Source organism: Ambystoma mexicanum, chromosome 13 (assembly GCF_040938575.1).
Source record: "Ambystoma mexicanum isolate Mex_15411 chromosome 13, UKY_AmexF1_1, whole genome shotgun sequence".
NCBI lineage: Eukaryota > Metazoa > Chordata > Amphibia > Caudata > Ambystomatidae > Ambystoma > Ambystoma mexicanum.
Window position 1 is genome coordinate 300813471 of NC_090938.1, and position 72089 is coordinate 300885559.

A 72089-nucleotide genomic window follows, 5' to 3' on the forward strand; every position below is an offset into this window, starting at 1 on the left:
TATTCCCATCTCATGATAAAGGAAGGGTCTAAGGTTTGGAAGGGGAAGGATTTGGATATCACATCTCATGTTATAGGACGGGTCTCAGGTTTGGTATTAGAAGCATTGAGATATCACTTCTCATGCTATAGGAAGGGTCTCAGGATTGGAATGGGAAGGACTTGGATATCACATCTCATGCTATAGGGAGGGTCTGAAGTTTGATATTAGAAGCATTGAGATATGACATCTCATGATATCGGAAGGGTCTCAGGATTGGAATGGGAAGGAGTTGGATATCACATCTCATGATAAAGGAAGGGTCTAAGGTTTGGAAGGGGAAGGATTTGGATATCACATCTCATGTTATAGGAAGGGTCTCAGGTTTGGTATTAGAAGCATTGAGATATCAAGTCTCATGGTATAGGAAGGGTCTCAGAATTGGAATGGGAAGGAGTTGGATATCACATCTCAAGCTATAGTAAGGGTCTCAGGATTGGAATGGGAAGGAGTTTGATATCACATCTCATGCCATAGTATGGGTCTCAGGTTTGGTAGAAGCATTGGGATATCACATCTCATGCTATCGGAAGGGTATCAGTATTGGATTTGGAAGGAGTTGGATATCCCATCTCATGCTATAGGAAGGGTCTCAGGTTGGAATGGGAAGGAGTTGGATATCACATCTCATGTTATATGAAGATTCTCAGGATTGGAATGGGAAGGACTTGGATATCATATCTCATGCTATAGGAAGGCTCTCAGGTTTGGAAGGGGAAGGAGTTGGATATCACATTTCATGTTAGAGGAAGGATCTCAGGTTTGGTATAAGAGGCATTGAGATATCACATCTCATGCTATAGGAAGGGTCTCAGGTTTGGTATAAGCAGTGAGATATCACATCTCATGCTATAGGAAGTGTCTCAGGATTGGAATGGGAGGGAGTTGGATATCACATCTCATGCCATAGTATGGGTCTCAGGTTTGGTAGAAGCATTGGGATATCACATCTCATGCTATCGGAAGGGTATCAGTATTGGATTTGGAAGGAGTTGGATATCCCATCTCATGTTATAGGAAGGGTCTCAGGATTGGAATGGGAAGGCCTTGGATATCATATCTCATGCTATAGGAAGGCTCTCAGGTTTGGAAGGGAAAGGAGTTGGATATCACATCTCATGTTATAGGAAGGGTCTCAGGATTGGAATGGGAAGGACTTGGATATCATATCTCATGCTATAGGAAGGCTCTCAGGTTTGGAAGGGGAAGGAGTTGGATATCACATTTCATGTTAGAGGAAGGATCTCAGGTTTGGTATAAGAGGCATTGAGATATCACATCTCATGCTATAGGAAGGGTCTCAGGATTGGAATGGGAAGGAGTTGGATATCACATCTCAAGCTATAGGAAGGGTCTCAGGTTTGGTATAAGCATTGATATATCACATCTCATGCTATAGGAAGGGTCTCAGAATTGGAATGGGAAGGAGTTGGATATCACATCTCATGTTATAGGAAAGATCTCAGGTTTGGTATTAGAAGCATTGAGACATCACATCTCATGTTATAGGAAGGGTCTCAGGATTGGAATGGGAAGAAGTTGGATATCACATCTCATGCTATAGGAAGGGTCTCAGGTTTGGTATAAGCATTGAGATATCACATCCCATGCTATAGGAAGGGTCTCAGGATTGGAATGCGAAGGAGTTGTATATGACATCTCATGCCATAGGAAGGGTATCAGGTTTGGTATAAGCATTGAGATATCACATCACATGCTATAGGAAGGGTCTCAGGATTGGAATGGGAAGGACTTGGATATCACATCTCATGCTTTAGGCAGGGTCTCAGGTTTGGAAAGGGAAGCAGTTGGATATAACATTTCATGTTAGAGGTAGGATCTCAGGTTTGGTATTAGAGGCATTGAGATATCACATCTCATGCTATCAGAAGGGTCTCAGGATTGGAACGGGAAGGAGTTGGATATCACATCTCATGCTAAAGGGAGGGTCTCAGGTTTGGAACGGGAAGGAGTTGGATATCACATCTCATGCTATAGGAAGGGTCTCAGGTTTGGAATGGGAAGGAATTGGATATCACATCTCATGTCATAGGAAGGATCTCAGGTTTGGTATTAGAAGCATTGAGATATCACATCTCATGCTATAGGAATGGTCTCAGGATTGGAATGGGAAGGAGTTGGATATTACATTCTTGCTATAGGAAGGGTCTCATGTTTGGAATGGGAAGGAGTTGGATATCACATATGCTATAGGAAGGGTCACAGGTTTGGAACGGGAAGGAGTTGGATATCACATCTCATGTTATAGGAAGGGTCTCAGGTTTGGTATAAGCATTGAGATATCACATCTCTGCTATCGGAAGTGTCTCAGGATTGGAATGGGAAGGAGTTGGATATCCCATCTCATGTTATAGGACGGGTCTCAGGTTTGTTATTAGAATCATTGAGATATCATATTGCATGCTGTAGGAAGGGTCTAAGGATTGGAATGGGAAGGACTTGGATATCACATCTCATGCTATAGGTAGGCTCTCAGGATTGGAAAGGAAAGGAGTTGGATATCACATTTCATGTTAGAGGAAGGATCTCAGGTTTGGTATTAGAGGCATTGAGATATCACATCTCATGCAATAGGAAGGGTCTCAGGATTGGAATGGGAAGGAGTTGGATATCACATCTCATGCTATAGGAAGGGTCTCGGGTTTGGTATAAGCATTGAGATATCACATCTCATACTATAGGAAGGGTCTCTGGATTGGAATGGGAAGGAGTTGGATATCACATCTCATGTTATAGGAAGGATCTCAGGTTTGGTATTAGAAGCATTGAGACATCACATCTCATGCTATAGGAAGGGTCTCAGGATTATAATGGGAAGGAGTTGTATATGACATCTCATGCCATAGGAAGGGTCTCAGGTTTGGTATAAGCATTGAGATATCACATCTCTGCTATCGGAAGGGTCTCAGGATTGGAATGGGAAGGAGTTGGATATCCCATCTCATGTTATAGGAAGAGTCTCAGGTTTGGTATTAGAAGCATTGAGATATCACATCTCATGCTATAGGAAGTGTCTCAGGATTGGAATGGGAAGAACTTGGATATCACATCTCATGCTATAGTGAGGGTCTCAAGTTTGATATTAGAAGCATTGAGATATCACATCTCATGCTATAGGAAGGGTCTCAGGATTGGAATGGGAAGGAGTTGGATATCACAACTCATGCTATAGGAAGGGTCTCAGGTTTGGTATAAGCAGTGAGATATCACATCTCATGCTATAGGAAGTGTCTCAGGATTGGAATGGGAAGGAGTTGGATATCGCATCTCATGTTATAGGAAGGATCTCAGGTTTGGTATAAGCATTCAGATATCACATCTCTGCTATCGGAAGGGTCTCAGGATTGGAATGGGAAGGAGTTGGATATTCCCATCTCATGTTATAGGAAGGGTCTCAGGTTTGGTATTAGAAGCATTGAGATATCACATCTCATGCTATAGGAAGGGTCTCAGGATTGGAATGGGAAGGACTTGGATATCACATCTCATGCTATAGGGAGGGTCTCAAGTTTGATATTAGAAGCATTGAGATATCACATCTCATGATATCGGAAGGGTCTCAGGATTGGAATAGGAAGGAGTTGGATATCACATCTCATGATAAAGGAAGGGTCTTAGGTTTGGAAGGGGAAGGATTTGGATATCACATCTCATGTTATAGGACGGGTCTCAGGTTTGGTATTAGAAGCATTGAGATATCAAGTCTCATGGTATAGGAAGGATCTCAGAATTGGAATGGGAAGGAGTTGGATATCACATCTCAAGCTATAGGAAGGGTCTCAGGATTGGAATGGGAATGAGTTTGATATCACATCTCATGCCATAGTATGGGTCTCAGGTTTGGTAGAAGCATTGGGATATCACATCTCATGCTATCGGAAGGGTATCAGTATTGGATTTGGAAGGAGTTGGATATCCCATCTCATGCTATAGGAAGGGTCTCAGGTTGGAATGGGAAGGAGTTGGATATCACATCTCATGTTATAGGAAGGGTCTCAGGATTGGTATTAGAGGCATTGAGATATCACATCTCATGCTATCAGAAGGGTCTCAGGATTGGAATGGGAAGGAGTTGGATATCACATCTCATGCTAAAGGGAGGGTCTCAGGTTTGGAAGGGGAAGGATTTGGATATCACATCTCATGCTAAAGGGAGGGTCTCAGGTTTGGAAGGGGAAGGAGTTTGATATCACATCTCATGTTATAGGAAGGATCTCAGGTTTGGTATTAGAAGCATTGAGATATCACATCTCATGCTATAGGAAGGGTCTCAGGATTTGAATGGGAAGGAGTTGGATATCACATCTCATGCTCTAGGAAGGGTCTCAGGATTGGAATCGAAAGGAGTTGTATATGACATCTCATGCCATAGGAAGGGTCTCAGGTTTGGTATAGGCATTGAGTTATCACATCTCTGCTATCGGAAGGGTCTCAGGATTGGAATGGGAAGGAGTTGGATATCCCATCTCGTTATAAGAAGGGTCTCAGGTTTGGTATTAGAAGCATTGCGATATCACATCTCATGCTATAGGAAGGGTCTAAGGTTTGGAAGGGGAAGGATTTGTATATCACATCTCATGGTGTAGGACCGGTCTCAGGTTTGGCATTAGAAGCATTGAGATATCAAGTCTCATGGTATAGGACGGGTCTCAGAATTGGAATGGGAAGGAGTTGGATATCACATCTCAAGCTATAGGAAGGGTCTCAGGATTGTAATGGGAAGGACTTGGATATCACATCGACATGTTATAGGAAGGGTCTCAGGTTTGGTATTAGAAGCATTGAGATATCAAGTCTCATGGTATAGGACGGGTCTCAGAATTGGAATGGGAAGGAGTTGGATATCACATCTCAAGCTATAGGAAGGGTCTCAGGATTGGAATGTGAAGGAGTTGGATATCACATCTCAAGCTATAGGATGAGTCTCAGGATTGGAATGGGAAGGAGTTTGATATCACATCTCATGCCATGGTATGGGTCTCAGGTTTTGTAGAAGCATTGGGATAACACATCTCATGCTATCGGAAGGGTATCAGGATTGGATTTGGAAGGAGTTGGATATCCCATCTCATGCTATAGGAAGGGTCTAAGGTTGGAATGGGAAGGAGTTGGATATCACATCTCATGTTATAGGAAGGGTCTCAGGATTGGAATGGGAAGGACTTGGATATCACATCTCATGCTGTAGGAAGGCTCTCAGGTTTGGAAAGGGAAGGAGTGGGCTATCACATTTCATGTTAGAGGTAGGATCTCAGGTTTGGTATTAGAGGCATTGAGATATCACATCTCATGCTATCAGAAGGGTATCAGGATTGGAATGGGAAGGAGTTGGATATCACATCTCATGCTAAAGGGAGGGTCTCAGGTTTGGAAGGGGAAGGATTTGGATATCACATCTCATGTTATAGGAAGGATCTCAGGTTTGGTATTAGAAGCATTGAGATATCACAACTCATGCTATCGGAAGGATCTCAGGTTTGGTATTAGACGCATTGAGATATCACATCTCATGCTATAGGAAGGGTCTCAGGATTGGAATGGGAAGGAGTTGGATATCACATCTCATGTTATAGGAAGGATCTCAGGTTTGGTATTAGAAGCATTGAGATATCAAATCTCATGCTATAGGAAGGGTCTCAGGATTGGAATGGGAAGGAGTTGGATATCACATCTCATGCTAAAGGAAGGGTCTCAGTTTTGGTAGAAGCATTGAGATATCACATCTCATGCTATAGGAAGGGTCTCAGGATTGGAATGGGAAGGAGTTGGATATCACATCTCATGCTATAGGAAGGGTCTCAGGTTTGGTATAAGCATTGAGATATCACATCTCTGCTATCGGAAGGGTCTCAGGATTGGAATGGGAAGGACTTAGATATCACATCTCATGCTATAGGGAGGGTCTCAGTTTTGATATTAGAAGCATTGAGATATCACATCTCATGCTATCGGAAGGGTCTCAGGATTGGAATGGGAAGGAGTTGGATATCACATCTCATGCTGTAGGAAAGCTCTCAGGTTTGGAAAGGGAAGGAGTGGGCTATCACATTTCATGTTAGAGGTAGGATCTCAGGTTTGGTATTAGAGGCATTGAGATATCACATCTCATGCTATCAGAAGGGTATCAGGATTGGAATGGGAAGGAGTTGGATATCACATCTCATGCTAAAGGGAGGGTCTCAGGTTTGGAAGGGGAAGGATTTGGATATCACATCTCATGTTATAGGAAGGATCTCAGGTTTGGTATTAGAAGCATTGAGATATCACAACTCATGCTATCGGAAGGATCTCAGGTTTGGTATTAGAAGCATTGAGATATCACATCTCATGCTATAGGAAGGGTCTCAGGATTGGAATGGGAAGGAGTTGGATATCACATCTCATGTTATAGGAAGGGTCTCAGGTTTGGTATTAGAAGCATTGAGATATCACATCTCATGCTATAGGAAGGGTCTCAGGATTGGAATGGGAAGGAGTTGGATATCACATCTCATGCTAAAGGAAGGGTCTCAGTTTTGGTAGAAGCATTGAGATATCACATCTCATGCTATAGGAAGGGTCTCAGGATTGGAATGGGAAGGAGTTGGATATCACATCTCATGCTATAGGAAGGGTCTCAGGTTTGGTATAAGCATTGAGATATCACATCTCTGCTATCGGAAGGGTCTCAGGATTGGAATGGGAAGGACTTAGATATCACATCTCATGCTATAAGGAGGGTCTCAATTTTGATATTAGAAGCATTGAGATATCACATCTCATGCTATCGGAAGGGTCTCAGGATTGGAATGGGAGGAGCTGGATATCACATCTCATGCTAATGGAAGGGTCTCAGGTTTGGAAGGGGAAGGATTTGGATATCACATCTCATGATATAGGACGGGTCTCAGGTTTGGTATTAGAAGCATTGAGATATCACATCTCATGCTATAGGAAGGGTCTCAGGATTGGAATGGGAAGGAGTTGGATATCACATCTCATGCTATAGGAAGGGTTTCAGGTTTGGTAGAAGCATTGAGATATCACATCTCATGCTATAGGAAGAGTCTCAGGTTTGGGAAGGAAAGGATTTGGATTTCACATCTCATGTTATAGGATGGTTCTCATGTTTGGTTTTTGAAGCATTGAGATATCACATCTCATGCTATCGGAAGGGTCTCAGGTTTGGAATGGGAAGTAGTTGGATATCACATCTCATGTTATAGGAAGGATCTCAGGTTTGGTATTAGAAGCATTGAGATATCACATCTCATGCTATAGGAAGGGTCTCAGGATTGGAATGTGAAGGATTTGGATATCACATCTCATGCTAAAGGAAGGGTCTCAGGTTTGGAATGGGAAGGAGTTGGATATGACATCTCTTGTTATAGGGAGGGTCTCAGGATTTGAATGGCAAGGAGTTGGATATCACATCTCATGCCATAGGAAGGGTCTGTAAGGATATTTGGCGTGTTACAGTACACAGTACAGCAATACTGCACAAGTAGAACAATTTTTTTGCAGCACCACCACCACAAGGGTGCGGTGCATTGCTATATGGGTTAGCAGATTAACAAGGAAAGACAGACTATTCAGTAAAAAACGATTTTAACATATAAGATGCAAATCTATTTTTACAGTTAAAAGCACACGTGTTCATTTAAAAATGCACACTATTTTTCACCTGAAATGCCTATATTGCTAGAGACACATTTGAAAATTAACAGCTAACCTATTAACCATTAACCTGACTAATAAAACCTTATTTTAATATAACCCACTAATAAAATGTGTTCTCTACTGCAGAATTAGGCATACTCTGAAAACCATTTAAATGAGTGTGCAGATTTTTCTCTTCTCTTCTCTGCCTGATTCTCCGTGTTTTTGTGCACAATAACTGCAGGAAGGAGGAAGTCAGATTTGCAACAATTGCAAATGTATAAGCGAAGCTATTGTTGAAGAGTAGGAGGATGAGAGATGATGGATTTCATTGGGACACGTCATAAAGAGGGCTGAGAGGAAAGTTTTAGTGGGCAGTATCAGGGAAAAAGACAGGCAGACATCTTTCTGCACTACTGGGGAGAAGACCTGGCTGTGGGGTCCTGACTGAATGCAAATTCCGGTGTCCTGCTGCAGTCGAGACTGGGGAGAGCTGAAAGAAAAACCTTTCCACTGGCTGAGGCATTCCTATCTGAAAAAGCTGAGAATTCCAGGCAATGACCCCGGCTTGAGAAGGCAAGCGTTCCTTTTTGCTGGAGTTAATCCAAGAGAGCCACATTCACAAAGAGAACAACTGAAGAACACTCAGATAAGGTAATTACCTAAGCGTGGGAGCCGGGTGTGTGCACGAAATTATGCAGTCAGTGTAGGATTCCTGTGCGTGTCTTAATCAAATACCAATGTTGCAATTTGAGTTTTGTTCTCCGCCACGCTCTTTGCAGTGTGACATAGAAAATGCTTTTACTGTACCATTTTATTTATTTCTGTAAAGAATGAGATCATGTCTAAGTGCAACTTTTATAATACAGAAAATATTTGAAAACAGACGGGTGGTTTATTTTCTATTTACCATTACAATGCCAATGATGTGGGGAGATTTTTAAACAGTGCAATGGTCATTTTAAGACAGATGTGTGTATGTCAGAATCAGTATGAATAATTGTGAGTGACTGTAGTATAACTTGTTGGAGGTACATGAGCCAACAGGAAGAGAGACTCTCTGAACATAGCTCCCTACCGTATATAAGGTAGTGGAAATTACCACAAGACTACCACATATAGCTCTCTGTCGTAAATAAGTCAGTGAGTTTGCCCATGGTGGCGCACCAACACTATCACTGGAAAATGTGGTATCTCTAGAATGCAGGTCTGAGGTCTCTCTAGTGATCACACGAAAAATCTAAGCGAAGATAAGGGATTCTGGACATTGGGGCCACAAATAAAACAAGGGAATTATGCTCACCAAAATACCACCAACCACGTATACCAAATAAGCAGGTCTGGGTGCTGAAATAATGCATGTCCATTGTATTATTGTTGCACATGGCCAAATCTGAATACAAAGAGTGATTATTGCTAAGTTATTTTTCGGCGGTAATAAAATACCGTCAGGCCCCAAATCTCCACAAAATACCCTACATATTTATGGTGCGTTGCAGGCCGGGAAAGTGATCATAGAGTACCTACTGGGCGTGGCAAGTGTGTCTCACACTGCCATTTGCACATTAAAGGGAACCCATTTTATAATAGCAGTGTGCCACTAAAAACGAATTTCAGAATGTCACAAAGGGAAACCACATTCTCAGATCTAGTGCAATATTTAGAGGCAAAGTTATTTGCACATGGGAATTGGTCTTCGAATACCACGTTAGAATGGAGTAACCGCATTCAAGGTGAGGTGCAGAAAGAAAAACTAGACAATATTTTAGCAGAAGGCAGCATAATTCAGGTCTGCCTTACAAGATTATTGAATGCAGCCGATAAAAGTGCAGAGAAAGACTGTTTAATACGGCTATGCGGCAAAATATGGTTTATTTTAAACAAGTCCCTGCGAATGCAAGAGAATGATACTCAGCTAATTAACAGGTTAAAGACTGAATTAGACGGGGCAAGTAAAAATCAGGAAATGTTGAGAGCAGAATTGGATGTATGCAAAAAAGACATGCAATTAAAATGCAGAGACTTTGATACTCAGTTATCCAAAAGCAAGAAACAATTTGAAGATAGTGAGCAAGAATTGACACACTTAAAAGCCTTAGTGGATCACATTAGGCAGGATAAAGATGAGGTTGTTTCAGAAATGCAGATTTTACAAAAAGAACATTGCGAAAAAGAAGGTGATCTCCAGAGTGCAGAACAAGAAATGATTAAAATGATCCAAGAAAGAGACAAGAGAAATAAAGAGTTCAATGAATGCCAAATGCAAATGTGCGATATGCAGGAGGCAATTAATAAAATGAGTGATGAAAATAATTACTTGCATGATGAAGCCAACAGACTCCTTAAAAAGTGTAAGGACTTAGAACAGCAAATGTGCATCCCCAGGTCCCAGGAGAGGCGGCAGGGTACCACATTCAATGGAGTGGAGGTGAATTCTAGCTCTGCCCAAAGAGCTAGTGCCCCAGTGACTGGGCCGGTGACTGAACTTGGTTGCAGCGCCCTTGGGGGATTTGATACTCCCATTGGGGGCAGCCACCAATCTCATACACCTGAAAACAGGATTGAATCACAAAATAGTGCAATTCCATGCATTGCAACAAGTAGCCCCATAAAATAATGAAATCCATTAAAGCCCTGATCAAACCATTTAAAAAGGGAGGTGAATGCTGCATTGAGGATCACTTAGAAGCGGTGCATGACATTTTTAAAGCACTCCAGATACCTAAGGAACAGTACAGACAATATTTTCATTTAACTTTAGATGCCCCGACGGCCAGCATCATAAGGGGATTAAATGAACAGCAAAATATGACATGGCTGGAGTTTGAAAAAGAAATTAGGCGTCATTTTTCTCCTTTTCAGTCATTGCAGGAGGCAAAGAAAGTCGCGTACACTATTACTGCTGGACCTAATACATCACCTCGCCAATTTTTACAAGACTTAAAAAGAGCATTCTCTCGCTTTGATGTATCTTTTGACTCAAATTCCAATGAGTTTAAAACCGCATACTTCTATGGGCTACAGAAAGACATCATATCCCAATTGGTCCGTGAATTTGACCGTGACAAGTCCCTTGAATGGATTGTACATCAAAGCACCAAGCTATATGAGGTACTCTATTGTCAGGGTAGAGAAAGTGATAAAATGAAAGATACTAGGCCTAAATCTAAAGAACCCTCAGCCACAGTAATGGAAATCAGGTCAGCCAAAATGTCCCTTGAGTCTACTCAAAGCCAAGGTAAAAATAATGTGACACCTGAACAAAGGGGTAATCAACAAAGATCGCCATTTCCTGTACCAATGTTCCAATCACATGATCCTAGTAATAGAGAGAGCTACATCAGCCCTAGATATTTAGGAGATAGACCCCGGGTAAGATACCGGTCTGATATGGCAGGTATGAACAATAACCAGAGACAAAATCAAGATCAAAGAAATGATGGTCCCTACCAGTCATTGGGGACACAGAGCAGATTTGATCCCAGCACCATGATATATGGTAATCAGGATAGGCCCCGATATGTGGATCGATTTACTGATAATGGAAATCAACATAGGGGCCAGTACCCACAATCTGAGAGACAGGACATGAGGCAAAACGTGAACTACAGTCCACGCCAGTACAATGATTCCCCACTGTTAGGAAAGATTTCGTTATTGTAGGGAACTTTCCTTCCATGTGGCAACCCCTAAACTTTTTGCTATTGTTTTCAACCTGTTTTCTTGACTTTGCCAGAGAAGTGCAGCCTTCTGCCGTACTCCTCTGGGCTTTCGCTCCTTTCTTACGGGGAAACTGACATGCCCTTAAGACAGTCAGTACCGGGGAACGCTGTTTCCCGTAGTTTCTTTTATCGTGTCGCCATTTTAGTGCAACACGACACAAGAGGGCACTGTAAGCTAAGTTACAGCTCTCTTGGGTCTCTAGCCTTCTACAGACCCTAGACACTCTTGTAGGATGGTTTTTGGATCGGTGCAAGTCATTCAGGGACTGGGCTGGTGGCAGCGATCATTTGGTTTATTTTGAGCTCCTTTTGCCGTTCTGAGCACCTTTTTGCCGCGAACACAAAAGGGTGGCCCGGCTACCCAAAATGGCCGGACCACGAGGCTCCTTTGTCTCGTCCACTGTCCGTCTTGCTCCCTTTACCTTCCCCCAGGTCAGGCGACCCGGGGCCTTCCTTATTTGGGCATGTAGTTTCCCGCGAAACACGGTTGCTTTCGCGGGCTTCTACATGTCGTTTGAGTGCCCCCAGGATGTGGGCTGGGCTGTCTGGTCCCAATACACATCCTGGGTGCCAGAGAGTCTAGGGTGGTGTGAATGCCTGGGACCACTGTGGTCCGTGATTGGTCCACGTATGGTATGTGTGTTGATGAGCGGATCTCCCATTGGCTCCCCTCCGTTTTGGCGCGAAGGGAACCGTGGATAAGAGGGAGCTGGAAACACCACTACCATGTCGATCTCCTGAGTTCTTACGAACCCAGGGATACAGGAGCCAAGTATCCTGCGAACACGAGGCTGGACCGAGGAATCGCTGGTGACCCCCTGAAGAACTTCTGCTCCTCATTGCTGTCGTCCGGTGAAGCCCTTTCCACCTAAGATCGAACAAGAAGGCCTGTACTGGCGCTTCGACCTATTGGAATAGCAGGACCAGCTATTCCCGGCACCTTCATCAACTCCTGCCGTAAGCCTTCGGAAGTGTCTCTGGGCCATCCAGTTGACTGACCAGCTTACTAAGGAGTCCTGCTCTGTAATCGCCGACAGGTTGGGTGGTATTCTGAGTCCGGGGCACGCTCACACGCTTCGTTTGCTTAGCAACCCTAAGCTAGAGGTGAACGGTGCTCGTTTGGCTTGAATACACCCGGCCGTTCCGTTGCCCTGCTGTGGCGACAAAACTGTGCTTGTTTCTTCGATCGGGACGTCTTTTTACTCTGCACGACGACGAGACGTTCCCTGCTCTTCAGAACCTGCCAGAAGCTGCATCTATCGAGGAGAAGCTCGGGCCTGCTTGCTTCGGGGACCGGTGAGTAGATTAGCTAGGATCTGGTCGCCCTCCTGCAGTGCCCCTTGCTTTTCCCCGCTGTAAATACAGCTCCCCTTGTCCGTACTCGCGCCCTACTTCTGCCTCACAGTGGAGGCTGCGCTAGAGTCGCGGACCGTGTTCTCCTTCATTAGGGCACCCTACAGAGCTGTCCAACGTCCTCCGAAGAGCTTCACCTTCTGCCCTTTGGCACCGGCGTGTGCAGGTACTTTTGAGCGCTAGGCTCCACTCTTCGTAGGGATTGGACTACCATCTAGTTAGGGGCCTCAGAAGGCGGACATATCACACGCATTGGTTCGCACTGCCTGTTTTCCTTCCCCTGCAGGTGGATCACATATTTCGTGCTGCTAATGCTGTGAAACTGTGTATTCTGTATATATATTGGGTGGATAGTGTATGTGTTGGTTTAATATCGTTGTATATTGCTGCTTTTACTGTGGTTATTAGTTTCAAGGCCTTATAATAAATGTGTATCTATTTTTGATATAAACAACTGTTTGGAGTAGTTTGTAAGCGCTCGTGCTTTGTGTGCTCATTGCGGGCTTTCAGTCACCCTCACCCCTCTTGAGACCTAGTCTTGACCGCCGCGATCGCTACCTTGATTGGTCTGGCTTGTCCAGAGGTTACCCTGTTCCAAGTAATTAGGTTGGCCTTCTGAACTTCTGCGCCACCAGGACAGAGTTCAGAAATCCGTCTTAACACCCACCAGGGGACTATAATCAAAGGATGGGTGCACCCCGCTCCCCTCCACAAATGAATCAAGAGTTCAGAAACCATCCCAACCGGTATCAATCACCTGAGAGGTATCAGAATAGATCCAATCAGGGGGAAAACAACCAATATCGACCTAGGCCACAGAAAGAGGATCCTAGAGAAGTGGAAAGGTTCCAATGCCTTGAGGCCCAAGTGAAAATGTTAGCTGAGCAAATAGGAAAGCTCTATACAGCGCAAAAACAACCTTCCAAAGAGGGGGCTGATGGCCATAGCAATGACCGGGGGGCTTCCGAAAAGTGACTAAGTACTCATGATAACTGCAGTGCCAAAATGACAGATTGCTCTGATATAATTTTGCATGACATTTCTGATGGGGACAGATTGCCTGAAAAGATTGTCTCCTCTCATAGATGGGGTGAATGGAGTGCTGTGGTCCTTAACCAAAAAACCATTGAGGCCTAAGAAACTAAAATCACAAAACAGCAATATAAAAGAATGTCACACCGTTGCCAAAACAAATGATGCTGTGGAGGTATATCTCCAGAATAGCTGCATACCTAGTGTCACTGTTATATTAATGTGTCAAGACAAAGATCAGAGCGACAATGAAAAACTACCTGTACAAATATACTTGGACCCAAGGAAAGATTGGCAGACTGCTATAGATGAGCACACATTACGTTTTTACTTAAAAGAGAATACATGCAAACAGAATATTGTTCCTAAAACAGATTCAGAAAAACACATTACCACTCTGGCAGAAATACACCTGGAAGATGAGTAACCATGGGTTCACGTTGGTATAAATGATTATCTTAAAACAATAAAAGCCACTTTAGCGCTTGAACATGAAAGGAGTTTCATTAATGAGAAATTGTTGCAAAAAATTATGGAGAGGGAAGAAATCCCGAAATTTAGGATTAAAAACCAATATGTTTCTGGGTTGGACAGTCCAGACTTTGAAAACCGAATTACAGGCAGATGCATGCTTAAAATTAGCATTGGGCAGAAAACAATTTACCATAATGTATGGATAGTGAATGGAGCACAAAATGAATTTTACATGGGCAATGACATCATGCACAGAATGTGTATGGTGTTAGATTTCCTTAATCAAAAAATATGGTCACGCCTAGGTGGGCCGGCGCCTGAATTTGAAGACAAAAGAAGGGCTTATCATTGTGCACAACTAGTTCCTTATGCAGTCGAATTACAGATGAGGAAAAATACTATTGTTCCTGCATTTACAAAACAGTTTGCAATAACACTGAAATGCAAAAATGGACAGCAGATGAAAGGCTCTGATGCATTTGTATGCCTGAATGAATCCATAAAACAGCAAGGCCTGGATTATGAATACATTCCATTGGTAGACATTGGTGAAGGATCTGTAAAAATCATGGTAAATAATAAAGGTTGTCAGGACATTCATTTAGAGGAAAACTCCCCATTAGGAATGGCCATACAAAAATCACATTATACGGCAGATTTAAATAACATGGTGATTGGGAATATTCCTGAAAAATATGTAGATGCCAAGGGCGAGTTGCCAGAACACCTGGACTCTCAGCCCAAAGGAATATTTAAAATTCATTCTGTGTATCCTTATGATTCAAATGAGACAGTGTGCTGCCATCAAGAGGATTGCATAATATTTAATTTAAATGAAAATGAAACAGGAAATCAGCCCATTGAAGTGGAAGCTGATATGCCAAAATATTTGAAAGTGGCAGCTCTACAAAAAGACACAGCCACACAGTTAGAGGAAAGCGCTGAGATTCCTTTACCAGAAGAGTTTCCAGAATTTTCCAGAATGGTAGAAGAGCAGATCTCCTTAGCGGATGCATGTGACAGCGATGAGGATCGACGCAAACTGAGGGAAATATTTATGGAGTTTAAGGATGTATTTGCAAAAGATGCTTATGATTGTGGTTTAACTGATTTACATGTGGCCACACTACCAGAAGGTTGTAGCAGAAATCCAGTGTTTGTACGCCAGTATAGACTACCGCTGGCATGTTTAGAATCATTGGCAGAGATTATTAAAAATTTGGAATCACGGGGAATAATTAGGCCCATTCATAGCACATCCAATACGCCTATTTTAGGTGTGTTAAAGCCAAATGGTCAATGGCGGCTGTGTGCAGACTTAAGAGAGTTAAATAAAAGAGTACCAGTATCTAGATGGCCACTACCATTCATTGATCAGGGCCTAGCTCAGATACATGGTTCAAATGTATTTACCACGTTAGATCTCACATCTGGATATTGGTGTGTGCCATTGGCAGAGGAGATACAACACCTATTTTCCTTTACATTTGACAGGACTCAATATGCCTGGCTTAGAGCTCCGTTCGGGTACATCAATAGTGGGAGTGAATTTGGCATATTTTTGAGAAAGGCCATGCCAGATGCAGCGGAAAGAGGAACAATAGTTTATGTGGATGATGTCTTGATAAAAAATGAAAACCTTAAAAGCCATTTTGATGAAATAAGACATGTGCTTGGCCAATTGCAGAAAGCAGGCGCCAAAGTATCTTTGCAAAAAGCATAATGGTGCAAGAAAAAAGTGAACTTTCTAGGGCATGAAGTGACTGAACATGGGCTAAATCCACAAAGGAAGAAAATAGAGGCCATACAAAGATTAAAAGATCCTAAAAATGTGAAAGGAGTAAAAAGTTTATTAGGGATGACAGGCTATAACAGAAAGTTCATTGAGAATTATGCAGAAATCACTCAACCATTGACTAAACTGCTTAAACTAAATACTCCCTGGAGATGGGAAAGAGAGCAGTCTGATGCAGTGGCTAGATTGAAGGAATGTCTTGTAAAGGCACCATGTTTAGCATACCCCATAAAGGACAGGGATTTCTTTATAGAAATAGGCTTTTCTGAACATTGTATGTCAGCAGTGTTATCACAAAAACACGATTTGAATCACAAAACCATTGCATATGCAAGTAAGGCATTTTCCCAAGTTGAAATGAAATTTAATGAATGCGAAAAGGCCCTATTAACCACTGTGTGGGCGCTACAACATTTCCGCCCCATTGTTCAGGGAGAAAAGGTGATTATTGAAACAAATCATCAACCTTTGCAATTTTTAGAGAGTAAAAGAATTAGATCAGGCAATCTAGCGCAATCCAGAATCACTTCATGGACGCTGGCATTACAAGGTTTTCCCGTAGAAGTAAGATATGGACAAAATAAAAAGAGCCCAATTGCTCAAGGGTTAGCTGACTTACATGACTGTGCAGCTGAACAAATAACAAATGAAATGGATGTGGAAGCTAGTTTACAGGGATTTGAACAATCACCACACAAAGCTTTTGATGAAAAAACATGCAAGGATTTGCCAACTGTATATGTGGATGGTTGTGCTTTTCACATTGAAAATGACAGTAATAAACAATTAGTGGCAGGAATAGGAAATGTCTGGTTGAAATGTGAAGGCGTTCCTAGTATAGGGATGAGGATTGGAGATAGGAGCAGTCAGGTGGCGGAATTGGCAGCCATCTATAAAGCAATTGCTACTGCAGTTGATAAAAAGTTCAGTGAAATTGTCCTGGTGACTGATTCTGACTATGCACGGAATAGCTTTGTGGAGTATTTGCCTGGTTGGAAAGCAAGAGGCATGGTTACATACAACAAAAAGCCACTTAAACATGGAAAAATGATACAAGCCATAGACAAATTGGTGTCAGAAAATAATTTAACAATATACTGGAGAAAAATTCGTGGGCATTTAAAAACACCAGGAGAGGATAAGGAGGGAAATGATAAGGCAGACCATCTGGCTAAGATTGGGGCTGTGATGGGAGAATTGCTACCTATTGATTATTTAATGGGTGAAATACAAATTGATGCAGTCACACGTTCTAAAGCACCAAAGGAGGTAGATCAACCGGTGGTGCAGTGGAGTCATGACACGCCAGACCAAGATTTGATTGAGGCACAAAAGAATGATCAAATTTTGGGAATCTATTATAATCATTTGATAGATCCTGAACAAAATCCTTTAACAGAAAATGATTGTATGGGAAAAGAAGAGTTGAGGGTGTTATTAAAGAACAAAACACGAATTAGATTACAGGATGGACTCATGATTAGAGAGTCCATAACAGGGCAAATACAGTGGGTAGTACCCCTTTCATTCAGAGGACTAATGCTACACCATGCACACGATGCCATAACTGCAGGCCATAGAGGTTCACAAAAAACATTAGAAATACTAAAAGATTATGCTTACTGGCCTCATATGTCCCAAGATGTGGAATTATATACTAGAGGATGTCTAGTATGCACCCAATTTAAACCTGCTTCACCAATGCATAGAGCACCATTGATGAAAAGAGGCCTAACTCTCCCATGGTCAGATTTGCAAATAGACTATGTAGGTCCTTTAAAAAGGTCGAGCAGGGGACACCGCTATATTTTGAGTGTGGTATGTTTGATGTCAAAGTGGATTGAGTGCATTCCCGCACCAGATTGTAGTGCGCAAACAGCAGCCACATTGCTGGTGAACCATGTGTTCTCAAGGTTTGGGTTGCCACAAAGAATTGAGTCAGACAGAGGAAGTCATTTCACAAGTACTCTAATGAGTAAGGTATGGCAAATACTAGGTGTGAAAAGGAAACTACATATCGCATATCGGGCGGCGTCTTCAGGTACAGTTGAAAGAAGCAATAGGTCTGTTGTGGATATTTTAAAGAAATTTGTGGCAGAAGCAGGTTCCAGCTGGGATTTGCGTTTACCATTGGTTTTGATGGCAATCAGGTCGACTCCTGCCAAAGCAACAGGTGTTAGCCCCCATGAGGTCTTAACAGGTAGGAAAATGGTGTTACCACAACACCTACTATACAGAACACATGAGCAAACTCTAGTGAGTGCATCCACAGTTCATGAATATATTGATGAACTGAGGAGGCATTTGCAACATGCATTTGCTTTTGTGCAGAGAAATCTGGAAAGAGCTGCTGACAGTGCAAAGTCATATTATGATAAAAAGACATCAGTAAAGGAATACAGTGTAGGGGATCAGGTGTACAAGTTTCATTTTGGAAAATGTAAACAGAAAAATTCTAAATTTCTGGCAGCCTGGCAGGGGCCATTTCGAATTATAGATAAAGTCTCTCCTGTAGTGTATAAAATTTTGAAAAATGAAGGTGAAACAGCAATAGAGCAGTTTGTCCATGTAAATCAAATCAAACCATGCCATCCCAGACATGAGATCAGGCAGCTTGAGCATGTGGAAACGGATAGAGTCCCTTGAGAAAATAAATGGGTGTAATCAGGAGGCAGTGACAAAGAAGTTAAAAAAAAGTTGATTGTTATGATGGCACATAAACACTGTAATATATGTAAAAATATATAATATAAATAAATAAATAAATAAATAAATAAATAAATAAATACACATATAACGGAAGCTCGTGGTTGGTGTGCAGAGAGAAAGTGTATTAAATATTGAATGCTGTTTTATATGTGTTTGTTTTCTTTTAACTTGTGTTTAATTTCAGAAAAAAGAAAAAAAAAAACGAAGTATTTTTACCAAGCATGTTTTATTTTTGGCAAAAGGATGAAGTTAGTATTGTGCTATGTACTTAATCTGTTTATTTTCTATTTTGATTTAGACAATTAACATTATTTGGTCGGAGGTTCCGGGATCAGAGGCCACGGGAGACGATGGAGTCCTGGAGTCCCCTGGATGAAGACCAAAAGATGCCTGCCTCCAGGTGGAGGTGAAGACAAAATAACCGGAATGCCAAAAGAGATGACTACTGTGGATTCAAGATTGCCAAGATGAAAGAGTACTCGAATGAACCGAATAACATCGCTGGTCGAGACATACCAAAAGAGACAAAGCAAAAGTTCCGGCATATGAAGTTCCACGTATTTATTATTTTAATTATTTATTTTAACTTGTTATATTACTTATTTGTTTTAGTTAGTTGTTTTATTTCATTGTTTTTGATTGACTTGGAAAATTTAAACTTAAAGTAATGCCACTTCCACTGAGAAGGCAAATGTGGAACATTTTATGAACTGATGGACTCAGATGAAATGTTGATTGCAAATTGTCATTGATGCACATGAATATTCATTTTGTTGGATTGCTATATTGTAAAAAAAAATAGAACAAGTTGTTTTTAGGAATTGGCTTGGATTATAGCCAAGTTCTAAAAACAAAAGGAGGGTATATGTAAGGATATTTGGCGTGTTACAGTACACAGTACAGCAATACTGCACAAGTAGCACAATTTTTTTGCAGCACCACCACCACAAGGGTGCGGTGCATTGCTATATGGGTTAGCAGATTAACAAGGAAAGACAGACTATTCAGTAAAAAACGATTTTAACATATAAGATGCAAATCTATTTTTACAGTTAAAAGCACACGTGTTCATTTAAAAATGCACACTATTTTTCACCTGAAATGCCTATATTGCTAGAGACACATTTGAAAATTAACAGCTAACCTATTAACCATTAACCTGACTAATAAAACCTTATTTTAATATAACCCACTAATAAAATGTGTTCTCTACTGCAGAATTAGGCATACTCTGAAAACCATTTAAATGAGTGTGCAGATTTTTCTCTTCTCTTCTCTGCCTGATTCTCCGTGTTTTTGTGCACAATAACTGCAGGAAGGAGGAAGTCAGATTTGCAACAATTGCAAATGTATAAGCGAAGCTATTGTTGAAGAGTAGGAGGATGAGAGATGATGGATTTCATTGGGACACGTCATAAAGAGGGCTGAGAGGAAAGTTTTAGTGGGCAGTATCAGGGAAAAAGACAGGCAGACATCTTTCTGCACTACTGGGGAGAAGACCTGGCTGTGGGGTCCTGACTGAATGCAAATTCCGGTGTCCTGCTGCAGTCGAGACTGGGGAGAGCTGAAAGAAAAACCTTTCCACTGGCTGAGGCATTCCTATCTGAAAAAGCTGAGAATTCCAGGCAATGACCCCGGCTTGAGAAGGCAAGCGTTCCTTTTTGCTGGAGTTAATCCAAGAGAGCCACATTCACAAAGAGAACAACTGAAGAACACTCAGATAAGGTAATTACCTAAGCGTGGGAGCCGGGTGTGTGCACGAAATTATGCAGTCAGTGTAGGATTCCTGTGCGTGTCTTAATCAAATACCAATGTTGCAATTTGAGTTTTGTTCTCCGCCACGCTCTTTGCAGTGTGACATAGAAAATGCTTTTACTGTACCATTTTATTTATTTCTGTAAAGAATGAGATCATGTCTAAGTGCAACTTTTATAATACAGAAAATATTTGAAAACAGACGGGTGGTTTATTTTCTATTTACCATTACAATGCCAATGATGTGGGGAGATTTTTAAACAGTGCAATGGTCATTTTAAGACAGATGTGTGTATGTCAGAATCAGTATGAATAATTGTGAGTGACTGTAGTATAACTTGTTGGAGGTACATGAGCCAACAGGAAGAGAGACTCTCTGAACATAGCTCCCTACCGTATATAAGGTAGTGGAAATTACCACAAGACTACCACATATAGCTCTCTGTCGTAAATAAGTCAGTGAGTTTGCCCATGGTGGCGCACCAACACTATCACTGGAAAATGTGGTATCTCTAGAATGCAGGTCTGAGGTCTCTCTAGTGATCACACGAAAAATCTAAGCGAAGATAAGGGATTCTGGACATTGGGGCCACAAATAAAACAAGGGAATTATGCTCACCAAAATACCACCAACCACGTATACCAAATAAGCAGGTCTGGGTGCTGAAATAATGCATGTCCATTGTATTATTGTTGCACATGGCCAAATCTGAATACAAAGAGTGATTATTGCTAAGTTATTTTTCGGCGGTAATAAAATACCGTCAGGCCCCAAATCTCCACAAAATACCCTACAGGTCTCAGGTTTGGTATAAGCATTGAGATATCACATCTCTGCTATGGGAAGGGTCTCAGGATTGGATTGGGAAGGAGTTGGATATCCCTTCTCATACTATAGGGTCTCAGGTTGGAATGGGAAGGAGTTGGATATCACATCTCATGTTATAGGAAGGGTCTCAGGATTGGAATGGGAAGGATTTGGATATCACATCTCTTGCTATAGGAAGGGTCTAAGGTTTTTTATTAGAAACATTGAGATATCACATCTCATGCTATAGGAAGGGTTTTAGGATTGGAATGGGAAGGATTTGGATATCACATCTCATGCTAAAGGAAGGGTCTCAGGTTTGGAAGGGGAAGGATTTGGATATCATATCTCATGTTATAGGACGGGTCCCAGGTTTGGTATTAGAAGCATTGAGATATCACATCTCATGGTATAGGAAGGGTCTCAGGGTTGGAATGGGAAGGAGTTGGAGATCACATCTCATCCAATAGGAAGGGTCTCAGGTTTGGAATGGGAAGGAATTGGCTATCACATCTCATGTTATAGGAAGGATCTCAGGTTTGGTATTAGAAGCATTGAGATATCACATCTCATGCTATAGGAAGGGCCTCAGGATTGGAATATGAAGGATTTGGATATCACATCTCATGCTAAAGGAAGGGTCTCAGGTTTGGTAGAAGCATTGAGATGTCACATCTCATGCTTTAGTAGGGGTCTCAGGATTTGAATGGCAAGGAGTTGGATATCACATCTCATGCCATAAGAAGGGTCTCAGGTTTGGTATAAGCATTGTGATATCACATCTCTGCTATCGGAAGGGTCTCAGGATTGGATTGGGAAGGAGTTGGATATCCCTTCTCATGCTATAGGAAGGGTCTCAGGTTGGAATGGGAAGAAATTGGATATCACAACTCATGTTATAGGAAGGGTCTCAGGATTGGAATGGGAAGGATTTGGATATCACATCTCTTGCTATAGGAAGGGTCTCAGGATTGGAATGGGAAGGATTTGGATATCACATCTCATGTCATAGGAAGGATCTCAGGTTTGGTATTAGAAGCATTGATATATCACATCTCATGCTATAGGAATGGTCTCAGGATTGGAATGGGTAGGAGTTGGATATTACATTCTTGCTATAGGAAGGGTCTAATGTTTGGAATGGGAAGGAGTTGGATATCACATATGCTATAGGAAGTGTCTCAGGTTTGGAACGGGAAGGAGTTGCATATCACATCTCATGTTATAGGAAGGGTCTCAGGTTTGGTATAAGCATTGAGATATCACATCTCTACTATTGAAAGTGGCTCAGGATTGGAATGGGAAGGAGTTGGATATCCCATCTCATGTTATAGGACGGGTCTCTGGTTTGGTATTAGAATCATTGAGATATCACATCGTATGCTGTAGGAAGGGTCTAAGGATTGGAATGGGATGGACTTGGATATCACATCTCATGCTATATATAGGCACTCAGGATTGGGATAAGCATTGAGATATTACATCTCATGCTATAGGAAGGGTCTCAGGATTGGAATGGGAAGGAGTTGGATATCACATCTCATGCTATAGGAAGGGTCTCAGATTTGGTATAAGCATTGAGATATCACATCCCATGCTATAGGAAGGGTCTCAGGATTGGAATGGGAAGGAGTTGTATATGACATCTCAGGCCATAGGAAGGGTCTCAGGTTTGGTATAAGCATTGAGATATCACATCTCTGCTATCGGAAGGGTCTCAGGATTGGAATGGGAAGGAGTTGTATATCCCATCTCATGTTATAGGAAGGGTCTCAGGTTTGGTATTAGAAGCACTGAGATATCACATCTCATGCTATAGGATGGGTCTCAGGATTGGAATGGGAAGGACTTAGATGTCACATCTCATGCTATAGGGAGGGTCTCAAGTTTGATATTAGAAGCATTGAGATAACAAATCTCATGATATCGGAAGGGTCTCAGGATTGGAATGGGAAGGAGTTGGATATCACATCTCATGATAAAGGAAGGGTCTAAGGTTTGGAAGGGGAAGGATTTGGATATCACATCTCATGTTATAGGAAGGGTCTCAGGATTGGAATGGGAAGGAGTTGGATATCACATCTCATGTTATAGGAAGGGTCTCAGGATTGGAATGGGAAGGACTTGGATATCATATCTCATGCTATGGGAAGGCTCTCAGGTTTGGAAGGGGAAGGAGTTGGATATCACATTTCATGTTATAGGAAGGATCTCAGGTTTGGTATTAGAAGCATTCAGACATCACATCTCATGCTATAGGAAGGGTCTCAGGATTGGAATGGGAAGGAGTTGGATATCCCATCTCATGCTATAGGAAGGGTCTCAGGTTGGAATGGGAAGGAGTTGGATATCACATCTCATGCTATAGGAAGGGTCTCAGGATTGGAATGGGAAGGAGTTGTATATGAAATCTCAGGCCATAGGAAGGGTCTCAGGTTTGGTATAAGCATGGAGATATCACTTCTCATGCTATAGGAAGGGTCTCAGGATTGGAATGGGAAGGAGTTGGATATCACATCTCATGTTATAGGAAGGATCTCAGGTTTGGTATTAGAAGCATTCAGACATCAGATCTCATGCTATAGGAAGGGTCTCAGGATTGGAATGGGAAGGAGTTGGATATCACATCTCATGCTATAGGAAGGGTCTCAGATTTGGTATAAGCATTGAGATATCACATCTCATGCTATAGGAAGGGTCTCAGGATTTTAATGGGAAGGAGTTGTATATGACATCTCAGGCCATAGGAAGGGTCTCAAGTTTGATATTAGAAGCATTGAGATAACAAATCTCATGATATCGTAAGGGTCTCAGGATTGGAAAGGGAAGGAGTTGGATATCACATCTCATGATAAAGGAAGGGTGTAAGGTTTGGAAGGGGAAGGATTTGGATATCACATCCCACGTTATAGGATGGGTCTCAGGTTTGGTATTAGAAGCATTGAGATATCAAGTCTCATGGTATAGGAAGGGTCTCAGAATTGGAATGGGAAGGAGTTGGATATCACATTTCAAGCTATAGGAAGGGTCTCAGTATTGGAATGGGAAGGAGTTTGATATCACATCTCATGCCATAGTATGGGTCTCAGGTTTGGTAGAAGCATTGGGATATCACATCTCATGCTATCGGAAGGGTATCAGGATTGGATTTGGAAGGAGTTGGATATCCCATCTCATGCTATAGGAAGGGTCTCATGTTGGAATGGGAAGGAGTTGGATATCACATCTCATTTTATAGGAAGGGTCTCAGGATTGGAATGGGAAGGACTTGGATATCATATCTCATGCTATGGGAAGGCTCTCAGGTTTGGAAGGGGAAGGAGTTGGATATCACATTTCATGTTAGAGGAAGGATCTCAGGTTTGGTATTAGAGGCATTGAGATATCACATCTCACGCTATAGGAAGGGTCTCAGGATTGGAATGGGAAGGAGTTGGATATCACATCTCAAGCTATAGGAAGGGTCTCAGGTTTGGTATAAGCATTGAGATATCACATCTCATGCTATTGGAAGGGTCTCAGAATTGGAATGGGAAGGAGTTGGATATCACATCTCATGTTATAGGAAAGATCTCAGGTTTGGTATTAGAAGCATTGAGACATCACATCTCATGTCATAGGAAGGATCTCAGGTTTGGTATTAGAAGCATTGATATATCACATCTCATGCTATAGGAATGGTCTCAGGATTGGAATGGGTAGGAGTTGGATATTACATTCTTGCTATACGAAGGGTCTCATGTTTGGAATGGGAAGGAGTTGGATATCACATATGCTATAGGAAGTGTCTCAGGTTTGGAACGGGAAGGAGTTGGATATCACATCTTATGTTACAGGAAGGGTCTCAGGTTTGGTATAAGCATTGAGATATCACATCTCTGCTATCGGAAGTGGCTCAGGATTGGAATGGGAAGGAGTTGGATATCCCATCTCATGTTATAGGACGGGTCTCTGGTTTGGTATTAGAATCATTGAGATATCACATCGCATGCTGTAGGAAGGGTCTAAGGATTGGAATGGGATGGACTTGGATATCACATCTCATGCTATAGGTAGGCTCTCAGGTTTGGTATAAGCATTGAGATATCACATCTCATGCTATAGGAAGGGTCTCAGGATTGGAATGGGAAGGATTTGGATATCACATCTCATGCTATAGGAAGGGTCTCAGGTTTGGTATAACCATGGAGATAGCACTTCTCATGCTACAGGAAGGGTCTCAGGATTGGAATGGGAAGGAGTTGGATATCACATCTCATGTTATAGGAAGGATCTCAGGTTTGGTATTAGAAGCATTGAGACGTCACATCTCATGCTATAGGAAGGGTCTCAGGATTGGAATGGGAAGGAGTTGGATATCACATCTCATGCTATAGGAAGGGTCTCAGATTTGGTATAAGCATTGAGATATCACATCTCATGCTATAGGAAGGGTCTCAGGATTGGAATGGGAAGGAGTTGTATATGACATCTCAGGCCATAGGAAGGGTCTCAGGTTTGGTATAAGCATTGAGATATCACATCTCTGCTATCGGAAGGGTCTCAGGATTTTAATGGGAAGGACTTGGATGTCACATCTCATGCTATAGGGAGGGTCTCAAGTTTGATATTAGAAGCATTGAGATATCACATCTCATGCTATCGGAAGGATCTCAGGTTTGGTATTAGAAGCATTGAGATATCACATCTCATGCTATCAGAAGGGTCTCAGGATTGGAATGGGAAGGAGTTGGATATCACATCTCATGCTAAAGGGAGGGTCTCAGGTTTGGAAGGGGAAGGATTTGGATATCACATCTCATGTTATCGGAAGGATCTCAGGTTTGGTATTAGAAGTATTGAGATATCACATCTCATGCTATAGGAAGGGTCTCAGGATTGGAATGGGAAGGAGTTGTATATGACATCTCAGGCCATAGGAAGGGTCTCAGGTTTGGTATAAGCATTGAGATATCACATCTCTGCTATCGGAAGGATCTCAGGATTTTAATGGGAAGGACTTGGATGTCACATCTCATGCTATAGGGAGGGTCTCAAGTTTGATATTAGAAGCATTGAGATATCACATCTCATGCTAAAGGAAAAGTCTCAGGTTTGGTAGAATCATTGAGATATCACATCTCATGCTATCGGAAATGTCTCAGGATTGGAATGGGAAGGAGCTGGATATCACATCTCATGCTAAAGGAAGGGTCTCAGGTTTGGAACGGGAAGGAGTTGGATATCACATCTCATGTTATAGGAAGGGTCTCAGGTTTGGTATAAGCATTGAAATATCATATCTCTGCTATCGGAAGTGTCTCAGGATTGGAATGGGAAGGAGTTGGATATCCCATCTCATGTTATAGGACGGGTCTCAGGTTTGTTATTAGAATCATTGAGATATCATATTGCATGCTGTAGGAAGGGTCTAAGTATTGGAATGGGAAGGACTTGGATATCACATCTCATGCTATAGATAGGCTCTCAGGTTTGGAAAGGGAAGGAGTTGGATATCACATTTCATGTTAGAGGAAGGATCTCAGGTTTGGTATTAGAGGCATTGAGACATCACATCTCATGCTATAGGAAGGGTTTTAGGATTGGAATGGGAAGGAGTTGGATATCACATCTCATGCTAAAGGAAGGGTCTCAGGTTAGGTATAAGCATTGAGATATCACATCTCATGCTATAGGAAGGGTCTCAGGATTGGAATGGGAAGGAGTTGTATATGACATCTCATGCCGTAGGAAGGGTCTCAGGTTTGGTATAAGCATTGAGATATCACATCTCTGCAATTGAAAGGGTCTCAGGATTGGAATGGGAAGGAGTTGGATATCCCATCTCATGTTATAGGAAGAGTCTCAGGTTTGGTATTAGAAGCATTGAGATATTACATCTCATGCTATAGGAAGTGTCTCAGGATTGGAATGGGAAGGACTTGGATATCACATCTCATGCTATAGGGAGGGTCTCAAGTTTGATATTAGAAGCATTGAGATATCACATCTCATGCTATAGGAAGGGTCTCAGGATTAGAATGGGAAGGAGTTGGATATCACATCTCATGCTATAGGAAGGGTCTCAGGTTTGGTATAAGCAGTGAGATATCACATCTCATGCTATAGGAAGTGTCTCAGGATTGGAATGGGAAGGAGTTGGATATCACATCTCATGTTATAGGAAGGATCTCAGGTGTGGTATAAGCATTGAGATATCACATCTCTGCTATCGGAATGGTCTCAGGATTGGAATGGAAAGGAGTTGGATATTCCCATCTCATGTTATAGGAAGGGTCTCAGGTTTGGTATTAGAAGCATTGAGATATCACTTCTCATGCTATAGGAAGGGTCTCATGATTGGAATGGGAAGGACTTGGATATCACATCTCATGCTATAGGGAGGGTCTGAAGTTTGATATTAGAAGCATTGAGATATCACATCTCATGATATCGGAAGGGTCTCAGGATTGGAATGGGAAGGAGTTGGATATCACATCTCATGATAAAGGAAGGGTCTAAGGTTTGGAAGGGGAAGGATTTGGATATCACATCTCATGTTATAGGACGGGTCTCAGGTTTGGTATTAGAAGCATTGAGATATCAAGTCTCATGGTATAGGAAGGGTCTCAGAATTGGAATGGGAAGGAGTTGGATATCACATCTCAAGCTATAGTAAGGGTCTCAGGATTTGAATGGGAAGGAGTTTGATATCACATCTCATGCCATAATATGGGTCTCATGTTTGGTAGAAGCATTGGGATATCACATCTCATGCTATCGGAAGGGTATCAGTATTGGATTTGGAAGGAGTTGGATATCCCATCTCATGCTATAGGAAGGGTCTCAGGATTGGAATGGGAAAGAGTTGGATATCACATCTCATGTTATAGGAAGGATCTCAGGTTTGGTATTAGAAGCATTGAGACATCACATCTCATGTTATAGGAAGGGTCTCAGGATTGGAATGGGAAGGAGTTGGATATCAAATCTCATGCTATAGGAAGGGTCTCAGGATTTTAATAAGAAGGAGTTGTATATGACATCTCAGGCCATAGGAAGGGTCTCAGGTTTGGTATAAGCATTGAGATATCACATCTCTGCTATCCGAAGGGTCTCAGGATTCTAATGGGAAGGACTTGGGTGTCACATCTCATGCTATAGGGAGGGTCTCAAGTTTGATATTAGAAGCATTGAGATAACAAATCTCATGATATCGGAAGGGTCTCAGGATTGGAATGGGAAGGAGTTGGATATCACATCTCATGATAAAGGAAGGGTCTAAGGTTTGGAAGGGGAAGGATTTGGATATGTAAGGATATTTGGCGTGTTACAGTACACAGTACAGCAATACTGCACAAGTAGCACAATTTTTTGCAGCACCACCACCACAAGGGTGCGGTGCATTGCTATATGGGTTAGCAGATTAACAAGGAAAGACAGACTATTCAGTAAAAAACGATTTTAACATATAAGATGCAAATCTATTTTTACAGTTAAAAGCACACGTGTTCATTTAAAAATGCACACTATTTTTCACCTGAAATGCCTATATTGCTAGAGACACATTTGAAAATTAACAGCTAACCTATTAACCATTAACCTGACTAATAAAACCTTATTGTAATATAACCCACTAATAAAATGTGTTCTCTAATGCAGAATTAGGCATACTCTGAAAACCATTTAAATGAGTGTGCAGATTTTTCTATTCTCTTCTCTGCCTGATTCTCCGTGTTGTTGTGCACAGTAACTGCAGGAAGGAGGAAGTCAGATTTGCAACAATTGCAAATGTATAAGCGAAGCTATTGTTGAAGAGTAGGAGGATGAGAGATGATGGATTTCATTGGGACACGTCATAAAGAGGGCTGAGAGGAAAGATTTAGTGGGCAGTATCAGGGAAAAAGACAGGCAGACATCTTTCTGCACTACTGGGGAGAAGACCTGGCTGTGGGGTCCTGACTGAATGCAGATTCCGGTGTCCTGCTGCAGTCGACATTGGGGAGAGCTGAAAGAAAAACCTTTCCACTGGCTGAGACAATCCTATATGAAAAAGCTGAGAATTCCAGGCAATGACCCCGGCTTGAGAAGGCAAGCGTTCCTTTTTGCTGGAGTTAATCCAAGAGAGCCACATTCACAAAGAGAAGCCTCTGAACAGATAAGGTAATTACATAACTGGGGGAGCTGTGTGTGTGCACGAAGATATGCAGTCAGTGTAGAAAAAATGAAAGTCCCGTGCGTGTCTTAATCAAGTGCTAATGTTGCAATTTGAGTTCTGTTCTCCGCCACTCTATTTGCAGTGTGTCATAGAAAATGCTTTGATTGTGCCATTTTATTGCTGTAAAGAATGAGATCGTGTTAAATACAACTTTTATAATACAGAAAAATATTTGAAAACAGACGGATGGTGTATTTACTGTTTATCATTACAATGCTGATGATGTGGGGGGATTTTAAACAGTGCAATGGTCATTTTAAGACAGATGTGTGCATGTCAGAATCAGTATGAATAATTGTGAGTGACTGTAGTATAACTTGTTGGAGGTACATGAGCCAACGGGAAGAGAGACTCTCTGAACATAGCTCCCTACCGTATATAAGGTAGTGGAAATTACCACAAGACTACCACATATAGCTCTCTGTCGTAAATAAGTCAGTGAGTTTGCCCATGGTGGCGCACCAACACTATCACTGGAAAATGTGGTATCTCTAGAATGCAGGTCTGAGGTCTCTCTAGTGATCACACGAAAAATCTAAGCGAAGATAAGGGATTCTGGACATTGGGGCCACAAATAAAACAAGGGAATTATGCTCACCAAAATACCACCAACCACGTATACCAAATAAGCAGGTCTGGGTGCTGAAATAATGCATGTCCATTGTATTATTGTTGCACATGGCCAAATCTGAATACAAAGAGTGATTATTGCTAAGTTATTTTTCGGCGGTAATAAAATACCGTCAGGCCCCAAATCTCCACAAAATACCCTACATATTTATGGTGCGTTGCAGGCCGGGAAAGTGATCATAGAGTACCTACTGGGCGTGGCAAGCGTGTCTCACACTGCCATTTGCACATTAAAGGGAACCCATTTTATAATAGCAGTGTGCCACTAAAAACGAATTTCAGAATGTCACAAAGGGAAACCACATTCTCAGATCTAGTGCAATATTTAGAGGCAAAGTTATTTGCACATGGGAATTGGTCTTCGAATACCACGTTAGAATGGAGTAACCGCATTCAGGGTGAGGTGCAGAAAGAAAAACTAGACAATATTTTTGCAGAAGGCAGCATAATTCAGGTCTGCCTTACAAGATTATTGAATGCAGCCGATAAAAGTGCAGAGAAAGACTGTTTAATACGGCTATGCGGCAAAATATGGTTTATTTTAAACAAGTCCCTGCGAATGCAAGAGAATGATACTCAGCTAATTAACAGGTTAAAGACTGAATTAGACGGGGCAAGTAAAAATCAGGAAATGTTGAGAGCAGAATTGGATGTATGCCAAAAAGACATGCAATTAAAATGCAGAGACTTTGATACTCAGTTATCCAAAAGCAAGAAACAATTTGAAGATAGTGAGCAAGAATTGACACACTTAAAAGCATTAGTGGATCACATTAGGCAGGATAAAGATGAGGTTGTTTCAGAAATGCAGATTTTACAAAAAGAACATTGCGAAAAAGAAGGTGATCTCCAGAGTGTAGAACAAGAAATGATTAAAATGATTCAAGAAAGAGACAAGAGAAATAAAGAGTTCAATGAATGCCAAATGCAAATGTGCGATATGCAGGAGGCGATTAATAAAATGAGCGATGAAAATAATTATTTGCAGAATGAAGCAACTAGACTCCTTAAAAAGTGTAAGGACTTAGAACAGCAAATGTGCATTCCCAGGTCCCAAGAGAGGCGGCAGGGTACCACATTCAATGGAGTGGAGGTGAATTCTAGCTCTGCCCAAAGAGCTAGTGCCCCAGTGACTGGGCCGGTGACTGAACTTGGTTGCAGCGCCTTTGGGGGATTTGATACTCCCATTGGGGGCAGCCACCAATCTCATACACCTGAAAACAGGATTGAATCACAAAATAGTGCAATTCCATGCATTGCAACAAGTAGCCCCATAAAAATAATGAAATCCATTAAAGCCCTGATCAAACCATTTAAAAAGGGAGGTGAATGCTGCATTGAGGATCACTTAGAAGCGGTGCATGACATTTTTAAAGCGCTCCAGATACCTAAGGAACAGTACAGACAATATTTTCATTTAACTTTAGATGCCCCGACGGCCAGCATCATAAGGGGATTAAATGAACAGCAAAATATGACATGGCTGGAGTTTGAAAAAGAAATTAGGCGTCATTTTTCTCCTTTTCAGTCATTGCAGGAGGCAAAGAAAGTCGCGTACACTATTACTGCTGGACCTAATACATCACCTCGCCAATTTTTACAAGACTTAAAAAGAGCATTCTCTCGCTTTGATGTATCTTTTGACTCAAATTCCAATGAGTTTAAAACCGCATACTTCTATGGGCTACAGAAAGACATCATATCTCAATTGGTCCGTGAATTTGACCGTGACAAGTCCCTTGAATGGATTGTACATCAAAGCACAAAGCTATATGAGGTACTCTATTGTCAGGGTAGAGAAAGTGATAAAATGAAAGATACTAGGCCTAAATCTAAAGAACCCTCAGCCACAGTAATGGAAATCAGGTCAGCCAAAATGTCCCTTGAGTCTGCTCAAAGCCAAGGTAAAAATAATGTGACACCTGAACAAAGGGGTAATCAACAAAGATCGCCATTTCCTGTACCAATGTTCCAATCACATGATCCTAGTAATAGAGAGAGCTACATCAGCCCTAGATATTTAGGAGATAGACCCCGGGTAAGATACCGGTCTGATATGGCAGGTATGAACAATAACCAGAGACAAAATCAAGATCAAAGAAATGATGGTCCCTACCAGTCATTGGGGACACAGAGTAGGTTTGATCCCAACACCATGATATATGGTAATCAGGATAGGCCCCGATATGTGGATCGATTTACTGATAATGGAAATCAACATAGGGGCCAGTACCCACAATCTGAGAGACAGGACATGAGGCAAAACGTGAACTACAGTCCACGCCAGTACAATGATTCCCCACCAGGGGACTATAATCAAAGGATGGGTGCAACCCGCTCCCCTCCACAAATGAATCAAGAGTTCAGAAACCATCCCAACCGGTATCAATCACCTGAGAGGTATCAGAATAGATCCAATCAGGGGGAAAACAACCAATATCGACCTAGGCCACAGAAAGAGGATCCTAGAGAGATGGAAAGGTTCCAGTGCCTTGAGGCCCAAGTGAAAATGTTAGCTGAGCAAATAGGAAAGCTCTATACAGCGCAAAAACAACCTTCCAAAGAGGGGGCTGATGGCCATAGCAATGACCGGGGGGCTTCCGAAAAGTGACTAAGTACTCATGATAACTGCAGTGCCAAAATGACAGATTGCTCTGATATAATTTTGCATGACAACTCTGAGGTGACTAATGGATTAAAAATGAAAGTACCAGTAAATGAAATTGTGATAGAAAGTGTAAATACTTCTAAAAAAGAGGTACGGTTTAACTTAGAGCTAAATAAAACAGTAAAGATTTGCACAAATGAAAAAGAAACATTAGGAATTCCAAAAGAACAAAGGGACAGATTTAAGAAAAATAACTCATGCATGGGGAATACCAGTGAACAGGGAGTAAGTGGGGATGCCATAACTCCTTCCCTGGGCAAGCAAAACAATGACCAAACACAGACAGAAAAAGGAAATACTCACAAGGAGGGTACAAGTCAATCGCCTGAAAAATTCTTTGAGCCACATATTTTTGAAGAGGCTGAAAGGGCTGGTATTACACTAAATGATCACAAATGCACAGAATTAAAAAATGACAAATTGCTGAATGATGTTGTTACACATGTTCAGTTGGAAGGTTGTAATGTGGTCTCTGATGTTACCCAGATGGATGGGCGAACGGTGGCCACACTCCAAAAAACCTCTGAACATGGAGAAATGAATAAAATATCTCGCACAGAAATGGGTAAACAGGAGGGAAAAATGTCTTTTCATTTACCAATGTGCTTAGCCAAAAGTGAAAAAGACCTGAGAAAGGTGAGCCCTGAAATCAGTAAGAATTCACATTTCTTATGTGTATTAGAGGAAGTTGAGGACAGATATTATGCACCCATCACTGTAGAAGAAAAATGCCACACCTTCGCTATGATTGACACTGGCGCACAGGCCACAATTATGTCCAAGGAGCTGGTAAAGAGTATCAATGAAGGGAGGCCTCCACAGAGTCAGATCACAGTGAAGGCAAATCAAGGCCCAGTGCATAACTTTAATGGGGAGGAGGTGCCCATCATAGGTGTAACTGAGGTTGACATAAAAATAGGAAAGCACAGAATGAAACAAGAGGTATTGATCACATCTATTTGTGAAATTCCATTTCTGATGGGGACAGATTGCCTGAAAAGATTGTCTCCTCTCATAGATGGGGTGAATGGAGTGCTGTGGTCCTTAACCAAAAAACCATTGAGGCCTAAGAAACTAAAATCACAAAACAGCAATATAAAAGAATGTCACACCGTTGCCAAAACAAATGATGCTGTGGAGGTATATCTCCAGAATAGCTGCATACCTAGTGTCACTGTTATATTAATGTGTCAAGACAAAGATCAGAGCGACAATGAAAAACTACCTGTACAAATATACTTGGACCCAAGGAAAGATTGGCAGACTGCTATAGATGAGCACACATTACGTTTTTACTTAAAAGAGAATACATGCAAACAGAATATTGTTCCTAAAACAGATTCAGAAAAACACATTACCACTCTGGCAGAGATACACATGGAAGATGAGCAACCATGGGTTCACGTTGGTATAAATGATTATCTTAAAACAATAAAAGCCACTTTAGCGCTTGAACATGAAAGGAGTTTCATTAATGAGAAATTGTTGCAAAAAATTATGGAGAGGGAAGAAATCCCGAAATTTAGGATTAAAAACCAATATGTTTCTGGGTTGGACAGTCCAGACTTTGAAAACCGAATTACAGGCAGATGCATGCTTAAAATTAGCATTGGGCAGAAAACAATTTACCATAATGTATGGATAGTGAGTGGAGCACAAAATGAATTTTACATGGGCAATGACATCATGCACAGAATGTGTATGGTGTTAGATTTCCTTAATCAAAAAATATGGTCACGCCTAGGTGGGCCGGCGCCTGAATTTGAAGACAAAAGAAGGGCTTATCATTGTGCACAACTAGTTCCTTATGCGGTCGAATTACAGATGAGGAAAAATACTATTGTTCCTGCATTTACAAAACAGTTTGCAATAACACTGAAATGCAAAAATGGACAGCAGATGAAAGGCTCTGATGCATTTGTATGCCTGAATGAATCCATAAAACAGCAAGGCCTGGATTATGAATACATTCCATTGGTAGATATTGGTGAAGGATCTGTAAAAATCATGGTAAATAATAAAGGTTGTCAGGACATTCATTTAGAGGAAAACTCCCCATTAGGAATGGCCATACAAAAATCACATTATACGGCAGATTTAAATAACATGGTGATTGGGAAAATTCCTGAAAAATATGTAGATGCCAAGGGCGAGTTGCCAGAACACCTGGACTCTCAGCCCAAAGGAATATTTAAAATTCATTCTGTGTATCCTTATGATTCAAATGAGACAGTGTGCTGCCATCAAGAGGATTGCATAATATTTAATTTAAATGAAAATGAAACAGGAAATCAGCCCATTGAAGTGGAAGCTGATCTGCCAAAATATTTGAAAGTGGCAGCTCTACAAAAAGACACAGCCACACAGTTAGAGGAAAGCGCTGAGATTCCTTTACCAGAAGAGTTTCCAGAATTTTCCAGAATGGTAGAAGAGCAGATCTCCTTAGCGGATGCATGTGACAGCGATGAGGATCGACGCAATCTGAGGGAAATATTTATGGAGTTTAAGGATGTATTTGCAAAAGATGCTTATGATTGTGGTTTAACTGATTTACATGTGGCCACACTACCAGAAGGTTGTAGCAGAAATCCAGTGTTTGTACGCCAGTATAGACTACCGCTGGCATGTTTAGAATCATTGGCAGAGATTATTAAAAATTTGGAATCACGGGGAATAATTAGGCCCATTCATAGCACATCCAATACGCCTATTTTAGGTGTGTTAAAGCCAAATGGTCAATGGCGGCTGTGTGCAGACTTAAGAGAGTTAAATAAAAGAGTACCAGTATCTAGATGGCCACTACCATTCATTGATCAGGGCCTAGCTCAGATACATGGTTCAAATGTATTTACCACGTTAGATCTCACATCTGGATATTGGTGTGTGCCATTGGCAGAGGAGATACAACACCTATTTTCCTTTACATTTGACAGGACTCAATATGCCTGGCTTAGAGCTCCGTTCGGGTACATCAATAGTGGGAGTGAATTTGGCATATTTTTGAGAAAGGCCATGCCAGATGCAGCGGAAAGAGGAACAATAGTTTATGTGGATGATGTCTTGATAAAAAATGAAAACCTTAAAAGCCATTTTGATGAAATAAGACATGTGCTTGGCCAATTGCAGAAAGCAGGCGCCAAAGTATCTTTGCAAAAAGCACAATGGTGCAAGAAAAAAGTGAACTTTCTAGGGCATGAAGTGACTGAACATGGGCTAAATCCACAAAGGAAGAAAATAGAGGCCATACAAAGATTAAAAGATCCTAAAAATGTGAAAGGAGTAAAAAGTTTATTAGGGATGACAGGCTATAACAGAAAGTTCATTGAGAATTATGCAGAAATCACTCAACCATTGACTAAACTGCTTAAACTAAATACTCCCTGGAGATGGGAAAGAGAGCAGTCTGATGCAGTGGCTAGATTGAAGGAATGTCTTGTAAAGGCACCATGTTTAGCATACCCCATAAAGGACAGGGATTTCTTTATAGAAATAGGCTTTTCTGAACATTGTATGTCAGCAGTGTTATCACAAAAACACGATTTGAATCACAAAACCATTGCATATGCAAGTAAGGCATTTTCCCAAGTTGAAATGAAATTTAATGAATGCGAAAAGGCCCTATTAACCACTGTGTGGGCGCTACAACATTTCCGCCCCATTGTTCAGGGAGAAAAGGTGATTATTGAAACAAATCATCAACCTTTGCAATTTTTAGAGAGTAAAAGAATTAGATCAGGCAATCTAGCGCAATCCAGAATCACTTCATGGACGCTGGCATTACAAGGTTTTCCCGTAGAAGTAAGATATGGACAAAATAAAAAGAGCCCAATTGCTCAAGGGTTAGCTGACTTACATGACTGTGCAGCTGAACAAATAACAAATGAAATGGATGTGGAAGCTAGTTTACAGGGATTTGAACAATCACCACACAAAGCTTTTGATGAAAAAACATGCAAGGATTTGCCAACTGTATATGTGGATGGTTGTGCTTTTCACATTGAAAATGACAGTAATAAACAATTAGTGGCAGGAATAGGAAATGTCTGGTTGAAATGTGAAGGCGTTCCTAGTATAGGGATGAGGATTGGAGATAGGAGCAGTCAGGTGGCGGAATTGGCAGCCATCTATAAAGCAATTGCTACTGCAGTTGATAAAAAGTTCAGTGAAATTGTCCTGGTGACTGATTCTGACTATGCACGGAATAGCTTTGTGGAGTATTTGCCTGGTTGGAAAGCAAGAGGCATGGTTACATACAACAAAAAGCCACTTAAACATGGAAAAATGATACAAGCCATAGACAAATTGGTGTCAGAAAATAATTTAACAATATACTGGAGAAAAATTCGTGGGCATTTAAAAACACCAGGAGAGGATAAGGAGGGAAATGATAAGGCAGACCATCTGGCTAAGATTGGGGCTGTGATGGGAGAATTGCTACCTATTGATTATTTAATGGGTGAAATACAAATTGATGCAGTCACACGTTCTAAAGCACCAAAGGAGGTAGATCAACCGGTGGTGCAGTGGAGTCATGACACGCCAGACCAAGATTTGATTGAGGCACAAAAGAATGATCAAATTTTGGGAATCTATTATAATCATTTGATAGATCCTGAACAAAATCCTTTAACAGAAAATGATTGTATGGGAAAAGAAGAGTTGAGGGTGTTATTAAAGAACAAAACACGAATTAGATTACAGGATGGACTCATGATTAGAGAGTCCATAACAGGGCAAATACAGTGGGTAGTACCCCTTTCATTCAGAGGACTAATGCTACACCATGCACACGATGCCATAACTGCAGGCCATAGAGGTTCACAAAAAACATTAGAAATACTAAAAGATTATGCTTACTGGCCTCATATGTCCCAAGATGTGGAACTATATACTAGAGGATGTCTAGTATGCGCCCAATTTAAACCTGCTTCACCAATGCATAGAGCACCATTGATGAAAAGAGGCCTAACTCTCCCATGGTCAGATTTGCAAATAGACTATGTAGGTCCTTTAAAAAGTGAGACCCTTCCGATAGCATGAGATGTGATATCTCAATGCTTCTAATACCAAACCTGTGATCCTTCCTATAACATGAGATGGGAATATCCAACTCCTTCCCATTCCAATCCTGAGACCCTTCCGATAGCACAGATGTGATATCTCAATGCTTATACCAAACCTGAGATCCTTCCTATAACATGAGATGTGATATCCAACCTCTTCCCATTCCATTCCTGAGACCCTTCCTATAGCATGAGATGTGATATCTCACTGCTTATACCAAACCTGAGACCCTTCCTATAGCATGAGATGTGATATCCAACTCCTTCCCATTCCAATCCTGAGACCCTTCCTATAGCATGAGATGTGATATCTCAATGCTTCTAATATCAAACTTGAGACCCTCCCTATAGCATGAGATGTGATATCCAAGTCCTTCCCATTCCAATCCTGAGACACTTCCTATAGCATGAGATGTGATATCTCAATGCTTCTAATACCAAACCTGAGACTCTTCCTATAACATGAGATGGGATATCCAACTCCTTCCCATTCCAATCCTGAGACCCCTCTGATAGCTTGAGATGTGATATCTCAATGCCTCTAATACCAAACCTGAGATCCTACCTCTAACATGAAATGTGATATCCAACTCCTTCCCTTTCCAAACGCGAGACCCTCCCTATAGCATGAGATGTGATATCCAAGTCCTTCCCATTCCAATCCTGAGACCCTTCCTATAGTATGAGATGTGATATCTCAATGCTTCTAATACCAAACCTGAGACCCTTCCTATAACATAAGATGGGATATCCAACTCCTTCCCATTCCAATCCTGAGACCCTTCTGATAGCAGAGATGTGATATCTCAATGCTTATACCAAACCTGAGACCCTTCCTATGGCATGAGATGACATATACACCTCCTTCCCATTCCAATCCTGAGACCCTTCCTATAGCATGAGATGTGATATATCAATGCTTATACCAAACCTGAGACCATTCCTATAGCATACGATGTGATATCCAACTCCTTCCCATTCCAATCCTGAGACCCTTCCTATAGCATGAGATGTGATATCCAACTCCTTCCCATTCCAATCCTGAGACCCTTCCTATAGCATGAGATTTGATATCTCAATGCTTCTAATACCAAACCTGAGATCCTTCCGATAGCATGAGATGTGATATCTCAATGCTTCTAATACCAAACCTGAGATCCTTCCTATAACATGAGATGTGATATCCAACTCCTTCCCATTCCAATCCTGAGACACTTCCTATAGCATGAGAAGTGATATCTCCATGCTTATACCAAACCTGAGACCCTTCCTATAGCATGGGATGTGATATCCAAATCCTTCCCATTCCAATCCTTAGACCCTTCCTATAGCATGAGATGTGATATCTCAATGCTTATACCAAACCTGAGAGCCTACCTATAGCATGAGATGTGATATCCAAGTCCATCCTATTCCAATCCTTAGACCCTTCCTACAGCATGCGATGTGATATCTCAATGATTCTAATACCAAACCAGAGACCCGTCCTATAACATGAGATGTGATATCCAAATCCTTCCCCTTCCAAACCTGAGACCCTCCCTTTAGCATGAGATGTGATATCAAACTCCTTCCCATTCCAATCCTGAGACCCCTCTGATAGCATGAGATGTGATATCTCAATGCCTCTAAATCCAAACCTGAGATCCTACCTCTAACATGAAATGTGATATCCAACTCCTTCCCTTTCCAAACGCGAGACCCTCCCTATAGCATGAGATGTGATATCCAAGTCCTTCCCATTCCAATCCTGAGACCCTTCCTATAGCATGAGATGTGATATCTCAATGCTTCTAATACCAAACCTGAGACCCTTCCTATAACATAAGATGGGATATCCAACTCCTTCCCATTCCAATCCTGAGACCCTTCCGATAGCAGAGATGTGATATCTCAATGCTTATACCAAACCTGAGACCCTTCCTGTGGCATGAGATGTCATATACAACTCCTTCCCATTCCAATCCTGAGACCCTTCCTATAGCATGGAATGTGATATCTCAATGCTTATACCAAACCTGAGACCCTTCCTATAGCATGAGATGTGATATCCAACTCCTTCCAATTCCAATCCTGAGACCCTTCCTATAGCATGAGATGTGATATCCAACTCATTCCCATTCCAATCCTGAGACCCTTCCTATAGCATGAGATTTGATATCTCAATGATTCTAATACCAAACCTGAGATCCTTCCGATAGCATGAGATGTGATATCTCAATGCTTCTAATACCAAACCTGAGATCCTTCCTATAACATGAGATGTGATATACAACTCCTTCCCATTCCAATCCTGAGACACTTCCTATAGCATGAGAAGTGATATCTCCATGCTTATACCAAACCTGAGACCCTTCCTATAGCATGGGATGTGATATCCAAATCCTTCGCATTCCAATCCTTAGACCCTTCCTATAGCATGAGATGTGATATCTCAATGCTTATACAAAACCTGAGAGCCTACCTATAGCATGAGATGTGATATCCAAGTCCATCCCATTCCAATCCTTAGACCCTTCCTACAGCATGCGATGTGATATCTCAATGATTCTAATACCAAACCAGAGACCCGTCCTATAACATGAGATGGGATATCCAACTCCTTCCCATTCCAATCCTGAGCCACTTCCGATAGCAGAGATGTGATATTTCAATGCTTATACCAAACCTGAGACCCTTCCTATAACATGAGATGTGATATCCAACTCCTTCACGTTCCAAACCTGAGACCCTTCCTATAGCATATGTGATATCCAACTCCTTCCCATTCCAAACATGAGACCCTTCCTATAGCAAGAATGTAATATCCAACTCCTACCCATTCCAATCCTGAGACCATTCCTATAGCATGAGATGTGATATCTCAATGCTTCTAATACCAAACCTGAGATACTTCCTATGACATGAGATGTGATATCCAATTCCTTCCCATTCCAAACCTGAGATCCTTCCTACAGCATGCGATGTGATATCTCAATGCTTCTAATACCAAACCTGAGACCCGTACTATAACATGAGATGGGATATCCAACTCCTTCCCGTTCCAAACCTGAGACCCTTCCTATAGCATGAGATGTGATATCCAACTCCTTCCCATTCCAATCCTGAGACCCTTCCGATAGCATGAGATGTGATATCTCAATGCTTCTAATACCAAACCTGTGATCCTTCCTATAACATGAGATGGGAATTTCCAACTCCTTCCCATTCCAATCCTGAGACCCTTCCGATAGCACAGATGTGATATCTCAATGCTTACACCAAACCTGAGATCCTTCCTATAACATGAGATGTGATATCCAACCTCTTCCCATTCCATTCCTGAGACCCTTCCTATAGCATGAGATGTGATATCTCACTGCTTATACCAAACCTGAGACCCTTCCTATAGCATGAGATGTGATATCTAACTCCTTCCCATTCCAATCCTGAGACCCTTCCTATAGCATGAGATGTGATATCTCAATGCTTCTAATATCAAACTTGAGACCCTCCCTATAGCATGAGATGTGATATCCAAGTCCTTCCCATTCCAATCCTGAGACACTTCCTATAGCATGAGATGTGATATCTCAATGCTTCTAATACCAAACCTGAGACTCTTCCTATAACATGAGATGGGATATCCAACTCCTTCCCATTCCAATCCTGAGACCCCTCTGATAGCATGGGATGTGATATCTCAATGCCTCTAATACCAAACCTGAGATCCTACCTCTAACATGAAATGTGATATCCAACTCCTTCCCTTTCCAAACGCGAGACCCTCCCTATAGCATGAGATGTGATATCCAAGTCCTTCCCATTCCAATCCTGAGACCCTTCCTATAGTATGAGATGTGATATCTCAATGCTTCTAATACCAAACCTGAGACCCTTCCTATAACATAAGATGGGATATCCAACTCCTTCCCATTCCAATCCTGAGACCCTTCTGATAGCAGAGATGTGATATCTCAAAGCTTATACCAAACCTGAGACCCTTCCTATGGCATGAGATGACATATACACCTCCTTCCCATTCCAATCCTGAGACCCTTCCTATAGCATGAGATGTGATATATCAATGCTTATACCAAACCTGAGACCATTCCTATAGCATAAGATGTGATATCCAACTCCTTCCCATTCCAATCCTGAGACCCTTCCTATAGCATGAGATGTGATATCCAACTCCTTCCCATTCCAATCCTGAGACCCTTCCTATAGCATGAGATTTGATATCTCAATGCTTCTAATACCAAACCTGAGATCCTTCCGATAGCATGAGATGTGATATCTCAATGCTTCTAATACCAAACCTGAGATCCTTCCTATAACATGGGATGTGATATCCAAATCCTTCCCATTCCAATCCTTAGACCCTTCCTATAGCATGAGATGTGATATCTCAATGCTTATACCAAACCTGAGAGCCTACCTATAGCATGAGATGTGATATCCAAGTCCATCCCATTCCAATCCTTAGACCCTTCCTACAGCATGCGATGTGATATCTCAATGATTCTAATACCAAACCAGAGACCCGTCCTATAACATGAGATGTGATATCCAAATCCTTCCCCTTCCAAACCTGAGAGCCTCCCTTTAGCATGAGATGTGATATCCAACTCCTTCCCATTCCAATCCTGAGACCCCTCTGATAGCATGAGATGTGATATCTCAATGCCTCTAATACCAAACCTGAGATCCTACCTCTAACATGAAATGTGATATCCAACTCCTTCTCTTTCCAAACGCGAGACCCTCCCTATAGCATGAGATGTGATATCCAAGTCCTTCCCATTCCAATCCTGAGACCCTTCCTTTAGCATGAGATGTGATATCTCAATGCTTCTAATACCAAACCTGAGACCCTTCCTATAACATAAGATGGGATATCCAACTCCTTCCCATTCTAATCCTGAGACCCTTCCGATAGCAGAGATGTGATATCTCAATGCTTATACCAAACCTGAGACCCTTCCTGTGGCATGAGATGTCATATACAACTCCTTCCCATTCCAATCCTGAGACCCTTCCTATAGCATGGAATGTGATATCTCAATGCTTATACCAAACCTGAGACCCTTCCTATAGCATGAGATGTGATATCCAACTCCTTCCCATTCCAATCCTGAGACCCTTCCTATAGCATGAGATGTGATATCCAACTCCTTCCCATTCCAATCCTGAGACCCTTCCTATAGCATGAGATTTGATATCTCAATGCTTCTAATACCAAACCTGAGATCCTTCCGATAGCATGAGATGTGATAGATCAATGCTTCTAATACCAAACCTGAGATCCTTCCTATAACATGAGATGTGATATCCAACTCCTTCCCATTCCAATCCTGAGACACTTCCTATAGCATGAGAAGTGATATCTCCATGCTTATACCAAACCTGAGACCCTTCCTATAGCATGGGATGTGATATCCAAATCCTTCCCATTCCAATCCTTAGACCCTTCCTATAGCATGAGATGTGATATCTCAATGCTTATACCAAACCTGAGAGCCTACCTATAGCATGAGATGTGATATCCAAGTCCATCCCATTCCAATCCTTAGACCCTTCCTACAGCATGCAATGTGATATCTCAATGATTCTAATACCAAACCAGAGACCCATCCTATAACATGAGATGGGATATCCAACTCCTTCCCATTCCAATCCTGAGCCACTTCCGATAGCAGAGATGTGATATTTCAATGCTTATACCAAACCTGAGACCCTTCCTATAACATGAGATGTGATATCCAACTCCTTCACGTTCCAAACCTGAGACCCTTCCTATAGCATATGTGATATCCAACTCCTTCCCATTCCAAACATGAGACCCTTCCTATAGCAAGAATGTAATATCCAACTCCTACCCATTCCAATCCTGAGACCATTCCTATAGCATGAGATGTGATATCTCAATGCTTCTAATACCAAACCTGAGATACTTCCTATGACATGAGATGTGATATCCAATTCCTTCCCATTCCAAACCTGAGATCCTTCCTACAGGATGCGATGTGATATCTCAATGCTTCTAATACCAAACCTGAGACCCGTCCTATAACATGAGATGGGATATCCAACTCCTTCCCGTTCCAAACCTGAGACCCTTCCTATAGCATGAGATGTGATATCCAACTCCTTCCCATTCCAATCCTGAGACCCTTCCGATAGCATGAGATGTGATATCTCAATGCTTCTAATACCAAACCTGTGATCCTTCCTATAACATGAGATGGGAATATCCAACTCCTTCCCATTCCAATCCTGAGACCCTTCCGATAGCACAGATGTGATATCTCAATGCTTATACCAACCTGAGATCCTTCTTATAACATGAGATGTGATATCCAACCTCTTCCCATTCCAATCCTGAGACCCTTCCTATAGCATGAGATGTGATATCTCACTGCTTATACCAAACCTGAGACCCTTCCTATAGCATGAGATGTGATATCCAACTCCTTCCCATTCCAATCCTGAGACCCTTCCTATAGCATGAGATGTGATATCTCAATGCTTCTAATATCAAACTTGAGACCCTCCCTATAGCATGAGATGTGATATCCAAGTCCTTCCCATTCCAATCCTGAGACCCTTCCTATAGCATGAGATGTGATATCCAACTCCTTCCCATTCCAATCCTGAGACCCTTCCTATAGCATGAGATGTGATATCCAACTCCTTCCCGTTCCAAACCTGAGACCCTTCCTATAGCATGAGATGTGATATCCAACTCCTTCCCATTCCAATCCTGAGACCCTTCCGATAGCATGAGATGTGATATCTCAATGCTTCTAATACCAAACCTGTGATCCTTCCTATAACATGAGATGGGAATTTCCAACTCCTTCCCATTCCAATCCTGAGACACCTCCGATAGCACAGATGTGATATCTCAATGCTTATACCAAACCTGAGATCCTTCCTATAACATGAGATGTGATATCCAACCTCTTCCCATTCCATTCCTGAGACCCTTCCTATAGCATGAGATGTGATATCTCACTGCTTATACCAAACCTGAGACCCTTCCTATAGCATGAGATGTGATATCTAACTCCTTCCCATTCCAATCCTGAGACCCTTCCTATAGCATGAGATGTGATATCTCAATGCTTCTAATATCAAACTTGAGACCCTCCCTATAGCATGAGATGTGATATCCAAGTCCTTCCCATTCCAATCCTGAGACACTTCCTATAGCATGAGATGTGATATCTCAATGCTTCTAATACCAAACCTGAGACTCTTCCTATAACATGAGATGGGATATCCAACTCCTTCCCATTCCAATCCTGAGACCCCTCTGATAGCATGGGATGTGATATCTCAATGCCTCTAATACCAAACCTGAGATCCTACCTCTAACATGAAATGTGATATCCAACTCCTTCCCTTTCCAAACGCGAGACCCTCCCTATAGCATGAGATGTGATATCCAAGTCCTTCCCATTCCAATCCTGAGACCCTTCCTATAGTATGAGATGTGATATCTCAATGCTTCTAATACCAAACCTGAGACCCTTCCTATAACATAAGATGGGATATCCAACTCCTTCCCATTCCAATCCTGAGACCCTTCTGATAGCAGAGATGTGATATCTCAATGCTTATACCAAACCTGAGACCCTTCCTATGGCATGAGATGACATATACACCTCCTTCCCATTCCAATCCTGAGACCCTTCCTATAGCATGAGATGTGATATATCAATGCTTATACCAAACCTGAGACCATTCCTATAGCATAAGATGTGATATCCAACTCCTTCCCATTCCAATCCTGAGACCCTTCCTATAGCATGAGATGTGATATCCAACTCCTTCCCATTCCAATCCTGAGACCCTTCCTATAGCATGAGATTTGATATCTCAATGCTTCTAATACCAAACCTGAGATCCTTCCGATAGCATGAGATGTGATATCTCAATGCTTCTAATACCAAACCTGAGATCCTTCCTATAACATGAGATGTGATATCCAACTCCTTCCCATTCCAATCCTGAGACACTTCCTATAGCATGAGAAGTGATATCTCCATGCTTATACCAAACCTGAGACCCTTCCTATAGCATGGGATGTGATATCCAAATCCTTCCCATTCCAATCCTTAGACCCTTCCTATAGCATGAGATGTGATATCTCAATGCTTATACCAAACCTGAGAGCCTACCTATAGCATGAGATGTGATATCCAAGTCCATCCCATTCCAATCCTTAGACCCTTCCTACAGCATGCGATGTGATATCTCAATGATTCTAATACCAAACCAGAGACCCGTCCTATAACATGAGATGTGATATCCAAATCCTTCCCCTTCCAAACCTGAGACCCTCCCTTTAGCATGAGATGTGATATCCAACTCCTACCCATTCCAATCCTGAGACCATTCCTATAGCATGAGATGTGATATCTCAATGCTTCTAATACCAAACCTGAGATACTTCCTATGACATGAGATGTGATATCCAATTCCTTCCCATTCCAAACCTGAGATCCTTCCTACAGGATGCGATGTGATATCTCAATGCTTCTAATACTAAACCTGAGACCCGTCCTATAACATGAGATGGGATATCCAACTCCTTCCCGTTCCAAACCTGAGACCCTTCCTATAGCATGAGATGTGATATCCAACTCCTTCCCATTCCAATCCTGAGACCCTTCCGATAGCATGAGATGTGATATCTCAATGCTTCTAATACCAAACCTGTGATCCTTCCTATAACATGAGATGGGAATATCCAACTCCTTCCCATTCCAATCCTGAGACCCTTCCGATAGCACAGATGTGATATCTCAATGCTTATACCAAACCTGAGATCCTTCTTATAACATGAGATGTGATATCCAACCTCTTCCCATTCCAATCCTGAGACCCTTCCTATAGCATGAGATGTGATATCTCACTGCTTATACCAAACCTGAGACCCTTCCTATAGCATGAGATGTGATATCCAACTCCTTCCCATTCCAATCCTGAGACCCTTCCTATAGCATGAGATGTGATATCTCAATGCTTCTAATATCAAACTTGAGACCCTCCCTATAGCATGAGATGTGATATCCAAGTCCTTCCCATTCCAATCCTGAGACACTTCCTATAGCATGAGATGTGATATCTCAATGCTTCTAATACCAAACCTGAGACTCTTCCTATAACATGAGATGGGATATCCAACTCCTTCCCATTCCAATCCTGAGACCCCTCTGATAGCATGAGATGTGATATCTCAATGCCTCTAATACCAAACCTGAGATCCTACCTCTAACATGAAATGTGATATCCAACTCCTTCCCTTTCCAAACGCGAGACCCTCCCTATAGCATGAGATGTGATATCCAAGTCCTTCCCATTCCAATCCTGAGACCCTTCCTATAGTTTGAGATGTGATATCTCAATGCTTCTAATACCAAACCTGAGAACCTTCCTATAACATAAGATGGGATATCCAACTCCTTCCCATTCCAATCCTGAGACCCTTCTGCTAGCAGAGATGTGATATCTCAATGCTTATACCAAACCTGAGACCCTTCCTATGGCATGAGATGACATATACACCTCCTTCCCATTCCAATCCTGAGACCCTTCCTATAGCATGAGATGTGATATATCATTGCTTATACCAAACCTTAGACCATTCCTATAGCATAAGATGTGATATCCAACTCCTTCCCATTCCAATCCTGAGACCCTTCCTATAGCATGAGATGTGATATCCAACTCCTTCCCATTCCAATCCTGAGACCCTTCCTATAGCATGAGATTTGATATCTCAATGCTTCTAATACCAAACCTGAGATCCTTCCGATAGCATGAGATGTGATATCTCAATGCTTCTAATACCAAACCTGAGATCCTTCCTATAACATGAGATGTGATATCCAACTCCTTCCCATTCCAATCCTGAGACACTTCCTATAGCATGAGAAGTGATATCTCCATGCTTATACCAAACCTGAGACCCTTCCTATGGCATGAGATGACATATACACCTCCTTCCCATTCCAATCCTGAGACCCTTCCTATAGCATGAGATGTGATATATCAATGCTTATACCAAACCTGAGACCATTCCTATAGCATAAGATGTGATATCCAACTCCTTCCCATTCCAATCCTGAGACCCTTCCTATAGCATGAGATGTGATATCCAACTCCTTCCCATTCCAATCCTGAGACCCTTCCTATAGCATGAGATTTGATATCTCAATGCTTCTAATACCAAACCTGAGATCCTTCCGATAGCATGAGATGTGATATCTCAATGCTTCTAATACCAAACCTGAGATCCTTCCTATAACATGAGATGTGATATCCAACTCCTTCCCATTCCAATCCTGAGACACTTCCTATAGCATGAGAAGTGATATCTCCATGCTTATACCAAACCTGAGACCCTTCCTATAGCATGGGATGTGATATCCAAATCCTTCCCATTCCAATCCTTAGACCCTTCCTATAGCATGAGATGTGATATCTCAATGCTTATACCAAACCTGATAGCCTACCTATAGCATGAGATGTGATATCCAAGTCCATCCCATTCCAATCCTTAGACCCTTCCTACAGCATGCGATGTGATATCTCAATGATTCTAATACCAAACCAGAGACCCGTCCTATAACATGAGATGGGATATCCAACTCCTTCCCATTCCAATCCTGAGCCACTTCCGATAGCAGAGATGTGATATTTCAATGCTTATACCAAACCTGAGACCCTTCCTATAACATGAGATGTGATATCCAACTCCTTCACGTTCCAATCCTGAGACACTTCCTATAGCATGAGATGTGATATCTCAATGCTTCTAATACCAAACCTGAGACTCTTCCTATAACATGAGATGGGATATCCAACTCCTTCCCATTCCAATCCTGAGACCCCTCTGATAGCATGAGATGTGATATCTCAATGCTTCTAATACCAAACCTGAGACCCTTCCTATAACATAAGATGGGATATCCAACTCCTTCCCATTCCAATCCTGAGACCCTTCCGATAGCAGAGATGTGATATCTCAATGCTTATACCAAACCTGAGACCCTTCCTGTGGCATGAGATGTCATATACAACTCCTTCCCATTCCAATCCTGAGACCCTTCCTATAGCATGAAATGTGATATCTCAATGCTTATACCAAACCTGAGACCCTTCCTATAGCATGAGATGTGATATCCAACTCCTTCCCATTCCAATCCTGAGACCCTTCCTATAACATGAGATGTGATGTCTCAATGCTTCTATTACCAAACCTGAGATCCTTCCTATGGCATGAGATGTCATATAAAACTCCTTCCCATTCCAATCCTGAGACCCTTCCTATAGCATGAGATGTGATATCCAACTCCTTCCCATTCCAATCCTGAGACCCTTCCTATAGCATGAGATTTGATATCTCAATGCTTCTAATACCAAACCTGAGATCCTTCCGATAGCATGAGATGTGATATCTCAATGCTTCTAATACCAAACCTGAGATCCTTCCTATAACATGAGATGTGATATCCAACTCCTTCCCATTCCAATCCTGAGGCACTTCCTATAGCATGAGAAGTGATATCTCCAAGCTTATACCAAACCTGAGACCCTTCCTATAGCATGGGATGTGATATCCAAATCCTTCCCATTCCAATCCTTAGACCCTTCCTATAGCATGAGATGTGATATCTCAATGCTTATACCAAACCTGAGAGCCTACCTATAGCATGAGATGTGATATCCAAGTCCATCCCATTCCAATCCTTAGACCCTTCCTACAGCATGCGATGTGATATCTCAATGATTCTAATACCAAACCAGAGACCCGTCCTATAACATGAGATGGGATATCCAACTCCTTCCCATTCCAATCCTGAGCCACTTACGATAGCAGAGATGTGATATCTCAATGCTTATACCAAACCTGAGACCCTTCCTATAACATGAGATGTGATATCCAACTCCTTCACGTTCCAAACCTGAGACCCTTCCTATAGCATATGTGATATCCAAGTCCTTCCCATTCCAAACATGAGACCCTTCCTATAGCAAGAATGTAATATCCAACTCCTACCCATTCCAATCCTGAGACCATTCCTATAGCATGAGATGTGATATCTCAATGCTTCTAATACCAAACCTGAGATACCTCCTATGACATGAGATGTGATATCCAATTCCTTCCCATTCCAAACCTGAGATCCTTCCTACAGCATGCGATGTGATATCTCAATGCTTCTAATACCAATCCTGAGACCCATCCTATAACATGAGATGGGATATCCAACTCCTTCCCGTTCCAAACCTGAGACCCTTCCTATAGCATGAGATGTGATATCCAACTCCTTCCCATTCCAATCCTGAGACCCTTCCGATAGCATGAGATGTGATATCTCAATGCTTCTAATACCAAACCTGTGATCCTTCCTATAACATGAGATGGGAATATCCAACTCCTTCCCATTCCAATCCTGAGACCCTTCCGATAGCATAGATGTGATATCTCAATGCTTATACCAAACCTGAGATCCTTCCTATAACATGAGATGTGATATCCAACCTCTTCCCATTCCAATCCTGAGACCCTTCCTATAGCAGGAGATGTGATATCTCACTGCTTATACCAAACCTGAGACCCTTCCTATAGCATGAGATGTGATATCCAACTCCTTCCCATTCCAATCCTGAGACCCTTCCTATAGCATGAGATGTGATATCTCAATGCTTCTAATATCAAACTTGAGACCCTCCCTATAGCATGAGATGTGATATCCAAGTCCTTCCCATTCCAATCCTGAGACCCTTCTGATAGCAGAGATGTGATATCTCAATGCTTATACCAAACCTGAGACCCTTCCTATGGCATGAGATGACATATACACCTCCTTCCCATTCCAATCCTGAGACCCTTCCTATAGCATGAGATGTGATATATCATTGCTTATACCAAACCTTAGACCATTCCTATAGCATAAGATGTGATATCCAACTCCTTCCCATTCCAATCCTGAGACCCTTCCTATAGCATGAGATGTGATATCCAACTCCTTCCCATTCCAATCCTGAGACCCTTCCTATAGCATGAGATTTGATATCTCAATGCTTCTAATACCAAACCTGAGATCCTTCCGATAGCATGAGATGTGATATCTCAATGCTTCTAATACCAAACCTGAGATCCTTCCTATAACATGAGATGTGATATCCAACTCCTTCCCATTCCAATCCTGAGACACTTCCTATAGCATGAGAAGTGATATCTCCATGCTTATACCAAACCTGAGACCCTTCCTATGGCATGAGATGACATATACACCTCCTTCCCATTCCAATCCTGAGACCCTTCCTATAGCATGAGATGTGATATATCAATGCTTATACCAAACCTGAGACCATTCCTATAGCATAAGATGTGATATCCAACTCCTTCCCATTCCAATCCTGAGACCCTTCCTATAGCATGAGATGTGATATCCAACTCCTTCCCATTCCAATCCTGAGACCCTTCCTATAGCATGAGATTTGATATCTCAATGCTTCTAATACCAAACCTGAGATCCTTCCGATAGCATGAGATGTGATATCTCAATGCTTCTAATACCAAACCTGAGATCCTTCCTATAACATGAGATGTGATATCCAACTCCTTCCCATTCCAATCCTGAGACACTTCCTATAGCATGAGAAGTGATATCTCCATGCTTATACCAAACCTGAGACCCTTCCTATAGCATGGGATGTGATATCCAAATCCTTCCCATTCCAATCCTTAGACCCTTCCTATAGCATGAGATGTGATATCTCAATGCTTATACCAAACCTGATAGCCTACCTATAGCATGAGATGTGATATCCAAGTCCATCCCATTCCAATCCTTAGACCCTTCCTACAGCATGCGATGTGATATCTCAATGATTCTAATACCAAACCAGAGACCCGTCCTATAACATGAGATGGGATATCCAACTCCTTCCCATTCCAATCCTGAGCCACTTCCGATAGCAGAGATGTGATATTTCAATGCTTATACCAAACCTGAGACCCTTCCTATAACATGAGATGTGATATCCAACTCCTTCACGTTCCAATCCTGAGACACTTCCTATAGCATGAGATGTGATATCTCAATGCTTCTAAACCAAACCTGAGACTCTTCCTATAACATGAGATGGGATATCCAACTCCTTCCCATTCCAATCCTGAGACCCCTCTGATAGCATGAGATGTGATATCTCAATGCTTCTAATACCAAACCTGAGACCCTTCCTATAACATAAGATGGGATATCCAACTCCTTCCCATTCCAATCCTGAGACCCTTCCGATAGCAGAGATGTGATATCTCAATGCTTATACCAAACCTGAGACCCTTCCTGTGGCATGAGATGTCATATACAACTCCTTCCCATTCCAATCCTGAGACCCTTCCTATAGCATGAAATGTGATATCTCAATGCTTATACCAAACCTGAGACCCTTCCTATAGCATGAGATGTGATATCCAACTCCTTCCCATTCCAATCCTGAGACCCTTCCTATAACATGAGATGTGATGTCTCAATGCTTCTATTACCAAACCTGAGATCCTTCCTATGGCATGAGATGTCATATAAAACTCCTTCCCATTCCAATCCTGAGACCCTTCCTATAGCATGAGATGTGATATCCAACTGCTTCCCATTCCAATCCTGAGACCCTTCCTATAGCATGAGATTTGATATCTCAATGCTTCTAATACCAAACCTGAGATCCTTCCGATAGCATGAGATGTGATATCTCAATGCTTCTAATACCAAACCTGAGATCCTTCCTATAACATGAGATGTGATATCCAACTCCTTCCCATTCCAATCCTGAGGCACTTCCTATAGCATGAGAAGTGATATCTCCAAGCTTATACCAAACCTGAGACCCTTCCTATTGCATGGGATGTGATATCCAAATCCTTCCCATTCCAATCCTTAGACCCTTCCTATAGCATGAGATGTGATATCTCAATGCTTATACCAAACCTGAGAGCCTACCTATAGCATGAGATGTGATATCCAAGTCCATCCCATTCCAATCCTTAGACCCTTCCTACAGCATGCGATGTGATATCTCAATGATTCTAATACCAAACCAGAGACCCGTCCTATAACATGAGATGGGATATCCAACTCCTTCCCATTCCAATCCTGAGCCACTTACGATAGCAGAGATGTGATATCTCAATGCTTATACCAAACCTGAGACCCTTCCTATAACATGAGATGTGATATCCAACTCCTTCACGTTCCAAACCTGAGACCCTTCCTATAGCATATGTGATATCCAACTCCTTCCCATTCCAAACATGAGACCCTTCCTATAGCAAGAATGTAATATCCAACTCCTACCCATTCCAATCCTGAGACCATTCCTATAGCATGAGATGTGATATCTCAATGCTTCTAATACCAAACCTGAGATACCTCCTATGACATGAGATGTGATATCCAATTCCTTCCCATTCCAAACCTGAGATCCTTCCTACAGCATGCGATGTGATATCTCAATGCTTCTAATACCAATCCTGAGACCCATCCTATAACATGAGATGGGATATCCAACTCCTTCCCGTTCCAAACCTGAGACCCTTCCTATAGCATGAGATGTGATATCCAACTCCTTCCCATTCCAATCCTGAGACCCTTCCGATAGCATGAGATGTGATATCTCAATGCTTCTAATACCAAACCTGTGATCCTTCCTATAACATGAGATGGGAATATCCAACTCCTTCCCATTCCAATCCTGAGACCCTTCCGATAGCACAGATGTGATATCTCAATGCTTATACCAAACCTGAGATCCTTCCTATAACATGAGATGTGATATCCAACCTCTTCCCATTCCAATCCTGAGACCCTTCCTATAGCAGGAGATGTGATATCTCACTGCTTATACCAAACCTGAGACCCTTCCTATAGCATGAGATGTGATATCCAACTCCTTCCCATTCCAATCCTGAGACCCTTCCTATAGCATGAGATGTGATATCTCAATGCTTCTAATATCAAACTTGAGACCCTCCCTATAGCATGAGATGTGATATCCAAGTCCTTCCCATTCCAATCCTGAGACACTTCCTATAGCATGAGATGTGATATCTCAATGCTTCTAATACCAAACCTGAGACTCTTCCTATAACATGAGATGGGATATCCAACTCCTTCCCATTCCAATCCTGAGACCCTTCTGATAGCAGAGATGTGATATCTCAATGCTTATACCAAACCTGAGACCCTTCCTACGGCATGAGATGTCATATACAACTCCCTCCCATTCCAATCCTGAGACCCTTCCTATAGCATGAGATGTGATATCTCAATGCTTATACCAAACCTGAGACCCTTCCTATAGCATGAGATGTGATATCCAACTCCTTCCCATTCCAATCCTGAGACCCTTCTGATAGCATGAGATGTGATATATCAATGCCTCTAATACCAAATCTGAGATCCTACCTCTAACATGAAATGTGATATCCAACTCCTTCCCTTTCCAAACCTGAGACCATGCCTATAGCATGAGATGTCATATACAACTCCTTCCCATTCCAATCCTGAGACCCTTCCTATAGCATGAGATGTGATATCTCAATGCTTATACCAAACCTGAGACCCTTCCTATAGCATGAGATGTGATATCCAACTTCTTCCCATTCCAATCCTGTGGCCCTTCCTATAACATGAGATGTGATGTCTCAATGCTTCTACTATCAAACCTGAGATCTTTCCTATAGCTTGAGATGTGATATCCAACTCCTTCCCATTCCAATCCTGAGACCCTTCCTATAGCATGAGATGTGATATCTCAATGCCTCTAATACCAAACCTGAGATCCTTCCTCTAACATGAAATGTGATATCCAACTCCTTCCCCTTCCAAACCTGAGAGCCTTCCTATAGCATGAGATATGATATCCAAGTCCTTCCCATTCCAATCCTGAGACCCTTCCTATAACATGAGATGTGATATCCAACTCCTTCCCATTCCTACCTGAGACCCTTCCTATAGCATGAGATGGGATATCCAACTCCTTCCAAATCCAATCCTGATACCCTTCCGATAGCATGAGATGTGATATCCCAATGCTTCTACCAAACCTGAGACCCATACTATGGCATGAGATGTGATATCAAACTCCTTCCCATTCCAATCCTGAGACCCTTCCTACAGCTTGAAATGTGATATCCAACTCCTTCCCCTTCCAAACCTTAGACCCTTCCTTTATCATGAGATGTGATATCCAACTCCTTCCCATTCCAATCCTGAGACCCTTCCGATATCATGAGATTTGTTATCTCAATGCTTCTAATACCAAACCTGAGATCCTTCCGATAGCATGAGATGTGATATCTCAATGCTTCTAATACCAAACCTGAGACCCTTCCTATAACATAAGATGGGATATCCAACTCCTTCCCATTCCAATCCTGAGACCCTTTCGATAGCAGAGATGTGATATCTCAATGCTTATACCAAACCTGAGACCCTTCCTGTGGCATGAGATGCCATATACAACTCCTTCCCATTCCAATCCTGAGACTACTTCCTATAGCATGAGATGTGATATCTCAAAGCTTATACCAAACCTGAGACCTTTCCTATAGCATGAGATGTGATATCAAACTCCTTCCCATTCCAATCCTGAGACCCTTCCTATAACATGAGATGTGATGTCTCAATGCTTCTAATACCAAACCTGAGACCCTTCCTATGGCATGAGATGTCATATAAAACTCCTTCCCATTCCAATCCTGAGACCCTTCCTATAGCATGAGATGTGATATCCAACTCCTTCCCATTCCAAACCTGAGAGCCTTCCTATAGCATGAGATATGATATCCAAGTCCTTCCCATTCCAATCCTGAGACCCTTCCTATAACATGAGATGTGATATCCAACTCCTTCCCATTCCTACCTGAGACCCTTCCTATAGCATGAGATGGGATATCCAACTCCTTCCAAATCCAATCCTGATACCCTTCCGATAGCATGAGATGTGATATCCCAATGCTTCTACCAAACCTGAGACCCATACTATGGCATGAGATGTGATATCAAACTCCTTCCCATTCCAATCCTGAGACCCTTCCTACAGCTTGAAATGTGATATCCAACTCCTTCCCCTTCCAAACCTTAGACCCTTCCTTTATCATGAGATGTGATATCCAACTCCTTCCCATTCCAATCCTGAGACCCTTCCGATATCATGAGATTTGTTATCTCAATGCTTCTAATACCAAACCTGAGATCCTTCCGATAGCATGAGATGTGATATCTCAATGCTTCTAATACCAAACCTGAGACCCTTCCTATAACATAAGATGGGATATCCAATTCCTTCCCATTCCAATCCTGAGACCCTTTCGATAGCAGAGATGTGATATCTCAATGCTTATACCAAACCTGAGACCCTTCCTGTGGCATGAGATGCCATATACAACTCCTTCCCATTCCAATCCTGAGACTACTTCCTATAGCATGAGATGTGATATATCAAAGCTTATACCAAACCTGAGACCTTTCCTATAGCATGAGATGTGATATCAAACTCCTTCCCATTCCAATCCTGAGACCCTTCCTATAACATGAGATGTGATGTCTCAATGCTTCTAATACCAAACATGAGATCCTTCCTATGGCATGAGATGTCATATAAAACTCCTTCCCATTCCAATCCTGAGACCCTTCCTATAGCATGAGATGTGATATCCAACTCCTTCCCATTCCAATCCTGAGACCCTTCCTATAGCATGAGATTTGATATCTCAATGCTTCTAATACCAAACCTGAAATCCTTCCGATAGCATGAGATGTGATATCTCACTGCTTATACCAAACCTGAGACCCTTCCTATAGCATGAGATGTGATATCCAACTCCTTCCCATTCCAATCCTGAGACCCTTCCTATAGCATGAGATGTGATATCTCAATGCTTCTAATATCAAACTTGAGACCCTCCCTATAGCATGAGATGTGATATCCAAGTCCTTCCCATTCCAATCCTGAGACACTTCCTATAGCATGAGATGTGATATCTCAATGCTTATACCAAAACCTGAGACCCTTCCTGTGGCATGAGATGTCATATACAACTCCTTCCCATTCCAATCCTGAGACCCTTCCTATAGCATGAGATGTGATATCTCAATGCTTATACCAAACCTGATACCCTTCCTATAGCATGAGATGTGATATCCAACTCCTTCCCATTCCAATCCTGAGACCCTTCCTATAACATGAGATGTGATGTCTCAATGCTTCTAATACCAAACCTGAGATCCTTCCTATGGCATGTGATGTCATATAAAACTCCTTCCCATTCCAATCCTGAGACCCTTCCTATAGCATGAGATGTGATATCCAACTCCTTCCCATTCCAATCCTGAGACCCTTCCTATAGCATGAGATTTGATATCTCAATGCTTCTAATACCAAACCTGAGATCCTTCCGATAGCATGAGATGTGATATCTCAATGCTTCTAATACCAAACCTGAGATCATTCCTATAACACGAGATGTAATATCCAAATCCTTCCCCTTCCAAACCTGAGACCCTCCCTTTAGCATGAGATGTGATATCCAACTCCTTCCCATTCCAATCCTGAGACCCTTCCTATAGCATGAGATTTGATATCTCAATGCTTCTAATACCAAACCTGAGATCCTTCCTATAGCATGAGATATGATGTCTCAATGCTTCTAATACCAAACCTGAGATCCTTCCTATAACATGAGATGTGATATCCAACTCCTTCCCATTCCAATCCTGAGACACTTCCTATAGCATGAGAAGTGATATCTCCATGCTTATACCAAACCTGAGACCCTTCCTATAGCATGAGATGTGATAGCCAAATCCTTCCCATTCCAATCCTTGGATATTACATCTCTTGCTATAGGAAGGGTCTCGGGTTTTTTATTAGAAACATTGAGATATCACATCTCATGCTATAGGAAGGGTTTCAGGATTGGAATGGGAAGGATTTGGATATCACATCTCATGCTAAAGGAAGGGTCTCAGGTTTGGAAGGGGAAGGATTCGGATATCATATCTGATGTTATAGGACGGGTCCCAGGTTTGGTATTAGAAGCATTGAGATATCACATCTCATGGTATAGGAAGGGTCTCAGGATTGGAATGGGAAGGAGTTGGATATCCCTTCTCATGCTATAGGAAGGGTCTCAGGTTGGAATGGGAAGGAGTTGGATATCACATCTCGTTATAGGAAGGGTCTCAGGATTTGAATGGGAAGGATTTGGATATCACATCTCTTGCTATAGGAAGGTCTCAGGTATTTTATTAGAAACATTGAGATATCACATCTCATGCTATAGGAAGGGTTTCAGGATTGGAATGGGAAGGATTTGGATATCACATCTCATGCTAAAGGAAGGGTCTCAGGTTTGGAAGGGGAAGGATTCGGATATCATATCTGATGTTATAGGACGGGTCCCAGGTTTGGTATTAGAAGCATTGAGATATCACATCTCATGCTATAGGAAGGGTTTCAGGATTGGAATGGGAAGGATTTGGATATCACATCTCATGCTAAAGGAAGAGTCTCAGGATTGGAATGGGAAGGAGTTGGATATCACGTCTATAGGAAGGGTCTCAGGATTGGAATGGGAAGGAGTTGGATATCACATCTCATGCTAAAGGAAGGGTCTCAGGATTGGAATGGGAGGAGCTGGATATCACATCTCTTGCTAAAAGAAGTGTCTCAGGTTTGGAAGGGGAAGGATTTGGATAGCACATCTCATGTTATAGGACGGGTCTCAGGTTTGGTATTAGAAGCATTGAGATATCACATCTCATGCTATAGGAAGTGTCTCAGGATTGGAATGGGAAGGAGTTGGATATCACATCTCATGCTACAGGAAGGGTTTCAGGTTTGGTAGAAGCATTGAGATATCACATCTCATGCTATAGGAAGAGTCTCAGGTTTGGGAAGGGAAGGATTTGGATTTCACATCTCATGTTATAGGATGGTTCTCATGTTTGGTTTTTGAAGCATTGAGATATCACATCTCATGCTATCGGAAGGGTCTCAGGTTTGGAATGGGAAGGAGTTGGATATCACATCTCATGTTATAGGAAGGATCTCAGGTTTGGTATTAGAAGCATTGAGATATCACATCTCATGCTATAGGAAGGGTCTCAGGATTGGAATGGGAAGGAGTTGGATATCACATCTCATGCTATAGGGGGGGTCTCAGTTTTGATATTAGAAGCATTGAGATATCACATATGCTATTGGAAGGGTCTCAGTATTGGAAGTGGAAGGAGTTGGATATCACATCTCATGCTATTGGGAGGTTCTCAGGTTTGATATTAGAAGCATTGAGATATCACATCTCATGCTATCGGAAGGGTCTCAGGTTTGGAATGGGAAGGAGTTGGATCTCCCATCTCATGTTTTAGGACGGGTCTCAGGTTTGGTATTAGAAGCATTGAGATATCACATCTCATGGTATAATAAGGGTCTCAGGATTGGAATGGGAAGGAGTTGGATATCACATCTCAAGCTATCTCAGGATTGGAATGGGAAGGAGTTTGATATCACATCTCAAGCTATAGGAAGGGTCTCAGGTTTGGGAAGGGAAGGATTTGGATTTCACATCTCATGTTATATGATGGTTCTCATGTTTGGTTTTAGAAGCATTGAGATATCACATCTCATGCTATCGGAAGGGTCTCAGGTTTGGAATGGGAAGGAGTTGGATATCACATCTCATGTTATAGGAAGGATCTCAGGTTTGGTATTAGAAGCATTGAGATATCACATCTCATGCTATAGGAAGGGTCTCAGGATTGGAATGTGAAGGATTTGGATATGACATCTCATGCTAAAGGAAGGGTCTCAGGTTTGGTAGAAGCATTGAGATATCACATCTCATGCTATAGGAAGGGTCTCAGGATTGGAATGGGAAGGAGTTGGATATCACATCTCATGCCATAGGAAGGGTCTCAGGTTTGGTATAAGCATTGAGATATCACATCTCTGCTATCGGAACGGTCTCAGGATTGGATTGGGAAGGAGTTGGATACCCTTCTCATGCTATAGGAAGGGTTTCCGGATTGGAATGGGAAGGAGTTGGATATCACATCTCATGCTAAAGGAAGGGTCTCAGGTTTGGAAGGGGAAGGATTTGGATATCATATCTCATGTTATAGGATGGGTCCCAGGTTTGGTATTAGAAGCATTGAGATATCACATCTCATGGTATAGGAAGGGTCTCAGGATTGGAAGAGGAAGGAGTTGGATATCACATCTCATCCAATAGGAAGGGTCTCAGGTTTGGAATGGGAAGGAATTGGATATCACATCTCATGTTATAGGAAGGATCTCAGGATTGGAATGGGAAGGATTTGGATATCACATCTCTTGCTATAGGAAGGGTCTCAGGTTTTTTATTAGAAGCATTGAGATATTACATCTCATGGTATAGGAAGGTTCTCAGGATTGGAATGGGAAGGAGTTGGATATCCCTTCTCATGCTATAGGAAGGGTCTCATGTTGGAATGGGAAGGAGTTGGATATCACATCTCGTTATAGGAAGGGTCTCAGGATTGGAATGGGAAGGATTTGGATATCACATCCCTTGCTATAGGAAGGGTCTCAGGTTTTTTATTAGAAACATTGAGATATCACATCTCATGCTATAGGAAGGGTTTCAGGATTGGAATGGGAAGGATTTGGATATCACATCTCATGCTAAAGGAAGGGTCTCAGGTTTGGAAGGGGAAGGATTTGGATATCATATCTCATATTATAGGACTGGTCCCAGGTTTGGTATTAGAAGCATTGAGATATCACATCTCATGCTTTAGGAAGAGTCTCAGGATTGGAATGGGAAGGAGTTGGATATCACGTTTCATGTTATAGGAAGGGTCTCAGGATTGGAATGGGAAGGAGTTGGATATCACATCTCATGCTAAAGGAAGGGTCTCAGGTTTGATAGAAGCATTGAGATATCACACCTCATGCTATAGGAAGGAACTCAGGATTGGAATGGGAAGGAGTTGGATATCACATCTCATGCCATAGGAAGGGTCATCAGGTTTGGTCTAAGCATTGAGATATCACATCTCTGCTATCGGAAGGGTCTCAGGATAGGAATGGGAAGGACTTAGATATCACATCTCATACTATAGGGAGGGTCTCAGTTTTGATATTAGAAGCATTGAGATATCACATCTCATGCTATCGGGAGGGTCTCAGGATTGGAATGGGATGGAGTTTGATATCACATCTCATGCCATGGTATGGGTCTCAGGTTTTGTAGAAGCATTGGGATATCACATCTCATGCTATCGGAAGGGTATCAGGATTGGATTTGGAAGGAGTTGGATATCCCATCTCATCCAATAGGAAGGGTCTCAGGTTGGAATGGGAAGGAGTTGGATATCACATCTCATGTTATAGGAAGCGTCTCAAGATTGGAATGGGAAGGATTTGGATATTACATCTCTTGCTATAGGAAGGGTCTCAGGTTTTTTATCAGAAACATTGAGATATCACATCTCATGCTATAGGAAGGGTTTCAGGATTGGAATGGGAAGGATTTGGATATCACATCTCATGCTAAAGGAAGGGTCTCAGGTTTGGAAGGGGAAGGATTTGGATATCATATCTCATGTTATAGGATGGGTCCCAGGTTTGGTATTAGAAGCATTGAGATATCACATCTCACGGTATAGGAAGGGTCTCAGGATTGGAAGAGGAAGGAGTTGGATATCACATCTCATCGAATAGGAAGGGTCTCAGGTTTGGAATGGGAAGGAATTGGATATCACATCTCATGTTATAGGAAGGATCTCAGGATTGTAATGGGAAGGATTTGGATATCACATCTCTTGCTATAGGAAGGGTCTCAGGTTTTTTATTAGAAGCATTGAGATATTACATCTCATGGTATAGGAAGGTTCTCAGGATTGGAATGGGAAGGAGTTGGATATCCCTTCTCATGCTATAGGAAGGGTCTTAGGTTGGAATGGGAAGGAGTTGGATATCACATCTCGTTATAGGAAGGGTCTCAGGATTGGAATGGGAAGGATTTGGATATCACATCTCATGCTAAAGGAAGGGTCTCAGGTTTGGAAGGGGAAGGATTTGGATATCATATCTCATATTATAGGACTGGTCCCAGGTTTGGTATTAGAAGCATTGAGATATTACATCTCATGCTTTAGGAAGAGTCTCAGGATTGGAATGGGAAGGAGTTGGATATCACGTTTCATGTTATAGGAAGGGTCTCAGGATTGGAATGGGAAGGAGTTGGATATCACATCTCATGCTAAAGGAAGGGTCTCAGGTTTGATAGAAGCATTGAGATATCACATCTCATGCTATAGGAAGGAACTCAGGATTGGAATGGGAAGGAGTTGGATATCACATCTCATGCCATAGGAAGGGTCATAAGGCTTGGTATAAGCATTGAGATATCACATCTCTGCTATCGGAAGGGTCTCAGGATAGGAATGGGAAGGACTTAGATATCACATCTCATACTATAGCGAGGGTCTCAGTTTTGATATTAGAAGCATTGAGATATCACATCTCATGCTATCGGGAGGGTCTCAGGATTGGAATGGGATGGAGTTTGATATCACATCTCATGCCATGGTATGGGTCTCAGGTTTTGTAGAAGCATTGGGATATCACATCTCATGCTATCGGAAGGGTATCAGGATTGGATTTGGAAGGAGTTGGATATCCCATCTCATGCTATAGGAAGGGTCTCGGGTTGGAATGGGAAGGAGTTGGATATCACATCTCATGTTATAGGAAGGATCTCAGGATTGGAATGGGAAGGACTTGGATATCATATCTCATGCTGTAGGAAGGCTCTCAAGTTTGGAAAGGGAAGGAGTTGGATATCACATTTGATGTTAGAGGTAGGATCTCAGGTTTGGTATTAGAGGCATTGAGATATCACATCTCATGCTATCAGAAGGGTATCAGGATTGGAATGGGAAGGAGTTGGATATCGCATCTCACGTTATAGGAAGGATCTCAGGTTTGGTATTAGAAGCATTGAGATATCACATCTCATGCTATAGGAAGGGTCTCAGAATTGGAATGGGAAGGAGTTGGATATCACATCTGATGCTAAAGGAAGGGTCTCAGTTTTGGTAGAAGCATTGAGATATCACATCTCATGCTATAGGAAGGGTCTCAGGATTGGAATGGGAAGGAGTTGGATATCACATCTCATGCTATAGGAAGGGTCTCAGGTTTGGTATAAGCATTGAGATATCACATCTCTGCTATCGGAAGTGTCTCAGGTTTCGAAGGGGAAGGATTTGGATATCATATCTCATGTTATAGGACTGGTCCCAGGTTTGGTATTAGAAGCATTGAGATATCACATCTCATGCTATAGGAAGAGTCTCAGGATTGGAATGGGAAGGAGTTGGATATCACATCTCATGCTAAAGGAAGGGTCTCAGGTTTGATAGAAGCATTGAGATATCACATCTCATTCTATAGGAAGGAACTCGGGATTGGAATGGGAAGGAGTTGGATATCACATCTCATGCCATAGGAAGGGTCATCAGGTTTGGTATAAGCATTGAGATATCACATCTCTGCTATCGGAAGGGTCTCAGGATAGGAATGGGAAGGACTTAGATATCACATCTCATACTATAGGGAGGGTCTCAGTTTTGATATTAGAAGCATTGAGATATCACATCTCATGCTATCGGAAGGGTCTCAGGATTGGAATGGGATGGAGTTGGATATCACATCTCAAGCTATCTCAGGATTGGAATGGGAAGGAGTTTGATATCACATCTCAAGCTATAGGAAGGGTCTCAGGTTTGGAAGGGGAAGGATTTGGATCTCACATCTCATGTTTTAGGACGGGTCTCAGGTTTGGTATTAGAAGCATTGAGATATCACATCTCATGGCATAGGAAGGGTCTCAGGATTGGAATGGGAAGAAGTTGGATATCACATCTCAAGCTATCTCAGCATTGGAATGGGAAGGAGTTTGATATCACATCTCAAGCTATAGGAAGGGTCTCAGGTTTGGAAAGGGAAGGATTTGGATTTCACATCTCATGTTATAGGATGGTTCTCATGGTTTTAGAAGCATTGAGATATCACATATCATGCTATCGGAAGGGTCTCAGGTTTGGAAAGGGAAGGATTTAGATTTCACATGTTATAGGATGGTTCTCAGGTTTGGTTTTAGAAGCATTAAGATAAAACATCTCATGCTATAGGAAGGGTCTCAGGTTTGGAATGGGAAGGAGTTGGATATCACATCTCAAGCTAAAGGAAAGGTCTCAGGTTTGGAAGGGGAAGGATTTGGATCTCACATCTCATGTTTTAGGACGGGTCTCAGGTTTGGTATTAGAAGCTTTGAGATATCACATCTCATGGTATAGGAAGGGTCTCAGGATTGGAATGGGAAGGAGTTGGATATCACATTGAATGGGAAGGAGTTTGATATCACATCTCAAGCTATAGGAAGGGTCTCAGGTTTGGAAAGGGAATGATTTGGATTTCACATCTCATGTTATAGGATGGTTCTCATGTTTGGTTTTAGAAGCATTGAGATATCACATCTCATGCTATAGGAAGAGTCTCAGGATTGAAATGGGAAGGAGTTGGATATCACGTCTCATGTTATAGGAAGGGTCTCAGGATTGGAATTGGAAGGAGTTGGATATCACATCACATGCTAAAGGAAGGGTCTCAGGTTTGATAGAAGCAAAGGTTTGGAATGGGAAGGAGTTTGATATCACATTTCATGTTATAGGAAGGATCTCAGGTTTGGTATTAGAAGCATTGAGATATCACATCTCATGCTATAGGAAGGGTCTCAGGATTGGAATGGGAAGGAGTTGGATATCACATCTCATGCTATAGGAAGGGTCTCTGGATTGGAATGGGAAGCAGTTGGATATCACATCTCATGCTAAAGGAAGGGTATCAGGTTTGATAGAAGCATTGAGATATCACATCTCATGCTATAGGAAGGAACTCAGGATTGGAATGGGAAGGAGTTGGATATCACATCTCATGCCATAGGAAGGGTCATCAGGTTTGGTATAAGCATTGAGATATCACATCTCTGCTCTTGGAAGGGTCTCAGGATAGGAATGGGAAGGACTTAGATATCACATCTCATACTATAGGGAGGGTCTAAGTTTTGATATTAGAAGCATTGAGATATCACATCTCATGCTATCAGAAGGGTCTCAGGATTGGAATGGGATGGAGTTGGATATCACATCTCAAGCTATCTCAGGATTAGAATGGGAAGGAGTTTGATATCACATCTCAAGCTATAGGAAGGGTCTCAGGTTTGGAAGGGGAAGGAGTTGGATATCACATCTCAAGCTATCTCAGGATTGGAATGGGAAGGAGTTTGATATCACATCTCAAGCTATAGGAAGGGTCTCAGGTTTGGAAAGGGAAGGATCTGGATTTCACATCTCATGTTATAGGATGGTTCTCATGTTTGGTTTTAGAAGCATTGAGATATCACATCTCATGCTATCGGAAGGGTCAAAGGTTTGGAAAGGGAAGGATTTGGATTTCACATGTTATAGGATGGTTCTCAGGTTTGGTTTTAGAAGCATTAAGATATAAAATCTCATGCTATAGGAAGGGTCTCAGGTTTGGAATGGGAAGGAGTTGGATATCACATCTCATGCTAAAGGAAAGATCTCAGGTTTGGAAGGGGAAGGATCTGGATCTCACAGCTCATGTTTTAGGACGGGTCTCAGGTTTGGTATTAGAAGCATTGAGATATCACATCTCTGCTATCGGAAGGGTCTCAGGATTGGATTGGGAAGGAGTTGGATATCCCTTCTCATGCTATAGGAAGGATCTCAGGTTGGAATGGGAAGGAGTTGGATATCACATCTCATGTTATAGGAAGGTTCTCAAGATTGGAATGGGAAGGATTTGGATATTACATCTCTTGCTATAGGAAGGGTCTCAGGTTTTTTTATTAGAAACATTGAGATATCACATCTCATGCTATAGGAAGGGTTTCAGGATTGGAATGGGAAGGATTTGGATATCACATCTCATGCTAAAGGAAGGGTCTCAGGTTTGGAAGGGGAAGGATTTGGATATCATATCTCATGTTATAGGACGGGTCCCAGGTTTGGTATTAGAAGCATTGAGATATCACATCTCATGGTATAGGAAGGGTCTCAGGATTGGAATACCAAACCTGAGACCCTTCCTATAACATGAGATGTGATATCCATGCCCTTCCCATTCCAATCCTGAGACTCTTCCTATAGCTTGAGATGTGATATCCAACTCCTTCCCATTCCAATTCTGAGACCCGTCCTATACCATGAGATATGATATCTCAATGCTTCTAATACCAAACCTGAGACCCTTCCTATAACGAGATGGGATATCCAACTCCTTCCCATTCCAATCCTGAGACCCTTCCGATAGAAGAGATGTGATATCTCAATGCTTATACCAAACCTGAGACCCTTCCTATGGCATGAGATGTCATATACAACTCCTTCCGATTCCAAACCTGAGACCCTTCCTATAGCATGAGATGGGATATCTCAATGCTAATACCAAGCCTGAGATCCTTCCTATAACATGAGATGTGATATCCAAATCCTTCCCCTTCCAAACCCGAGACCCTCCCCTTAGCATGAGATGTGATATCCAACTCCTTCCCATTCCAATCCTGAGACCCTTCTGATAGCATGAGATGTGATATCTCAATGCCTCTAATACCAAACCTAAGATCCTTCCGATAGCATGAGATGTGATATCTCAATGCTTCTAATACCAAACCTGAGATCCTTCCTATAACATGAGATGTGATATCCAAATACTTCCCCTTCCAAACCTGAGACCCTCCCTTTAGCATGAGATGTGATATCCGACTCCTTCCCATTCCAATCCTGAGACCCTTCTGATAGCATGAGATGTGCTATCTCAATGCCTCTAATACCAAACCTGAGATCCTTCCTATAACATGAGATGTGATATCTCAATGCTTCTAATACCAAACCTGAGACCCTTCCTTTAGCATGAGATGTGATATCCGACTCCTTCCCATTCCAATCCTGAGACCCTTCTGATAGCATGAGATGTGATATCTCAATGGCTCTAATACCAAACCTGAGATCCTTCCGATAGCATGAGATGTGATATCTCAATGCTTCTAATACCAAACTTGAGATCCTTCCTATAACATGAGATGTGATATCCAAATCCTTCCCCTTCCAAACCTGAGACCCTCCCTTTAGCATGAGATGTGATATCCAACTCCTTCCCATTCCAATCCTGAGATCCTTCTGATAGCATGAGATGTGATATCTCAATGCCTCTAATACCAAACCTGAGATCCTACCTCTAACATGAAATGTGATATCCAACTCCTTCCCATTCCAATCCTGAGACCCTTCCTATAACATGAGATGTGATATCCAACTCCTTCCCATTCCAACCTGAGACCCTTCCTATAGCATGAGATGGGATATCCAACTCCTTCCAAATCCAATCCTGACACCCTTCCGATAGCATGAGATGTGATATCCCAATGCTTCTACAAAACCTGAGACCCATACATGGCATGAGATGTGATATCAAACTCCTTAGCATTCCAATCCTGAGACCCTTCCTATAGCTTGAGATGTGATATCCAACTCCTTCCCATTCCAATTCTGAGACCCTACCTATAGCATGAGATGTTATATCTCAATGCTTCTAATACCAAACCTGAGACCCTTCCTATAACATGAGATGTGATATCCAAGTCCTTCCCATTCCAATCCTGAGACCCTTCCTATAGCATTAGATGTGATATCTCAATGCTTCTAATACCAAACCTGAGACCCTTCCTATAACATGAGATGTGATATCCAAGTCCTTCCCATTCCAATCCTGAGACCCTTCCTATAGCTTGAGTTGTGATATCCAACTCCTTCCCATTCCAATTCTGAGACCCGTCCTATACCATGAGATGTGATATCTCAATGCTTCTAATACCAAACCTGAGACCCTTCCTATAACGAGATGGGATATCCAACTCCTTCCCATTCCAATCCTGAGACCCTTCCGATAGCAGAGATGTGATATCTCAATGCTTATACCAAACCTGAGACCCTTCCTATGGCATGAGATGTCATATACAACTCCTTCCGATTCCAAACCTGGGACCCTTCCTATCGCATGAGATGGGATATCTCAATGCTAATACCAAACCTGAGACCCTTCCTATAGCATAAGATGTGATATCCAACTCCTTCCCATTCCAATCCTGAGTCCCTTCCTATAGCTTGAGATGTGATATCCAACTCCTTCCCATTCCAATCTTGAGACCCTTGCTATAGCATGAGATGTGATATCTCAATGATTCTAATACCAAACCTGAGATCCTTCCTATAACATGAGATGTGATATCCAAATCCTTCCACTTCCAAACCTGAGACCCTCCCTTTAGCATGAGATGTGATATCCGACTCCTTCCCATTCCAATCCTGAGACGCTTCTGATAGCAAGAGATGTGATATCTCAATGCCTCTAATACCAAACCTGAGATCCTTCCGATAGCATGAGATGTGATATCTCAATGCTTCTAATACCAAACCTGACATACTTCCTATAACATGAGATGTGATATCCAAATCCTTCCCCTTCCAAACCTGAGACCCTCCCTTTAGCATGAGATGTGATATCCAACTCCTTCCCATTCCAATCCCGAGACCCTTCTGATAGCATAAGATGTTATATCTCAATGCCTCTAATACCAAACCTGAGATCCTACCTCTAACATGAAATGTGATATCCAACTCCTTCCCCTTCCAAACCTGAGAGCCTTCCTATAGCATGAGATGTGATATCCAAGTCCTTCCCATTCCAATCCTGAGACCCTTCCTATAATATGAGATGTGATATCCAAGTCCTTCCCATTCCAATCCTGAGACCCTTCCTATAGCATGAGATGTGATATCTCAATGCTTCTAATACCAAACCTGAGACTCTTCCTATAACATGAGATGGGATATCCAACTCATTCCCATTCCAATCCTGAGACCCTTCCGATAGCAGAGATGTGATATCTCAATGCTTATACCAAACCTGAGACCCTTCCTATGGCATGAGATGTCATATACAACTCCTTCCCATTCCAATCCTGAGACCCTTCCTATAGCATGAGATGTGATATCTCAATGCTTATACCAAACCTGAGACCCTTCCTATAGCATGAGATGTGATATCCAACTCCTTCCCATTCCAAGCCTGAGACCCTTCCTATAGCATGAGATGTGATGTCTCAATGCTTCTAATACCAAACCTGAGATCCTTCCTATAACATGAGATGTGATATCCAACTCCTTCCCATTCCAATCCTGAGACCCTTCCTATAGCATGAGATGTGATATCTCAATGCTTATACGAAACCTGAGACCCTTCCTATAGCATGAGATGTGATATCTCAATGCCTCTAATACCAAACCTGAGATCCTTCTTCTAACATGAAATGTGATATCCAACTCCTTCCCTTTCCAAACCTGAGAGCCTACCTATAGCATGAGATGTGATATCCAAGTCCTTCCCATTCCAATCCTTAGACCCTTCCTACAGCATGCAATATGATATCTCAATGATTCTAATAACAAACCTGAGACCCGTCCTATAACATGAGATGGGATATCCAACTCCTTCCCATTCCAATCCTGAGACACTTCCGATAGCAGAGATGTGATATCTCAATGCTTATACCAAACCTGAGCCCCTTCCTATAGCATGAGATGTGATATCCAACTCCTTCCCGTTCCAAACCTGAGACCTTTCCTATAGCATATGTGATATCCAACTCCTTCCCATTCCAAACATGAGACCCTTCCTATAGCATGAGATGTGATATCCAACTCCTTCCCATTCCAATCCTGAGACCCTTCCTATAGCATGAGATGTGATATCTCAATGCCTCTAATACCAAACCTGAGATCCTTCCTCTAACATGAAATGTGATATCCAACTCCTTCCCTTTCCAAACCTGAGATCCTTCCTATAGCATGAGATGTGATATCTCAATGCTTATACCAAACCTGAGACTCTTCCTATAACATGAGATATGATATCCAACTCCTTCCCGTTCCAAACCTGAGACCCTTCCTGCAGCATGAGATGTGATATCCCACTCCTTCCCATTCCAATCCTCAGACCCTTCCGATAGCATGAGATGTGATATTTCAATGCTTCTAATACCAAACCTGAGATCCTTCCTATAACATGTGATGTGATATCCAAATCCTTCCCCTTCCAAACCTGAGACCCTCCCTTTAGCATGAGATGTGATATCCAACTCCTTCCCATTCCAATCCTGAGACCCTTCTGATAGCATGAGATGTGATGTCTCAATGCTTCTAATACCAAACCTGAGATCCTTCCTATAACATGAGATGTGATATCCAACTCCTTCTCATTCTAATCCTGAGACCCTTCCTATAGCATGAAAAGTGATATCTCCATGCTTATACCCAAACCTGAGACCCTTCATATAGTATGAGATGTGATATCCAACTCCTTCCCCTTCCAAACCTGAGACCCTTCCTATAGCATGAGATGTGATATCCAACTCCTTCCCATCCCAATCCTGAGACACTTCCGATTGCAGAGATGTGATATCTCAATGCTTATACCAAACCTGAGACTCTTCCTATAACATGGGATGTGATATCCAACTCCTTCCCGTTCCAAACCTGAGACCCTCCCTTTAGCATGAGATGTGATATCCAACTCCTTCACATTCCAATCCTGAGACCCTTCTGATAGCATGAGATGTGATATCTCAATGCCTCTAATACCAAACCTGAGATCCTACCTCCAACATGAAATGTGATATCCAACTGCTTCCCTTTCCAAACCTGAGACTCTGCCTATAGCATGAGATGTGATATCCAACTCCTTCCCATCCCAATCCTGAGACACTTCCGATTGCAGAGATGTGATATCTCAATGCTTATACCAAACCTGAGACTCTTCCTATAACATGGGATGTGATATCCAAATCCTTCCCGTTCCAATCCTGAGACCCTTCCTATAGCATGAAAAGTGATATCTCCATGCTTATACCCAAACCTGAGACCCTTCCTATAGTATGAGATGTGATATCCAAATCCTTCCCATTCTAATCCTGAGACCCTTCCTATAGCATGAGATGTGATATCTCAATGCTTCTAATACCAAACCTGAGACCGGTCCTACAACATGAGATGTGATATCCAAATCCTTCCCCTTCCAAACCTTAGACCCTTCCTACCCTTCCGATAGCATGAGATGTGATATCCCAATGCTTCTACCAAACCTGAGACCCATACTATGGCATGAGATGTGATATCAAACTCCTTCCCCTTCCAAACCTGAGACCCTCCCTTTAGCATGAGATGTGATATCCAACTCCTTCCCATTCCAATCCTGAGACCCTTCTGATAGCATGAGATGTGATATCTCAATGCCTCTAATACCAAACCTGAGATCCTACCTCTAACATGAAATGTGATATCCAACTCCTTCCCTTTCCAAACCTGAGACCCTGCCTATAGCATGAGATGTGATATCCAAGTCCTTCCCATTCCAATCCTGAGACCCTTCCTATAGCATGTGATGTGATATCTCAAAGCTTATACCAAACCTGAGACCCTTCCTATGGCATGTGATGTCATATACAACTCCTTCCCATTCCAATCCTGAGACCCTTCCTATAGCATGAGATGTGATATCTCAATGCTTATACCAAACCTGAGACCCTTCCTATAGCATGAGATGTGATATCCAACTTCTTCCCATTCCAATCCTGAGACCCTTTTTATAACATGAGATTTGATGTCTCAATGCTTCTAATACCAAACCTGAGATCTTTCCTATAACATGAGATGTGATATCCAACTCCTTCCCATTCCAATTCTGAGACCCTTCCTATAGCATGAGATGTGATATCTCAATGCTTATACCAAACCTGAGACCCTTCCTATAGCTTGAGATGTGATATCCAACTCCTTCCCATTCCAATCCTGAGACCCTTCCTATAGCATGAGATGTGATATCTCAATGCTTCTAATACCAAACCTGAGACCCTTCCTATAGCTTGAGATGTGATATCCAACCCCTTCCCCTTCCAAACCTGAGAGCCTTCCGATAGCATGAGATATGATA